Genomic DNA, 72089 nt, shown 5'->3' on the forward strand with positions numbered 1-72089 from the left:
CAAATGGACAATGACCCCAAGCATACTTCTAAAGTTGTGGCAAAATGGCTTAAGGACAACAAAGTCAAGGTATTGGAGTGGCCATCACAAAGCCCTGACCTCAATCCTATAGAACATTTGTGGGCAGAACTGAAAAAGCGTGTGCGAGCATTTTATTTAAAATATATATTTTTCTTTATTTTTACTATTTTCTACATTGTACAATAATAGTGAAGACATCAAGATTATGAAATTACACATATGGAATCATGTAGTAACCAAAAAGGTGTTAAACAAATCAAAATATATTTGATATTCTTCAAAGTAGTGCAGCCACCTTTTGCCTTGATGACAGCTTTGCACACTCTTGGCATTCTCTCAACCAGCTTCGTGAGGATGAATGCATGAAATGCATTTCAATTAACAGGTGTGCCTTGTTAATTTGTGGAATTTCTTTCCCTTGAGCCAATCAGTTATGTTGTGAAAAGGCAGGGGTGGTATACAGAAGATAACCCTATTTGGTAAAAGACCAAGTCCATATTATGGCAAGAACAGCTCAAATAAGCAAAGAGAAATTACACTCCATCATTACTTCAAGAAATTAAGCTCAATCAATCCAGAACATTTCAAGAACTTTGAAAGTTTCTTCATGTGCAGTCACAAGAACCATCAAGCGCTATGATGAAACTGTCTCTCATAAGGACTGCCACAGGAAAGGAAGACCCAGAGTTACTTCTGCTGTAGAAGATAGGTTCATTAGAGCTACCAGCCTCAGAAATTACAGCCCAAATAAATGCTTCACAGAGTTCAAGTAACAGACACATCTCAACCACAACTGTTCAGAGAAGAATGCGTGAATCAGGCCTTCATGGTTGAATTGCTGCACATAAACCGCTACTAAAGGACACCAATAAGAAGAAGAGACTTGCTTGGGCCAAGAAACATGAGCAATGGACATTAGACCGGTGGAAATCTGTCCTTTGGTCTGATGAGTCCAAATTTGAGATTTTTGGTTCCAACCGCCTTGTCTTTGTGAGACGCAGAGTAGGTGAACGGATGATCTCCGCATGTGTGGTTCCCACCGTGGAGCATGAAAGAGAAGGTGTGATGGTGTGGGGGTGCTTTGCTGGGGGCACTGTCAGTGATTTATTTAGAATTGAAGGCACACTTAACCAGCATGGCCACCATAGCATTCTGCAGTGACACGCCATCAAATCTGGTTTGMGCCTAGTGGGACTAAGCGCACGCCTGCCAGCGTGTTTTTCCGTAGACCTGTTTTCATAGTCTCTGTTTTTCTAGCCATCCCKGTTCTGACCCTTTCTGCCTGCCCTGACACTGAGCCAGCCTGTCTGACCATTCAGCCTGCCTTGACCTCAAGCATGCCTGCCCCCACTGTACCTTTCGGACTCTGACCTGGTTTATGAACTTCTGCCTGTCCCCGATCTGCCCATTGCCTGCCCCTCGTATTTCGATAAATATCAGCGACTCTAACCATCTGCCTCCTGTGTCTGCATCTGAGTCTCACCCTGTGTCATTATAGTACGAACTGGCCATGACTGACCCATTAGACTCAGACCGGCTCCACAACACTGTCTCCTTGCAGGGAGCCACCATTAAAAAAACATGAGGAGCTACTTCAGAGCCTTACGGAAGGTCTCCATACGCTGTCGGGACGCCATGACCGGGGTTTCAAAACGTTACTAGAGCAATTCCGTGGGCTGTCTTTCAGGCAGCATGCCACAACGGAGACCTCCCGGATGCTCAGTAATTCCCTGCCAGTGATGATTTTGAACAGCCTACCCCGGCTTCCCGGGAACCCTACTTACCTCCTGCTGAGAGCTATGTTGGGGACCCTGGAACCTGCTGGGCGTTTCTTTCCCAGTGCTCCTTCATCTTTGAGCTGCAGCCCTCTTCGTTCCATTCAGAGTGTTCAAGAATAGCGTATCTTATAACGCTCATGTCTGGTAGGGCGCTCTCCTGGGCTATGGCGGTATGGGAGCAACAGTCTGCCATTTGCATCGTTTGGAGTATTTCATAGTGGAGGTGATGAAGGTATTTTGATTCTCCAGTGTCCAGGAAAGAGGTAGCCCAAAAGCTACTTCGATTAGGTTAAGAACCCTGTGGTGTGGCAGACTACGTAGTAGACTTTCGCACATTGGCCGCCGAGAGTACCTGGAACCCGGAGTTTCTGTTCAATACCTTTGTTCGTGGACAATCCGACGAAATTAAAGACGAGCTCGCTGCTCGGGATTGATGAACGTCTACGGGAGTGCAGGAGTGAGAGGTCTGTTTTCGACCCCACTCGTTCGTCCACGGCTGCCAGCTCGCCCCCGAAGAACCCCGGAAGTCCCAGATGCCTGCATGTTCGAGAGGACCCGAAGTAACCTGAGTCCCCTCGGGAATCATCGGGAATGAGCGACTCATTTTCTACAGTGCTTACGCAACGGGGCAGAGCTAGATTGTCGCCTCATGAACGACTACAGAGGCTTAACTCCAACAGTTGCCTGTATTGTGGTGCTACAGGGCATTACAAATCTACCTGTCCAGTAAAAGACCAGACTCATCAACTAGGTAAGAGTACCATGGTGAGCCATACTGGGAGTTTTCTAACTCACATTACTCATACTCTCTTCCATGTTATCCTGTTGTGGGGTGACCAGTCTAAATCTTGCCGGGTGCTCATTGACTCTGGAGCTGATGAGAGTTTAATGGACGCTACTCTGGTATCAGAGCTGGGTATTTCCACACAACCCCTCTCCGTTCCCATGGACACCAGAGCACTGGACGGACGTACAATATGCAGTGTCACTCATAGTATGGTGCCCAATAACCTGTGTTTGTCGGGCAATCACATTGAGTTCATACAGTTTCTTTTCATTGAATCTCCCAATGTTCCTGTTGTTTTGGGATTTTCATGACTCCAGAGGCACAACCACGTTATTGACTGGACCGCTGGTTCTATCCTGGGTCGGAGCCTGTTCTGCCACTCACATTGCCTGAAAGCAGCGCACCCTGGAGGTGTTCAGCAAGACCCGTGCCCCCTCCCTCCCTCTGCATATTCCCTACGAATGCGCTATTTATCTCCTCCTGGGCACAACACTGCCTCGTGGGCGGCTATAATAAGGCCATGGAGGAGTACATTGAGGACTCTCTGGCTGCTGGGAGCATTCGTCCTTCTTCCTCCCCTGCCGGCGCAGGGTTCTTTTTTGTGGAAAAAAAGGACAAGACCCTGCGTCCATGTATCGACTACCGGGGCCTCAATGACATCACGGTGAAGAATCGTTACCCTCTACCACTCCTCTCCTCGGCTTTCGAACCTCTCCAGGGGGCAACCATCTTTTGCAAGTTGGACCTCGGAATGCCTACCACTTAGTTCAAATACGCGAAGGTAACGAGTGGAAGACGGCCTTCAACACAGGTAGTGGACACAATGAGTACCTGGTCATGCCATTTGGACACACCAACGCTCCCGCAGTGTTCCAGGCTCTGATCAACGATGTGCTCCGTGACATGTTGAACAGATTTGTGTTTGTCTACCTCAATGACATCCTTGTTTTCTCCCGTTCTGCTCAAGAACACGTCCATATCCTCCAAATCCTTCAGCGCCTCCTAGAGAAACAGTTGTTCGTGAAAGCTGAGAAATTCCACCGCTCCACTATTTCCTTTCTGGGATACGTCATCACTGAAAGAAATGTTCAGATGGATCCTGAGAAGGTAAGAGCGGTGGTGGATTTTCCCCAACCCACATCCAGAGTGCAGCTGCAAAGTTTCTTGGGATTTGCTCATTTCTACCGGCACTTTATTTGGGGCTACAGCACCCTGGCGGCTACCCTCTCTGCACTCACTTCTCCCAATGTGCCGTTCACATGGTCTCCAGCTGTTGACAGGGAGTTTTTGGACCTCAAGCGTCGTTTTACTTCAGCCCCCATCCTCATCCATCCGGATCCGTCCCGTCAGGTTGTGGTTGAGGTCGACGCTTCTGACGTTGGAGTGGGGGCCGTCCTGTCCCAGTGGTCTGCCCAGGACCAAAAGCTGCGTCCCTGTGCCTTCCTGTCCCATCGTCTCAACCCCGTTGAGAGAAACTACGACGTAGGAAATCGGGAACTTCTGGCAGTCAAGATGTTGTTGGAGGAGTGGAGGCACTGGCAGAACATACATTTTTGGTGTGGACCGATCATAAGAATCTAGAATATCTCCGCACCGCCAAGCGCCTTTATTCTAGGCAGGCCCATTGGACCCTGTTATTCACCAGGTTCAACTTCACCATTTCCTACCGCCCAGGGTCCAGGAATGTGAAGCTGGACGCTCTCTCTCGCCTGTATAGCTCTGCTGCCACACAGCCTGACTCTGAGACCATCCTCCCTACCTCATGTCTGGCAGCTACAGTTGTCTGGGGAATCGAGAGCCTGGTTCGCAAGGCACAACTTTCCCAGCCGGACCCTGGGGGAAGGCACAGCTAACCATATGTTTGTCCTTGGTTCGGGCCGAGCTCAGGTCCTGGAATGGGCTCATTCCTCCAAGCTCGCCTGCCATCCCGGCTCCCGTCGAACCCTGGCCTTCCTCCGACAATGCTTCTGGTGCCCCACTATGGTTCCTGACATCTCAGCCTTCGTATGTGCTCAGAACAAGACTCCGTGGCAAACTCCATCTGGCCTCCTTCAGCTACTCCCTGTTCTTCATCGCCCCTGGTCCCATATATCCCTGGATTTTGTAACTCGGCTTCCTCCCTCTGATGGTAACACCACTATCCACCACTATCCTAAAGCTGCCCATTTCATCCCTCTCCCCAAGTTACCTTCAGACAAGGAGACAGAACAGCTCATGGTGCAGCACGTCTTCCGAATCCATGAACTCTGTTGACATCGACGGCCATCCGGCATACACAGCGAAACGCCTCATTTCTAAACCATGCATAGGTAAAAAATAGAACCAAAAAGGTGCATGTGCCATTTTTCACGTAAAAGTGTATCAATTTATCAAAACTGAACTTGACTTGAGAATATGTGCTTTTCTCCCTTGCATACTCACAGTTTCTAGTGGTTGAAGTACTGCATTGCAAGAAGGTTAAAGTAGCCTAGTAACCTTGTATAATGGGGAATATATGATGACACTTATTCATAACCAAAAAACGGGTAGCTAAATATAATTAGAACATGCAATGATTTGAGATTCATGAGAGATTCAAGAGCAAAAAGGTATTTTATCTTTGCATTCTAAAATAATTGTTTATTGTTTATTTCATTTCCATTATCATTGAAGAAAAAAATTGCTCACCTTTTCTGACTGTGATGGTTTCATAGTCGTGAAATAGCCTACTGGCCTACAACAAGTTAGGGTAGGCTACCATTCGTTCCATCTCTCATTTAATTAGACCTACTTCACAGTTGTAAATAGCTAAGCTATTTCAAGTATTTTGCTATATGCGATCCGCTCCGAAGTTTAACGGTAGAACAGAAGTTCACCTTTTCCATTGACCTTTTACAAATTTCTCGAATATTTCATTTATTAACATAATACAGTATACATATAGGTCTATAACCATTGCAGAATAAATTCCTCACCTTTTCTGGCCATGATGAGTTCATATTCCCGATGTAGCCACACAACAAATTACCATGCATCTTTCATTTAATTAGGCCTATTAGATGGGCTATTATAATTTTTTGTTTTTGCTCTATGCATCCGAAAGGGAGCGCGGTTTATGAAATACAGTAGGATTTAACAGGTGAACAGACAGTTGATATTTTGCATTAAAGTGTGTAGGCTACCACTGTAAGTAGGCCTACTGTAGTTTATTTCCTTCCGAGTAGACAATGTTTCATAATTCGCGGGCAGTGGAACATTATTGAATTTAAACGAGCTGTTTACATGTCCACAACAATTCAGAAATGGTCAGATACAGCAAATGTCACTGCAAAAGAAAACATTCTGCCAACACCTCCAAAGACATTTGACCAAGTTCGCCATTGCTATTTCCTTTAGGTACGGTCTAGGCCTAATTCCAATAACTCCAAACTATAAAGCAAATAAGGGCGTTATTGTCACCATAAAAGGTGAATGATGGGAATTTTATAATGCTCATTCACGCACGCACCATTTTTCGATAGGTCTGATTTATAACAGGAAACGTGTATGTATGGCGGGCGGCAAATTGATTAATCTCTATATTTTTGTACATGCGCAGATTTGAAAGAAATGGCGCAAGCAGATATTTCATGTTCAATTTACGCAACGGTTATGAATGAGGCCCCTGGACTGCCACAATCGTCCTATGACGATCAAGGAGAGAGTCACTCTTGACGATCCAGGACCGCCACAGACATGACAATCCAATACCGTCATGGTCATATGACGAACCAGGACCGCCACATTCATATGATAATCCAGGACCACCAGTCATCTGATGATCCAGGACTGCCACAATCGATCATCCACATTAGGAGAACATCCGATTCAGGGAAGACTTTCCTCAATGCGTTGATTTCGCACATAGTGTATCTTTGTCAACCATCAAACATCTAAAAATACAACACAAGGATAAAGGGGGTACATTGCATTTAGTACAATCCAGTGAAATACCCTAAAAATACACTTGGCTGGCCATTGCTTTGGAGTTACTAGTTTCGGAATGGCATACTCAACTCAATCGTTCTAAAGTCTTTGGGTGCAGGGCTAAATGAAGATGTAACCTATAAAGAGGAAAACTACTCACTCCCTTTTTTTCCCGTGTTGTCAACACTACCCTAATTGGAAACGATACGGCTATCAAATATATATTACTGTAAAACGACTTGAAACAACTGCTACAGTTTGAATGAAATAATGGACAAATATTTATAAGTGACTGCAGGTTTTTTGCTTCTTACATAGTTTTGGAATGAACATAACATTACGAATTTGAAAATGATGTTATTAAATAGTGGGATAGGAAACAATGGGTGTAGTTTGTGCAGTGCTAGTTCAAGAGTCTCTTGAACTGCTTGTTATAATGTATGCCTTAGGAATTTCATGTCCATGTTCATTTCTTACTGCCAATGTAGAAAGGAGTACTAGTTGACGCAGGGGTTGGCATCGAGAAACAATGTTCTTTCCATGCTGTTCCAACTTCTTCCTAGTGGAAAAAGTCTGACAGATCTTGTTAAATGTCTGGTAAAATAAAACAGTCTTTACAAGGACCTGCGAATAATCTTGCTGTGCTTTCAGAATCATCCTAGTGTGAATGTTTCTTGCGCAGCATACCAGTACAAATATTCTATATGTCCTTTGAGGTGACAAGGTATTCTCTATTGTTCAAGTCACTGTGTCCTTGGGCCCTAGACCATGAGTGTGCCTGAAGGAGTATCATGTCGGGTTTCTCTCCTAAAGAGATCCATTCTTCAATTTGGGTTGCCAGTTCAAGGCATATTCTTTGGAAATGACGACCCTCTTGGGACTGTTGATTATGGCCATTGTGGTGGCTAAATGTCCTCTGTACCATTACTTTGTAACCCAACCAGTCTTTTCTTAACTTAAAGTACATATATGCCTTGCAGCCTGTTGCTCTCTGACTACATTTGAAAGTCTGGCCAGACCGCACTCAAAATAACAAATCGTATCCCCCAGCTYTGTCCTTGGGACATTCAGAATTGTGTTTTCAATGGTGCAGGTGAAACTTGCCCTTTGACCATTTCAGAAATATATTTATCTTCATCATAGTCTGGTTTAATGATGTGGATTTCAATGCGTGTGTTTTTCTTCATTCCTTTCTTTCTTTCTTTCTCAATGATAGTTTTTTTATGAAGCCTTCCATACCTACCTGAACATTTAAACAATATTTGATAATCCAGGACTGCCACAGTCATGTGAAGATCCAGAACCGCCACAGTTTTATGACAATCCAGGACAACCATAGTGACAGTGGTTGTCCTAGTCCAATCAAAGCTACTGTACATATAACATATAGGATATAACATTTTTATGTGGGGCTCATTAATACGAGTCACATATCAGTTTGCAAAAATAAATAAATATATAATTGAGTTTAAAAAGGGGCATACAAACATGGTCTCTTGGTTTTCTTGAGTAAGGCAGCTCCAAAATGCAGGTGTTTCAGCCTAGCTCAGTGCTTTCTGTGGTGGTGAGGCAAGCCAGCAGAAAATAGGAGTGTTGCGCCGTGATTGGCTCAGTGTTCTGTCACTCATGTGGAAACTACGTCACCAGTCCTTAGTAAGGGTAGACATCAAACATTCAAGCCCTTTGGGTCCTGCCTTAGAGTTACATTAGTAGTGCCCTTCCAAGAAGGCTCAAGGTCATTGGCCACAGATAAAATGACGTCAAATCACGTAATTTGTACAGTAGCTTTGATTGGACTGATCATGTCAACATCATACTTTCAAAATCTTAGCTAGCAGTCATCATCATGAATCAAGTCGACAATCTACTGGCAAATCCTTTTTAATCCTTGTCATATGAAGACAAATAATGAAGAGAAATTATAGATAAAGCATATCGGTGCTCATTGGCCATTGGACATAAACATTACACAACAAGTTGCAAATCACAAATTCAACAGTGAGTGGTTTGGAAGGAATCGGTGACAGTGGCTAACAGCAAGCATTGCAACTGGGAAGTCGGGAATAAACGAGCTCAGACTGGGAAAATACGTTTTGAACGGTCATCCAACTCGGGATTGTAAATCCGTCCTCTTTGTCTTTCTTTGATGACAAAATTTGCCCACGAAGGACCGCCACGCTACTTTCCACATTACAACAAGATGATACAGGAACGTGTGCTACTTGGTCAAGCCTGCCATTGACGCATTGACGTCAGTCGTTACTATAAGGGCACAAGGCGAGACCCAGATGCAGACACGGGAGGCAGATGGTTTGAGTCTTTGATATTTATTAATAATCCAAAGGGGTAGGCAAGAGAATGGCCGTGGACAGGCAAAAGGTCAAAACCAGTTCAGAGTCCAGAAAACAGGCAAGGGTCAAATCCGGGAGGACTAGCAAAAGGGAATAGCAAAGGCAGGAGCACGGGAAAACCACGCTGGTTGACTTGGAACACAAGACAAACTGACACAGACAGACAGAAAATACAGGTTTAAATACCCAGGGGATAATGGGGAAGATGGGTGACACCTGGAGGGGGTGGAGACAAGCACAAGCACAGGTGAAACAGATCAGGGTGTGACAGTACGCCCCCCCCTCTAGGGGCACCACCTGGCGTCCTACCCGGGCGCATACCTGGTTGATCAGGGTGCCGGCGGTGGAAGTCGGCAATGAGGGCTGGGTCCAGAATGTCTCTAGCGGGGACCCAGCACCTCTCCTCTGGGCCATAACCCTCCCAGTCAATCAGGTACTGGAAACCCCTGCCTCGCAGTCGAACACTCAGGAGGCGTCTCACCGTGTATGCCGGATGGCCATCGATGACATGGTGTGGAGGCGTGGGCCTGGAAACAGAAGACAAAGGGCTGTGAGACACGGGCTTAATCCTAGACACATGGAAAGTAGGGTGAATACGGAGAGTACGCGGTAACAAAAGACGAACAGCAGTGGAACTAAGGACTCTAGAGATGGGGAAAGGGACAATGAAACGTGGGGAAAGTTTGCGGGACTTCACCCGAAGGGGGAGTTCCTGTGTGGATAGCCATACCCTCTGCCCAATGCGATAGCGAGGAGCTGGAGTCCGGTGGCGATCTGCTTGTTGACAATACCTGGAGTTGGTCTTGAGAAGCGCCGCCCGGGCTCTTCTCCAGGTACGCCGACAGCGGCGGACGAACATCTGGGCCGAGGGTATGTTGACTTCCTGCTCTTGTTCTGGGAAGAGTGGAGGCTGATACCCCATGGAGCACTCGAAAGGAGAGAGTCCCGTAACCGAACAGGGAAGAGTGTTCCGGACATACTCCACCCAAACCAGTTGTCGGCTCCAGGTAATGGGGCTGGTCGAGACGAGGCATCTTAAGGTTGTTTCCAGGTCTTGGTTGCCCGCTCCGACTGGCCGTTGGATTGGGGATGGAATCCGGAGGACAGGCTGGCCGACGACCCAATAAGGGTGCAGAACGCCTTCCAGAACTGAGACGAGAACTGAGGACCCCGGTCGGAGACCATGTCCACTGGGAGTCCATGGATCCTGAAGATGTGCTGCACCATTAGCTGGGCTGTCTCTTTGGCAGAGGGTAGTTTGGGGAGAGGGATGAAATGGGCGGCCTTGGAAAACCGATCCACTACCGTCAGAATGACGGTGTTGCCATCAGACGGAGGGAGCCCAGTGACAAAGTACAGGGAGATATGGGACCAGGGACGATGAGGGACAGGTAGTTGCTGAAGGAGCCGGAAGGGGCTTGCCGCAGAGTCTTATTCTGAGCACAAACGGTGCATGCGGCGACGAAGGTAGATGCGTCAGGAACCATTGTGGGTCACCAGAAACTTTGTCGGAGGAAGGCCAGGGTTCGACGAGAACCCCAATGACAGGTAAGCCTGGAGGAAAGAGCCCATTTCAGGACCCGGGACCGGACTGAATTAGGGACGAACAACCGGTTAGCCGGGCCTCCTCCAAGGGCAGGCTGGGAACGTTGTGYCTTGCGGATCAGGGTCTCAATACCCCAGCCCACAGCATCCGCAAGGCATGAGGTAGAGAGGATGTCTCGGAGTCAGAGGATGTGGCAGCGGGACTGTACAGGCGAGATAGGGCATCAGGTTTAACATTCTTGGACCCTGGTTGATAGGAAATGGTGAAGTTGAACCTGGTGATTAACAGAGCCCACAGGGCCTGCCAGCAGTTAAGGCACTTGGCTGAGTTGAGATATTCCAAATTCTTGTGGTTGGTCCAAACCAAAAATGGATGTTCTATCCCTCCAGCCACTCCTCCACTGGAGGAGAACTCTTGACCACCAAGAGTTCTCGGTTACCCCAGTCGTAGTTTCTTTCTGCAGAGTTGAGACGATGGGACAGGAAGGCGCAGAGATGAAGCTTTTGGTCCTGGATGGATCGCTGGGACAAGATAGCCCCCACTCCAACGTCAGAAGCATCTTCCTCAACCACAAACTGACGGGACGGGTCCGGATGAACAAGGATGGGGGCCGTAGTGAACTGGCGCTTCAGGTACACAAAGGCTCTGTCAACCGCTGGGGACCATATGAACGGTACCTTGGGAGAGATGAGTGCCGAGAGGGGGGCCGCTAGGGGGCTGTAGCCTCGAATGAAATTCCGGTAGAAATTGGCAAAGGAAACGTTGTAGCTGCACCCTGGCCGTAAGTTGGGGCCAATCCACTACCGCTTTCACCTTTTCCTTTTTTTCTTCCTTTCACTTTTTCCTGGACATTTCCTTCAGCGATGACATATCCCAGAAAGGAGAGGGTAGAACGGTGGAACTCGCATTTCTCCGCTTTCACAAATAACTGGTTCTCCAGGAGGCGCTGAAGGACTTGTCGAACATGGAGGACGTGTTCTTGGGCAGAACAGGAAAAAACAGGATGTCGTCGAGGTAGACGAACACGAATCGGTTTAACATGTCCCAGAGCACATCATTTACCAGGGCCTGGAAGACCGCGGGGGCGTTTGTGAGTCCAAATGGCATGACCAGGTACTCATAATGTCCACTGGCAGTGTTGAAGGCTGTCTTCCACTCATTCCCTTTGCGTATCCAAACCATGTGGTAGGCATTCCAAATGTCCAGCTAGGAGAAGATGGTAGCCCCCAGAGGTTTGAAAACCGAGGAGAGGAGTGGTAGGGGGTAACGACTATTGATCGTTATGTCATTAAGGCCCCGGTAGTCAATGCATGGACGCAGGGTCTGGTCCTTCTTTTCCACAAAGAAAAACCCTTGACTTAAGCCCTGAGGAGGTCGTCTCGTTGAAGGCTGCGCTGCTTTGAGGCAATGGGAATGGCAGAATGGACTCCAACCCAGGATTGAACTCATGGTCCAGTCAATAACGGGGTTGTCTTTTTGGAGCCAAGAAAATCCCAACACAACAGGAACATGGGGGGACTCAATGAGGAGAAGATGTATAGCCTCACTGGGATTTCCTGAAACTCGCAGATTAACAGGAACAATGCTGTGGGTAACTCTACCAATGGAGCGGCCGTTCAGTGCTCTAGCATCCATGAGAGGAGAGGAGAGGAGTTGAGAGGAGAGAGGAGAGGAGTTGAGTGGGGATACCTAATTCAGAAACTAGGGTAGCGTCCATAAAACTCTCATCAGCCCCAGAGTCAATGAGCACCCAGAGAGACTTAGACTGGTCTCCCCACAGCAGTATCCCGAAAAAAGGAATGCGGTTGATTCCCAGTCTGGCTCACCATTGTGCTTGAACCTACTAACGAAATAGGTCTCTTAACTGGACAGGTGGCTATATAATGTCCCGCAGCCCCACAGTACAGACAACTGTTGGAACTTAGTCTATGTGAACGTTCCATAGGCGATAATCTAGCTCTGCCCAGTTGCATAGGTTCCGGTGTATCTGACTGACCCGTCGACGATGATTCTCGAGGGAACTCGGGTGGCTTCTGGTCTTCTCGGAAATAAAGCCTTCGTGGACTTCCAGATTCATTTGGAGAGGAACAAGTAGCAGCGGATGAACGAGTGTGCCAAAGACCAGACCTCCTCTCACTCCTGCATTCCCGTAGATGCCCATCAATCCTAAGAGTAAGGGTGATAAGGGAACTCCCGAGCTGCTAGCTCGTATTTTATTTCCTCTGAGAGTCCGTGAAGGAAGGTATCGAATAAGGACTCCAGAATCCAGGCACTCTCGGCGGCCAACGTGTGAAAATCTACTGCGTAGTCTGCCACACTACAGGAGTCTTGATGTAACTCGAGTAGTTTTCAGATCGCCTCTCTCCCAGATACCGGAGAATCAAACACCTTCCTCACCTCTGCCATGAAATCGTCCAGATGACGACAAATGGCGGATTGTTGCTCCCAAACTGCTGTAGCCCAAGAGAGCGCCCTTCCTGACATTAGCGTAATAATATACGCTATCTTTGTGATGACCCTCCCACTCTGTCTGCCGAAATCTTTCTCTTTGCTCTTGTTTTCCTAAATAGGATGTCGGTTGGCGGAGCCGGGAGTGTCGTCAGAGAAATGGGACACACCTGGGCTCGGGTGTGTCCCAGGATAAATGCACCTCTTCCCCATTCATTGAGGAGACTCTCCATGCAGACACACTTGCAGATTTTGGTTGTGGCATTTTTATGGCTGTTTTGTTTGTTTGCGTTGGCACCTTTCAACACCCCTCATTATCACATGTATACACGTAACTTCTCACTTACACTACTGACTACTGACTACACACACCATTGTTTATTGTATTTACTTTACTTCAGTTAATAAATATATTTTGTAATTCTTTATCTCCACGTTGTCTCCCTTTTGTTACGAACTTCGAGCCGGTTCCTGACAAGTGGGGGCTCATCCGGGATCTTGAAGGTATTGTGTTTGGGAGAAAATGTGGAGTTAATGTTAAACTCTGTAGGTGCTTTGTTTGCATTTTTGTTACAGCTTGTTTGAGTTGTAATGTTTGGTGCCTAGTATTGGTTACCTTTGTTTGTTTGGTAAACTTGCCACTGCGGTGGATAGTTGGTTGTGTGCTGCATTGGAGAGAGTACATTGGGTTAGTTTCCAAGCCTTTGCCCAGGCTGGAGACTCTTGATCTACTAGCTGTTGGGACATCGGTCCGAGGAGGTGAGTACAGTCGGCTGTGTACCTCAGTGGGAGATTTGGGTAGGGTAGTGACATTTACTACCCGGAGCTATAGCCTTTTTCCCCTGTTAGGCTTAGCGACGTGTTTCATTTTTGGAATACGTTGGGCATGGTTATTTTGTTTGTTATTTTTGTGTGGTGTCTGTGGACTGAGCAGTTGTCTGGGGGGCACATCTATGGCTTGGGAGAATCTGCCAGCGTGCTGGGTGGTTTATTTCCTTGCCAGTAGGCTACAGTGCCTAATTACCCACCGCAAATCTGCATGAAGACTAGGGTTGAGTTACTGTAGGTTTTGGGGAAGCTCCATATATATCTCATCTCTCTTCTGTGRTGCCCAGTGTGATTGTCACTTCACCGGACTTGTGGTCTGGTGTGTTCAGCAGAGGGGAAGAGCGAGATTTTTTATTTATTTTTTTACTTCTGACTATGGCGTCTAATGCAGACGAGTTCATTCGCTTTCCATCAGAGGAACTGTTAGAATGATGTACTAAAGAACAGCTGTTGAAGATTGCTGAACACTACAAGGTTGAAATTAGTGATGAACGTCTAAAAGATTATATTAGGTTGATATTGAAGGCCAATCTGATGGAGAGTGGTATTCTTGAAGTTAACACTGGGACAGCCTCTGCTGAGGACTTGCCGTCTCCCTGTAACGTTACAATGGCCGCTCATTCTGTTGGTCCAAGTAGTCTTCTTTTTAAACAGCAGAAAGAACTGCTTCTGTTACAGCTAGAGCTTGATCGTGAGAAGCTAGAGCATGACTGTGTAAAATATGAAAAATAATTGGCATTTAAACAGGATTTGGAGCGTGCTAAAATCAAGCTGCAACAAGAGCGGCTAGAACTGGTTAGGGAAGGAAAGCTCTCAGAGGAGAGTTTGCTCTGGGAAGGTGACCTCCTCTTTTGGTCGTGCCCCGGACACATTTGATATCGTTGGGAACTTACGGTTGTTGCCTAAATTTAATGAGAAGGACCCTGAGACATTCTTTTCATTATTTGAGCGTGTTGCTGACGCTAGGAGTTGGCCTGATTCTGACCGCACTTTAATGTTGCAGTGTGTGTTTACTGGTAAAGCGCAGGAAGCATATTCAGCTCTTAGTGTAGCCGACAGTGTCAGTTAGGATAAGGTTAAAACGGCTGTGTTATAGATTTATGAATTGATCCCTGAGGCTTACCGCCAACGATTTAGAACTTTAAAAAGGGATGATAAATAGACTCATGTTGAGTATGCGCGAGAGTTATCTTCACAGTTTAATCGCTGGTGTTCCGCCTCTGCAGTTATGACTTTCCAAGGGCTGTGTGATCTAATTATGCTAGAGCAATTTAAGGACACAATCCCTGATCATATAACCACGTACATTAACGAATGAAAAGTAAAGACTAACGCTGAGGCTGCGGTTTTGGCGAATAGATGTTTTGACTCACGAAAGTGTCTTTGCAGAGCCCCGTATTCGGAGTGAGTGTGGGCGTTTGTAGAGATTTGGGCCTCGCTCACCAATATACTTTGGTTCACGGGCAGAGTTTCATTCAACTAGGGTTGAGCCTGACTCCCGTGGTAAAGCTGACTTTGGTCAAGAGTGTCACTACTRTCAAGGTTCAGGTCATTGGAAAAACGAATGTCCGGTTCTCAGGGCTAGGGTTAAATTCAGTACGTGTGCTTACGTTAAATCTAAGCCTACGGCGTTAACTGTGCCTGTTCCACATCAGTTCACTCCTGACACATTGTCTCATGCCCAGAGTCATGTGAAAGTCCATATTGACCCAGACTATTTACCTTTCATTACGGAGGGTTTTGTGTCTACGTTAGGAAGTAAGGACCTAGTGCCAGTGAAGATCCTGAGAGACACAGGTGCCTCTGAATTGTTTGTGTTGGAGTCTGTGTTACCCTTCTCTGCTGAGACTGATTCGGGGAATAGTGTGCTAATTAGGGGAATAGGTTTGAACACTCTGTCAATCCCACTGCATAAACTGATGTTGGATTGTGGACTGGTGAAAGGTGATGTTGTTGTGGGGGTGCATCCTTCGTTGCCTATTGAGGGTATCGACGTTATCCTTTGGGAATAACTTGGCTGGTGAGCGTGTATGGCCTGTCGTTTTTCCATCTCTAGTGGTTTCCGCTAAGCCATCATTTGTAGGGATTCCTGATGAGAGTGCGCAGAGTTTCCCAGAGGTGTTCTCTGCGTGTGCAGTGACACGTTCTATGAGCCGTGGAGACCTGGTCACTGGCCCAGCTAACGAGAATGCCACAAAGAAATATGTCACTACTTTCCTTGTTATCTTCTTGGCGCACAGATCCCGATTAAGGGATCATTTTCRTAAACAACCGCTGGATTGGCAGCGCGCCAAACTCAAAAATAATACTAAAAATATTTATAATCATGGAATCACAAGTGAAATATACCAAAACACAGTTTAGCTTGTTGTTAATCCACCTATCGTGTCAGATTTTGAAAATATGCTTTACAGCGAAAGCAATCCAAGCGTTTGTGAGTGTATCAATCACTGCTAGAAAAGCTAGCCTTAAATTAGCATGGTCACGAAAGTCAGAAAAGCAATAAAATGAATCGCTTACCTTTGATAATCTTCGGATGTTTGCACTCACGAGACTCCCAGTTACACAATACATTTTATTTTTGTTCGATAAATATTAGTTTTATAACCAAAATCCGCCATTTAGTTTGCGCGTTATGTTCAGAAAACCACATGCTCGTTCCGGCCCTGAAAGGCAGACACAAATTCCAAAAAGTATCAAGTTAAAAAATAATACTAAAAATATTTATAATCATGAAATCACAAGTGAAATATACCAAAACACAGTTTAGCTTGTTGTTAATCCACCTATGGTGTCAGATTTGAAAATATGCTTTACAGCGAAAGCAATCCAAGCGTTTGTGAGTTTATCATTCACTAGACAAAGAACAAAGAATAGCTAGAACAGTTAGCCTTAAATTAGCTTGGTCACGAAAGTCAGAAAAGCAATACAATTAATYGCTTACCTTTGATAATCTTCGGATGTTTGTACTCACGAGACTCCCAGTTACACAATAAATGTTATTTTTGTTCGATAAAGATTAGCTTTATAACCAAAAATCGCTATTTGGTTTGCGCGTTATGTTCAGAAAGCCACAAGCTCGTTCTGGTACTGAAGGGCAGACGAAAATTCCCAAAAGTATCCGTAATGTTCGTAGAAACCTGTCAAAGGTTTTTTATAATCAATCCTCAGGTTGTTTTTAACATACATAATCGATCATATTTCAACCAGACGGTAAACTGTTCAATTCTACAGAGATAGAAAATGTCRAGCAAAATCCCTCTTACGCAGGAACCATTTATTTTTTTTTATTTTTTTTTTCACCTTTATTTAACCAGGTAGGCTAGTTGAGAACAAGTTCTCATTTGCAACTGCGACCTGGCCAAGATAAAGCATAGCAGTGTGAACAGACAACAACACAGAGTTACACATGGAGTAAACAATAAAAAAGTCAATAACATGGTAGAAAAAAAGAGAATCTATATACAATGTGTGCAAAAGGCATGAGGAGGTAGGCAATAAATCGAATAATTACAATTTAGCAGATTAACACTGGAGTGATAAATCATCAGATGATCATGTGCAAGTAGAGATACTGGTGTGCAAAAGAGCAGAAAACTAAATAAATAAAAGCAGTATGGGGGTGAGGTAGGTAAATTGGGTGGGCTATATACCGATGGACTATGTACAGCTGCAGCGATCGGTTAGCTGCTCGGATAGCAGATGTTTAAAGTTGTTGAGGGAGATAAAAGTCTCCAACTTCAGAGATTTTGCAATTCGTTCCAGTCGCAGGCAGCAGAGAACTGGAAGGAAAGGCGTCCAAATGAGGTTTTGGCTTTAGGGATGATCAGTGAGATACACCTGCTGGAGCGCGTGCTACGGGTGGGTGTAGCCATCGTGACCAGTGAACTGAGATAAGGCGGCACTTTACCTAGCATAGCCTTGATTAGTAGATGACTGGAGCCAGTGGTCTGACGACAACATGTAGCGAGGGCCAGCCGACTAGGGCATACAGGTCGCAGTGGTGTCGTATAGGTGCTTTAGTAACAAAACGGATGGCACTGTGATAAACTGCATCCAGTTTGCTAAGTAGAGTATTGAAGCTATTTTGTAGATGACATCGCCGAAGTCGAGGATCGGTAGGATAGTCAGTTTTACTAGGTAAGTTTGGCGGCGTGAGTGAAGGAGCTTTGTTGCGAAATAGAAAGCCGACTCTAGATTTGATTTGGATTGAAGATGTTTTGATATGAGTCTGGAAGGAGAGTTTCAGTCTACCAGACACCTAGGTACTTATAGATGTCCACATATCTAGGTCGGAAACCCCAGGGTGGTGATGCTAGTCGGGCGTGCGGGTGCAGGCAGCGAACGTTGAAAAGCATGCATTTGGTTTACTAGCGTTTAAGAGCAGTTGGAGGCACTGAAGAGTGTTGTATGGCATTGAAGCTCGTTTGGAGGTTAGATAGCACAGTGTCCAAGGAAGGGCCAGAAGTATACAGAATGTGTCGTCTGCGAAGAGGTGGATCAGGAATCGCCCGCAGCAAGAGCAACATCATTGATATATACAGAGAAAAGAGTCGGCCGAGAATTGAACCTGTGGTACCCCCATAGAGACTGCCAGAGGACCGGACAACATGCCCTCCGATTTGACACACTGAACTCTGTCTGCAAAGTAGTTGGTGAACCAGGCAAGGCAGTCATTAGAAAAACCGAGGCTACTGAGTCTGCCGATAAGAATATGTGATTGACAGAGTCGAAAGCCTTGGCCAGGTCGATGAAGACGGCTGCACAGTACTGTCTTTTATCGATGCCGGTATGATATCGTTTAGTACCTTGAGCGTGGCTGAGTGCACCCGTGACCGGCTCGGAAACCGGATTGCACAGCGGAGAAGGTACGGTGGGATTCGAGATGGTCAGTGATCTGTGTTGTTGACTTGGCTTTCGAAAACCTTAGATAGGCAGGGCACGGATGGATATAGGTCTGTAACAGTTTGGGTCCAGGGTGTCTCCCCCTTTGAAGAGGGGGATGACCGCGGCAGCTTTCCAATCCTTGGGGATCTCAGATGATACGAAGGAGAGGTTGAACAGGCTGGTAATAGGGGTGCGACAATGGCGGCGGACAGTTTCAGAAATAGGGGGTCCAGATTGTCAAGCCCAGCTGATTTGTATGGGTCCAGGTTTTCCAGCTCTTTCAGAACATCTGCTATCTGGATTTGGGTAAAGGAGAAGCTGGGGAGCTTGGGCGAGTAGCAGCGGGGAGCGGGACTGTTGGCCAAGGTTGGAGTCGCCAGGAGAAGGCATGGCCAGCCATTGAGAAATGCTTGTTGAAGTTTTCGATTATCACGGATTTATCGGTGGTGACCGTGTTACCTAGCCTCAGTGCAGTGGGAAGCTGGAGGAGGTGCTCTTGTTCTCCATGGACTTTACAGTATCCCAGAACTTTTTGGAGTTAGAGCTACAGGATGCAAATTTCTCGCTTGAAAAAGCTGGCCTTTGCTTTCCTGACTGACTGCGTGTATTGGTTCCTGACTTCCCTGAACAGTTGCATATCGCGGGGGCTCTTCGATGCTATTGCAGTTCGCCACAGGATGTTTTGTGTGGTCGAGGGCAGTCAGGTCTGGAGTGAACCAAGGGCTATATCTGTTCTTAGTTCTGCATTTTTTGAACGGGAGCATGCTTGTCTAATATGGTGAGGAAGTAACTTTTAAAGAATGACCAGGCATCCTCAACTGACGGGATGAGGTCAATATCCTTCCAGGGTACCCGGGCCAGATCGATTAGAAAGGCCTGCTCGCAGAAGTGTTTTAGGGAGCGTTTGACAGTGATGAGGGGGGTCGTTTGACCGCGGACCCGTAGCGGATACAGGCAATGAGGCAGTGATCGCTGAGATCTTGATGAAGACAACAGAGGTGTATTTGGAGGGCAAGTTGGTCAGGATAATGTCTATAGGGTGCCCATGTTTACGGATTTAGGGTTGTACCTGGTGGTTCCTTGATGATTTGTGTGAGATTGAGGGCATCTAGCTTAATTGTAGGACTGCCGGGTGTTAAGCATATCCCAGTTTAGGTCACCTAACAGAACAAACTCTGAAGCTAGATGGGGAGCGATCAATTCACAGATGGTGTCCAGGGCACAGCTGGGAGCTGAGGGGGTCGTAGCAGGCGGCAACAGTGAGAGACTTATTCTGGAGAGATTAATTTTTAAAATTAGAAGTTCGAACTGTTTGGGCATAGACCTGGAAAGTATGACAGAACTTGCAGCTATCTCTGCAGTAGATTGCAACTCCTCCCCCTTTGGCAGTTCTTATCTGACGGAAAGTGTTATAGTTGGGTATGGAAATCTCAGAATTTTTGGTGGCCTTCCTAAACCAGGATTCAGACACGGCAAGGACATCCGGGTTGGCAGAGTGTGCTAAACGGTGAGTAAGACAAACTTAGGGAGAGGCTTCTGATGTTGACATGCATGAGGCCAAGGCTTTTTCGATCACAGAAGTCAACAAATGAGGGTGCCTGGGGACATGCAGGGCCTGGGTTTGCCTCCACATCACCCGAGGAACAGAGGAGTAGTAGAGGGCAGGGTGCGGCTAAAGGCTATCAAAACTGGTCGCCTAGAGCGTTGGGGACAAGGAATAAAAGGAGCAGATTTATGGSCGTGGTAGAATAGATTCTGGGCATAATGTGCAGACAGGGGTATGGTGGGGCACGGGTACAGCGGAGGCAAACCCAGGCACTGGGTGATGATAAGAGAGGTTGTATCTCTGGACATGCTGGTCTCACCGCATGTGTGGGAGGTGGGACAAAGGAGGTATCAGAGGTACGGAGAGTGGAACTACGGGGTCCATTGCAAACCAAAACAATGATAACTAGCCTGAACAACAGTATACAAGGCATATTGATATTTGAGAGAGACATACAGTAAGGCATAAAGTGATTGCAGGTCTTGATTGGGAGAGCTAGCTAAAACAACAGGTGAGATAACAGCAGCTAGTCAGCTAACACAGCAACACAAATAAACAGAATGGAGTACCGTGAATTAATGGACAGTCCGGCAGGCATCAGCTATGTAGCCAAGTGATCATAGTGTCCAGGGGGCAGCCGTAGATGGAGCAGGTTAGCAGCCACTAAGCGGCTAAAGGACACCTGGTCATCCACTGACGTGTTTTGATAAATCTCGCTCATTTTTCAAAATAAAAGCCTGAAACTATGTCTAAAGCCTGGTCACAGCCTGAGGAAGCCATTGGAAAAGAAATCGGGTTGATACGCCTTTAAATGGAGGACGGGCAAGCAATGTAACAAGGTTTTTCTTTTTTTTAAGCACTTCCGGGTTGGAGTTCTTCAGGTTATCGCCTGCAAATTCAGTTCTGTTATACTCACAGACAATGTTTTGACAGTTTTGGAAACTTTAGAGTGTTTTCTATCCTAATCTGTCAAATATATGCATATTCTAATATCTGAGCCTGAGAAATAGTCAGTTTACCTTGGGAACGTTATTTTTCCAAATATAAAAATTCTGCCCCCTAGCTTCAAGAGGTTATCCCGTTATCTGTACCCCGCTCCGATCTAATCAAGTCGCAACGGGCTGACCCCACATTAGAAGAGTTGCTTGACCAAATTTTGCCTGTGGAACAGTTGGGAGATGTCGCCCAGGGCTATTTTCTCCAAGAGGATGTCCTGATGAGAAAGTGGGTGTCTCATGGTAGTTGTTTTCTGGGGGAGGCGATTAGTCAGGTTGTTATACCAGTTAAGCTTCGTGAGTTGGTTTTGACAACTTCCCACAACGACGTTGCTGGACATATGGGTGTGAGGAAAACTTACAATAATTTTTTTTTGGCCTAGGTTAAAGAGGGATGTTTCTGAGTTCATCAAAACTTGTCACACCTGTCAATTAACTGATAAACCTAATCAAGCTATTCAGCCGGTACCACAGTGTCCTATTCCTGTACTCAGTCAACCTTTTGAGTATCTGATTATTGACTGTGTTGGTCCTCTGCCTCGTTCTAAAAAGGGTAGTAGTTACCTGTTCACTGTGATGTGTCAGACCACTAGGTTTCCTGCTGCCTATCCTCTCCGGTCTATCACGACTAAGTCTGTGCTAAAAGCTTTGACTCAGTTTCTCTCACTGTTTGGAATCCCTAAGGTCATTCAGAGTGATCAAGGATCTAATTTCACCTCTAATCTGTTTGGTCAGGTTTTCCAACAGCTCCGTATTAAACACAATTTGTCTAGCGCCTATCACGCGCAGAGTCAACGAGCGCTGGAACGTTTCCTTTAAACACTTAAGTCTTTGTTGAGARCTTATTGTACTGAGATGGATAAGGATTGGGAGGAGGGGTTGCCTTGGTTACTGTTAGCCGCTAGGGAGGTTTCACAGGAGAGCACGGGGTTCAGTCCAAATTACCTTGTGTTTGGACATGGGGTGCGTGGACTTCTATCTGTTCTCCAGGATGACTGGAAGTCTCCCGAGCGACCTGAGTCCCTGTTATCTTATGTGTGTGATTTCCGGCGACGCCTGTACGCCACTGGTGAAATGGCTAAAGAGAAGCTATCATCTTCACAGGAGAGGATGAAAGGCATATTTGGTCGGCGAACTGAGCCTCGTCACTTTAGTCCAGGTGACCAGGTTCTTGCTTTGCTGCCAATTGTTGGATCTCCTTTTCAAGCCAAGTTTTAATGTCCATATACGGTTATGCACCAGTGCACTGAGCAAAACTATCTAGTTGCCACTCCAGAATGGAGAAAAGTACACCAACTGTGCCATGTAAATTTGTTAAAACCCTATTATGCACATTCCTCTGAGGCTGAACAGTGGGAGGCTACAGAGGACAGTAAACCTGTTCTTTAGGCAGATTCCGTTATTTCTCTGGGTTCTTGTCATGCTAGGTCCATGCATGAGGAGGAAGATGTTCCTGGTCCYGACGATTACATACTGCAGGGTAGATTGAAAAATTCAGAGACACTGGATATTTTAGATAGCCTTCTTGCTCATCTACCTGTTGATGGGCGGAAAGAGATGGTTGGTCTGATTCGGAGATTTCCAGGTTTGTTTTCTGATACACCTACACGTAAAAACTTAATAGAACGCGATATTGACGTTGGGGATACTGACCCCATTCGTCAGAGGTTCTACAGAGTTTCTTCAGAGAAACTGCATTGTCTGGATGCTGACGTCAGGTACATGCTGAAGAGTGAGATAGCAGAGCCTTCTTTCTCCAGATGGGCTTCTCCCTGTATCTTGGTCAGTAAACCGGATGGGACAAACAGATTTTGTACGAACTACCGTAAGGTAAACAGTGTCACTAAGCCAGATTCATTTCCGCTTCCTCGGATGGAGGACTGTATTGATCAAGTCGGCGCAGCTAAGTTTGTGAGCAAATTTGACCTGTTAAAGGGCTATTGGCAGGTGCCACTGACGACTATGGCACGTGCAATCGCTGCCTTTATTACACCCTCTGGTCTGTACTCATATTCAGTTATGAGTTTTGGCCTGCGTAATGCACCTGCCACTTTTGAAGTGTTTCCATTCCCCTTTAAGATATCTTTACCTTTACTCAAGTATGACAATTGAGTACTTTTTCAACCACTGGAGATATGATGATGAACCTTTAGATGTTATTTAATCTGATTATTTGCTGTTACTTAATTATTATCTGAGTAAACAAATTATTTGGTGTAAACACAAATCTGTTGAGTATCTAAATGAGGGAATCAAGCAGCTCATCWTGAAGACCTGAAAGGTTGTGCTATGGGTACAGGTTCCCAGGTTCCCTTGACTCCATTTAATGGCCCAGAATGATTGTCGGAGTATACAATTCTGTTTTTTTTGCCTGCTGGTGGCTGAGGGAAGGGGGTTGGACAGTGTGACAAAGGCCTGATCTCCCCCATACAGACCCCATGCTGGAGCTGTCATCAGCACTCTCTCTCAGAGGAAGAACGCTATGCTTCCCACACATGCATACACACACGTACGCCTACGAACAAACAAACACACACATCGTGTGCACACACACACACTCCTACACTAAGAGACACATTGAGTATGGTCAGCTTTAAAGTGCTCGCTCACCCCCAGTAGTAGTTGAAAGAGGAGCAAGTGATCTGCAGAGGAAGGGAATCACAGGCCTTTCAGTGGCCATTAGGGCTAACACCATGGATCAATAAGGAGCCATACTACCACTGAGGTCTGACTAATAGGCCTCTGCAGGCCCGCATATAATGACAGCATTAGTGCAGATTCACAGATGGATAGCACGTTGGGAGAGAATGATGAACCAGAGACAGATGGAGATAGAGAGAGAGAGAGATACAGAGAGGGGAAATAGGTTACTCATATTAGTTGACGTGATCGTTCAGAAAATAATGTTTCTACAGGAAAAATCCCCTTTAGTGTTGAATGATCATGTTGGTACAATCATTTACATCATGTTCCTTCAGCTGACATTTTTTAGGGAACAGTTCTGGCTCAAGCTACAGAGGAAGTAAGTAGTCCCTTTAAATAAATAAAAAGCAGACATCATGTGGTTATAAGAAAATAGCAAATTCACCACAGTGTGTTTTTGCATGAGGAGATAAATCTGGACTCACATTTGGATGTATCTATCCACCAGGCTGATCCTGCTGGACTAATAAATAATGCCACCTGACACCCATTAGCTGTAAGCCCAGCTGAGGGGCTGGAGTTGGGGGAGCAGCAGCGTGTATCTTCTCTTTCTACACATGCACAGTTTTTAATATAGGCTCATGTTGTTGGTAATCTGCAGCCTCCAATTCCAGGATGTTGGCTTGGGTTTCATTTAATTACTGTCTCAATGTATCTTCCTCATTCTCTCCAAGTCAGTGCTCGCTTGTCTGACTGTGTCCAACAATGTGAATGTAAAAAAAGCTTTGTATTCTGTAGAGTAGTACATTGTGTGCTGTGAAATGTGGAGTGGATCTGGCAGTTTTACTTGCTACTCGTGATAACATGGCCTTTGAATTGAGTACACATTTTCCTTCCGGTTTTCTTTCAAAGGCACCACTGAGAAATAGCTAAATAAACGAGGGCCATTCCACATATGAAAAAAAGGAACAGGAAAGCACTTTTAGCTCTGTGCCAAAGCCTTAGTATAGAGTGCATAGTGTTAGAGTAACCAAGCAATGCAGCTGGGGATGGACAACTATGCAACTTAAAGGCAGTGTTTAAATCAAGATGCAAGCAGGGCCTCTACCCCAAACCAAAGGTTACAGAGAACCTAGCACAGAGAGAGAGAGAGCTGTCTCTTATACACATCTAGATGTGTATAAGAGACAGGAGAGAGAGAGAGAGAGAGAGAGAGAGAGAGAGATTTACTACAACTGGATTCCTCATGTGAAAATGTCCACACTATGATCCCATCCCCTCAGAACGGCCTGAACCAATGAAAACTTGGCAAACACATGCTGTTGACGACAAGCATTTTTCTAATTTAAGTGAGAGAAAAATATGTTGATATTTGGTGCTGTGGTTTTTTCTACAGTCCTTGGTTACATAACTGATGGGTTTGGGCGATTTTTATTTTTCTCCTCATTTGAGCAAGTATTCAATACAGGTTAGCTAGGGGAGCAGGGGAAGTTTTAAACCTCTTGGTCACAATGGAGTTTTTAGAGGTGATATTGAGAGTAGAGCTGGTCTGTTTTTGTGGAGAAAAACGCAACCTTTGAATAATGCAAACACAACCAAACCCATGGGAGTAGTTATTGGATATACACTGTCTCTTATACACATCTAGATGTGTATAAGAGACAGGTATATATTGAGAGTAGAGCTGGTCTGTTTTTGTGGAGAAAAACGCAACCTTTGAATAATGCAAACACAACCAAACCCATGGGAGTAGTTATTGGATATACATGATTTCCGTGTCTACAGACTGTAACAGATACTGTATATCCTAGAATTTGTTCTGACATATGAATATGTCAGAACAAAAAATCCCTATCCCTAAAAATCGATGCATTTTGTTATCTATTGACAAGTTAAATAGTCTGTGTACAGTTGTGGCCAAAAGTTTTGAGAATGACACAAATATTAATTTTCACAAAGTCTGCTGCCTCAGTTTGTATGATGGCAATTTGCATATACTCCAGAATGTTATGAAGAGTGATCAGATGAATTGCAATTAATTGCAAAGTCCCTCTTTGCCATGCAAATGAACTGAATCCCCCAAAAACCTTTCCACTGCATTTCAGCCCTGCCACAAAAGGACCAGCTGACATCATGTCAGTGATTCTCTCGTGAACACAGGTGTGAGTGTTGACGAGGACAAGGCTGGAGATCACTCTGTCATGCTGATTGAGTTCGAATAACAGACTGAAAGCTTCAAAAGGAGGGTGGTGCTTGGAATCATTGTTCTTCCTCTGTCAACCATGGTTACCTGCAAGGAAACACGTGCCGTCATCATTGCTTTGCACAAAAAGGGCTTCACAGGCAAGGATATTGCTGCCAGTAAGATTGCAACTAAATCAACCATTTATCGGATCATCAAGAACTTCAAGGAGAGCGGTTCAATTGTTGTGAAGAAGGGTTCAGGGCGCACAAGAAAGTCCAGCAAGCGCCAGGACCGTCTCCTAAAGTTGATTCAGCTGCGGGATCGGGGCACCACCAGTACAGAGCTAGCTCAGGAATGGCAGCAGGTAGGTGTGAGTGCATCTGCACGCACAGTGAGGGGAAGACTTTTGGAGGATGGCCTGGTGTCAAGAAGGGCAGCAAAGAAGCCACTTCTCTCCAGGAAAAACATCAGGGACAGACTGATATTCTGTAAAAGGTACAGGGATTGGACTGCTGAGGACTGGGGTAAAGTCATTTTCTCTGATGAATCCCCTTTCCGATTGTTTGTGGAATCCGGAAAAAAGCTTGTCCGGAGAAGACAAGGCGAGCGCTACCATCAGTCCTGTGTCATGCCAACAGTAAAGCATCCTGAGACCATTAATGTGTGGGGTTGCTTCTCAGCCAAGGGAGTGGGCTCACTTGTTTGGTGGGAACAGTTTGGTGACGAACAATGCCTTTTCAAGCATGATGGAGCACCTTGCCATAAGGCAAAAGTGATAACTAAGTGGCTCGGGGAACAAAACATCGATATTTTGGGTCCATGGCCAGGAAACTCCCCAGGCCTTAATCCCATTGAGAACTTGTGGTCAATCCTCAAGAGGTGGGTGGACAAACAAAAACCCACAAATTCTGACAAACTCCAAGCATTGATTATGCAAGAATGGGCTGCCATCAGTCAGGATGTGGCCCAGAAGTTAGTTGACAGCATGCCACGGTGGATTGCAGAGGTCTTGAAAAAGAAGAGTCAACACTGCAAATATTGACTCTTTGCATCAGCTTCATTGAATTGTCAATAAAAGCCTATTGACACTTAAGAAATGCTTGTAATTATACTTCAGTATTCCATAGTAACATCTGACAAAAATATCTAAAGACACTGAAGCAGCAAACTTTGTGGAAATTAATATTTGTGTCATCCTCAAAACTTTGGGCCACGGCTGTACATGCCGTAATACTTGTTTTGAAACAGACAGTATCATGATGATGCTGTGAACATATCCGCTTGAATCAATGCCTGCACCGTGAGCAATCTACTATAGCTTGTCAAGCTTACTTTAATCTCACTGATGATCTCCTGATTGAAATGTAAGGGGGATTTAGATAATGATCATTTACAGATCGTTTCCTGAAATAAATAGGGAAATCCATCCAATTTGATCCTGTTTTCATATACACTGTAACCATTTGACACAGAACGCTTCAGGTGGGAGAGAGAATACAACACAGCGTGTCCATCAACCCAACACCCAGCTCTCAAGAACGTTCCTTTCATAAATCTGAGGGCCTGAGTATTTCTTGAAGAAACCGGAGCGAGAATTCAGGTTTGCTATGTGGAGGAGCTTGTTATGGTGCCGTTGGAAGATGCTTGGGAATATCGATATCTCCATCGAACCTTCTTTCAGATTTTGACCCACTCTCTATAAATTCTGTAGGAGATTCCATACACAGTGCATATGCCTTGGACACTCATGAACACAAACACAGACTCATGAACACACACACACATACACATACACGAACGCACATCCACAAACACATAACATTTATCTCCCTTGTGCTAATGCATGTGCTTTGGTACCTACATCACAGATATCCTCTAGCCTCTTTTAAGATGTAGGTGCAAGCACCATGCTCAGGAGCATTCTGCAAGGGCCGGTGAAGTAGGTGTCAGAACCTTCTACGACCGTTTTATCCTTCTCTTCCACCCTCGCCACCCCCCTGCCCAATTTCAGCCCCTGAAACAGTATAAAAATGTCTCAAGGCAAAAGAGAGATTATCTAATTTGTCATGGTTGTGTTCTCCTCTGTGCTGCGTCAGAGCTCTTCCTTTCATCCCAGACCCTCATCCCCCACCCACTCCCGCCAACCCCCTTGAAAGCCCCTTCCTCCTCCAAGAACACATGCCCCTCCCCCAAACCCCCTCGCCATTTCAGTCTCTGAAATGTGGGGAGTGTGTGCTGCCCACAGAAATAGAATGAATAGAACAGGCGTCCCCATTCAAGTCAATGATGGTATAATGGGTGGACTGGCAGCCATTTTGAGTGTACCCATGCCAGAAAGTAAAAGCAGGAAGTGTACCCTTCAATCTGCTGTGATTTGTAGAGTCAACTCAACTGACAAAAACAAAAAATACATTCTATTGTATGAGCCACATCAGTTAGCATCATTTGAATGAACATTCTACATCACCATATTTCCCGCATGTGTTTCCATGGCATTTCCATTGTTTGGGTCGAGTTCCATTGACCTCTTTACCGCATCTTACCGCAGCTTCCAAGCCCTCTCTGTTCATTCTATTTCTATGGTGCTGCCTGCCTACCACAGCTTGGAGTTCCAGTGAGATGGGCTATTATGATGTAAGAGCTGGAGGAAGAGACGACCTATGAAATGATCTGTCTGCATGCATTAACATGGTCATATTTTTCAAACAAACACACAGGCAAGCCAAGATTCACCAAACAAAATATTTGCAAGGCCAATGACCTCGAGGACATTGGTCTACAGGTAATACAATCAGGCGACCCCTAACCCAAAAGAAACCTTGTCTGTACATGACTGTAGAAGTTTGAAATGAATGATGTTCTGTAGATAATGTCTCCGACTGCTAATATTGGTGCACTCAATCTATCAGCCAACAACAATAAAGCACTGGACTAATTTCAGTTTTCAAAGATCTCCATTGTTTGCACCTAGGTTTACTTATTATAATCAATCATAAAGGTATCTTAAAATACAGTTGAAATAATTGTAACATGCTTAAATTGACTAAAATGACCTGTCATTATACAATAAGGCCTTGTGTCAAAGGACTTTTGCCTAATTTATATAGAATACATAACAACAAAGGAGCAATCAGGTATAACAGTCTTTTTTTATTCTCCATTCCAAGCCATCAATGAACATTCCTTACTGTTTGCACCATTATAAAAGCCCAAAACTTTTCATCCATTATTTTTTCATATGGTTAAGGAAAGGATATGTGAAAGTCKAAATTAGATCACTATTGAATGCTATTCTGATAAACCATTTTTAATATTCATCAGGCTCACACACAAAGACAAGACTACTCATTCCATTCCAAATTTCCAATGTCACGTTTTTTTCTCTGTTTTTTCCCGGTTTTCCTATACTCATCCCTCAAATTTTGCTGGCTTTCATCTCACCACAAATGCTGCAAACACAGGCTGCCCCTCTGCAATGACGTGTGGGGCACAAAGACTCAACACTGCATCCATGTCTCACATCTCTTCCTACATGTACCTCACTCCCCCTCTCTACACTTGAGTGGTTGTATTTCCTTTTAGTTAACCGGAAACTCCTTTGCCACAACAAACATTTTTAGATTTATCTTCAGAAGCTTGTGTTGGAGGTTTTTTCGGATCATTAGGGACTTTAGGGACACATTTATATTAGCTTCAGACCAAGTCAACAGCCTGACTTATTGCCTCACCGATCGCCTCAGGAATCTGGATGTCGCCAGTCAGGTTCAAGTCCTTTTTTAATTCACAGTCAATTTGCACCTCAACGGCATCCTCTGGCTTGTCAATGCCATTGACACATTCCTTTTGCTGTGGCTCCGGGGCAGACACGGCAGCCGGCTCGGCCGCCTGCTCCTGACACTCCCCATTGACCTCAGGGGCAGAAGGCTCAGCAGTAGCCTCCTCTGCGGAAACAACTTCCCTGTTGTCCAGCACAGCCTCCTGTGGCACAGCGTTGGCCTCCTCTGCAGCAGCAGGTGCAGCAGATTCTGAAATGATGATCTCCGGGATGGGTTCTGCAATGTCGGCAGCCTCTGGCTCTGCTGCCTCTGTTACTGCATCAGCAGCTTCAGGTTCAAGCTCTGCTACGGATTCTTCTACAGGTAGGGGGAGCTCTTTAGCGGCTGGTTCTAGGACGGATCCTGGTTCTGCGGCTGCCTCTGGCTCTGCGGCTGCCTCTGTGGCTGACTCTGACACAGCTTCTGCAAMTGATGTAGGCTCCTCCTCCCGTGCGGGTGAAGCTGCTTCTGCCACTACTGGTGCCTCGGGCACAGCCTCAGGTTCTGGGGCCTCCCCTGTAACAGTCTCTGTTTCAGGCTCTGGAGCAGCAGGCTTAGGTTCTGTAGTGTCTGCCACTTCTGTGGCTTGTTCTGTAGCCTCAGCATCCTTTTCTGGTGCTGCGGATAGTTCCACAGAGGCTGCCGTAGGCTCTTCTGGTGCAGGCTCTTTTGGTGCTGCATCATGCTTTTCTGGTGCAGGCTCTTTTGGTGCTGCCGCAGGCTCTTCTGGTGCAGGCTCTTTTTGGTGCTGCATCATGCTTTTCTGGGCAGGCTCTTTTGGTGCTGCCGCAGGCTCTTCTGGTGCAGGTTCTTCTGGTGCTGCCGCAGGCTCTTCTGGTGCAGGTTCTTTTGGTGCTGCCGCAGGCTCTTCTGGTACAGGCTCTTCCACGGCAGGCTCTTTTGGTGCAGCCACTGTTTCGTCTAGTGCCGCTGGTTCTTCCGGTGCCTCTGTTTTATCTGGTGTTGTTACAGGTTCCTCTGGGGATGCTGCTGGTTCCTCAGCTGCTGCAGGTTCTTCCAGTGCTGACACTGGCTCTTCTGGAGCTGCGGCTGGTTCCTCTGCTACTGCTGCAGGTTGTTCCGGTGCTGACACTGGCTCTTCTGGGGCTGCAGGTTCTTCTGGTGCTGCAGCTGGTGCTGGCTCCTCTGGTGCTGCCGCTGGTTCTTCTGAAGCCACTGGCTCTTCTGCTGTTGGCTCTGGTTCTGCCGGGGCTGCCACAGGTTCATCTGGTACAGCCGCTGGCTCTGCGGTGGCCCCCTTGGTCACTGCCTCTATAGCTGACAGGGCCTCTTCTGTCGCTTCTGTGATGGTTACCGCTGCCGACTCCACTGCTCCCTCTACCGCAGCAGACACCTTAGGAGCAGTCTTCGCTGCCAACTCAGCGACCGGAGCTGGTGCTTTGYTCTCCACGGCATGGGCCACGGCCTCAACGGCACTCACAGCAGCCACAGTAATCTCCTCCTTCTTGTCCTTTGGGTCGCTGACATCGTACCCCTTCTTCCTCTTGCTCAGCTTGCCTCCCATGGTGTCTCCTAAAAGTGAATAATAAAATCAGAATGACTTAACAAGTGTGACAGGTTGTTGCATTTGATAATCTATGCATAGCATATATCAATTTCCTTGAATTACCCACCACAAACCTCAATAYCAAGTTAAAGCTGAATAAAATTCAAAGCATTGCAATCATGCCAACATAGTGCCGCCTGTCTCTGTTGTAAGAAAGCACTCAGTCGGGCTTTAAAGGGGGAAAGCATTTCAATCTGGAGACCACACTCTGCCAAATACTATTGGCAAAAAGACAAATGACCACTGCATGGGAACTACTCCAAGTTCTAAACTATCCAGTGCTCTTGTATAAACCACAGGACAAGACACCCTCTCTGGAGTCTTAGGTAATGTTATTATGTGCCAAGTGAGCCTCCCATTCTACTGTTGCCCTTTAATGGTCTGTTTTAGTTGTACACTTATTCCCACTGGTATACTTTTAGAATAGCAGGTTAGAGGCACAGTTAGAGGAGGAAGGGGGACTTGAGTTCACAAAATAAAGAAAAAAACACAAATGTTTTTAGCTATAGGTTTTGGGAACCTAGTGAGCACTTGTTGTGCATGACTAGGACCTGTTCAACAAGCCTGGTGAAAATGATTGTATAATCTGCTAACCCTCTATAGCTATCTAGTGCACTGTATATAAATAAGTAAGGGATAAATCAACGAGGGGCTATGCGTTCTGTGGAAAATAATGAACGACGTGGAATGCCCTTTAACCAATCAGAAACGAGTATTGAAACAATGCCATGGTATTTTAAAAACGACAGGTTGGTGAGACATTTTTKGGGGCTATGGTCTGGATTTTCTCTATAGTTTAGTGCAAGGGTTAAATAAGATTCAGGCCAGGGTAAGCATGGATAAGATAACATGTTATTTTACAGACCACAAACTCCTGTTCTGCACACTCCTGTTACTTTGCATCCACTAAAGCATGGGCATGAATTAAGGGATAATCAAAGAGGGGCTATGCGTTCGGAGTGGAACTGACCTTCCACAGAGAGATGCATTCTTTTCCAGAGAAAGCATAGAGCCCAGAGTTGATTATCCCAGTTATACCATCCCTTTTATAGTATTTGCTTGTAGAAATGTGTTCAACATCCACTGAAGTAGCTAGCTAGCAAGTTTAMTAGATATCTACAGTAGTTACCATGGTAACCAAACAAACAGACGCGCTAGTTTAGCGGGCCAAGCCATCAGACCTAGCTGCGCTATTATGAAAATCCAATTCAACAATACCAATACTGTTTTCAATTTGTGTCACGTTCTGACCTTTATTTTCTTTGTTTTGTCTTTATTTAGTATGGTCAGGGCGTAAGTTGGGTGGGTAATCTGTGTTTTGTGTTTCTGTGTTGTATTTCTGTGTTTGGCCTGATATGGTTCTCAATCAGAGGCAGCTGTCAATCGTTGTCCCTGATTGGGAACCATATTTAGGTAGCCTGTTTTCTGTTGGGTTTTGTGGGTGGTTGTTTTCAGTCTTTGTGTGTCTGCACCAGATAGAACTGTTTCGGTTGTCACTTTTGTTGTTTTGTATTTTGAGTGTTCACCTTTATTAAAGTAAGATGAACAATTACCACGCTGCACCTTGGTCCTCTTCTTCTCCTCCAGAYGACAACCGTTACAATTTGACTTTTGCTTTCAAAAGCAGTTCAAACAAAACGTGTAAAAATGACCTATAGCCATTGATTTCTTTCATGCAAAAAAAAAAAAATGCCCAAGGGAGTGTGGTATATGTCCAATATAACACGCTAAGGCCAGGTCTACGCACGATGCAACTCGGAGTGCCTAGATACAGCCCTTAACCATGGTATATTGGCCATATACCACAAACCTGAGGCGCCTTATTGCTATTATAAACTCGTCGCCAATGTAATTAGAGCAGTAAAAATACATGTTTTGTCATACCCGTGGTATACTTAAGCAATAAGGCATGAGGGGTGGTATATGGCCAATATAACATGGCTAAGGGCTGTTCTTAGCAGGATACATCACGGAATGCCTGGACACAGCCCTTAGCCATGGTATATTGGCCATATACTACAAACCCCTGAGGTGCCTTGTTGCTATTATAAACTGGTCATTAACGTAATTAGAGCAGTACAACTAAATGTTTTGTCATACCTGTGGTATACGGTCTGATATACCACTGCTGTCAGCCAATCATCATTCAGGGCTGGAACCAAACAGTTTATAATGTCTGATATTCCACGGCTGTCAGCCAGTCAGCATTCAGGGCTCAAACCACCCAGTTTATAAAGGGAAATAATGCATGCTCTAGAATGCTCTTCAAGCCAATCAGAAAGGACTATTCAACAATGCCATGGTATAAAACTGAGTAGTAGTATTCTGAGTAGTAGTACTATACATCATCCAMTGATGACAACAAAAACATATAGCTAAACTATTTTAGCTATAGATATAGCTAAACTAAGTATGTGTGTAGGGTTAACGTTATCACACTGGTCTCACTCACAAAATTGTGTTTATTTTACTCCATTGCCATGCTTGTAAGAGGAAGAGCTGATTTCAACCTACTTCCCTTCCCCCTATCAGAAAACCGAGAACTGGAAGTTAAATGTTATCTGAGAGATTATGTTTGGTGATAATAGTACTAAATTATTCCTTTATATAACAGTAGGCTGACTGTCACAGAAAACAATATTTACCATGGGAATGGATATACTAAACAGGCATTACAGGTTAAAGGTTTCTTCTGCCTGACATACAGTTTTAAGTGAAGCCGAAAGGTGGAAAATGCTCAACATGCAGGCGGTTCTCAAAACATGAAGCAAAACTAATCACGAACGTAACAATAGACTATGACATTTTCCGCAAGTACTTCGATTGACCATTATCCAAAATGTCACAAACGTAGTTGAATCTAATCTGTCTTTCTTGTTAGATGGGTGAGAGAGCGACTGCCATATAGCATATTTATTTGAACTGCAGAACACACGGGCGTGATCATAATAGGAGCTGTCCATAGTGCTGCATTAAGGCAACCAAGAAGGGATGCGGACAGAGGGAGCCATGCGGCAGGCCAGGGCAGGCTATGGGCTGTACAGCTAAATCCATGCTGATATCAGAGCAGCGATGGGTCCCCTCTACTAGGCTATCGGATAAACAGGCTTTCATATTCCTCCCAATCACTGTCCATATTTAAGGGTCGCTATAGCATGCGAATTAAGTTAATTGCGCGAGTTATTTATATGTGTTTGACTCAATTCATTTACTCGGTTTACATGACATTTGCCTATACACACACATTAAAAGAAAACAGTCAGACATTTCAAAAAGAGATTTCAAGATACATCTGCCAAAAGCACATGACAATGTTCACACATTGGGGAAGTACATGGAGCTTATAGGCGACGAGGGGATGAAATAGTACCGGTTTAGGGGTGTGAGGGATAAACCAATTATAGCAATATGATCACACACAGATTACTGTAAACACTACCGGGTAGCCATGTATTATTTTCTATTAAAACTCAAATAGGGCTGAAGACACGTTCAATTACATTGAAGGAAAATGCGCAGGTAATTTTACAACTCCTGTTGCATCAGCAAGGCTCTGAGAGACAGGCATCCTAGATGCCTGCTACAGAATGACGTTAACTGTGAAATCCACCTGATTGTAAAAAGTATAACTTTTTATAGCTTGGATGGATGGCAGTCTTTGATGTTTGTCATTATAGAACAAATATAAGTAATGATTTAAAACGATATATTATCGACAGGGAAGGCACAAGCGCAATGACTCCATTCCCCCAAACACATACCCCCGCTACTTCACTCTATCTTCACTGTTCGTTAATGTTGCCATACCGTCTTGTGGGACACAGGCGTGTAGAGCTACGATGGAAAATATGTTTGTCTTTTTTTCTATTAAGTTTGAATCTTGATTTGTCATCTTACTCTACACTTGATCTTTTTTCAATGTATTACATAAATTGATTTGGGCACACACAGCCCTGTCACCCTGATGCTTCTGGATAAAAATAAAAAAAAGTCTACACCTCATAGCGCAGACAAATTGTTAAAATCCCAGGAAAGACTCTTTGGAACATCCACATAATAAAACGCAAATCGTGGCTCGAAGATGTTGAATGTGAAAATCTACGCACGCACCGGTAGGAATGCAAATACATGAACAAAAGAGAACAAAGGATAGCTTATCCAACTCTTTCTCCCTTCTCTATTCTTTATTCTCCAATTGACCACAGCAGCAGGCTATACGTTCTCTTATTTTCTCCAGAATAAAAATAGAACATACAAAAGCTGAAAAATATAGATACAAAGTTCACTAACCTGGATTTCTGCCTTAAACCCAAACGGTAAGGAGAGTCGAGGAACTGATGTATTCCCTTGCAAGACTGAGCACGGACTGATAATAGAAAGAATCTTGCGACTGAAAGCTGCACCAAAGTCCTCCTCGCTCCCTGAGGTGCAATCTAGGACTGTGCTTTTTTGAAGAGTGCCCCTATAGGTTTGCCAGACATCATTCGCTATCACAATCTATTCCACAATCTAGGAGAAAGTGGGGTAAATGTAGCAATTTTTTACATTCAGCGTCACTCTGTCAAGGGAAATATAGTATTCTTCCTAACAAAGATATCTAGGCTACATATATTTCAGGATGTTGTGTATCCCTGGAAATATTCAGAATTCATGTAAACGTTACATTTTTAAAAACATACTGTAGCTTGTTTTCTCTCAGTACAATTTACCCCTGACATTGGGTAAATTGAGCCCGCAGTACAGGGTAAATTAAGCCACCTACACATTTCTGTACTGAATGAAATATGACCTATGTCTATCTCAGAGGAGGCTGGTGGGAGGAGCTATAGGAGGACAGACTAATTGTAATGGCTGGAATGGAACCGATGGAACAGAGTCCAACGCGGTTTCCATATGTTTAATGTGTTTGATTCCCTTCCATTTATACCATTCCAGCTTTCACAATGACCCCGTCCTCCTATAGCTCCCCCCACCAGCCTCCACTGGTCTATCTTTATTTCCCAAACACAATTCAACACAATCACAATCCCTTTTTTGTATTTTAATATATTTTAAGCATATTTTAACACAGGCTTAATACCAAACAAACAACGTACTTAAAAAATAAACACTTTTAACATAGGCCAGGCACGGTTGTTACCTCATATCCCAGCAACAATGAAACGCTACTAGCGCACACCGCTAAGTAGCTAGCCATTTCACACCGGTTACACTCACCCCCCTTTGACCTCTTCCTTCTCGGCAGCAATGATCCGGGTCAACAGCATCAATATAAAAGTGTTGCTTCCATCCCTCTCCTTGCACCAACCTGGGCTTGTTACCTTTCCCTCCACAAAAGCCTAGCATAGTAAGGGAATCATCTACTTCACTGATTGAAATGCTACTAGCGCACACTACTAACTAGCCTGCCATTTCACACTAGTTACACAAGGATACACTATCACAATAGGTTTAGGACCTCATACAGCAGCTTATAGAGACCCCAACTGATGTATAGAACAATCTTAAAATKATCTACTGTGGTGTAGATACAAGCATCATGAAACCTCTTAAAACCTCTGAAGGATCGTACGCTTTTTAAAAATGTTCGCCTAAAATGACATACCCAAATTTAACTGCCTGTAGCTCAGGACCTGAAGCAAGGATATGCATATTCTTGATACCATTTGAAGGGAAACACTTTGAAGTTTGTGGAAATGTGAAATTAATGTAGGAGAATATAACATATTAGATCTGGGAAAAGATAATACAACAACAAAAAAACAGTAGGGGATCAAACTGTAGAACCAGTTCCTACATTTGAATATAAAAATGGATTTCATCAAACAAAACTATGCCACATTTTATCTCTGGGACCATCAGGATGACAAATCAGAGCAAGATTACTGAATGTAAGTACATTATTTACCTTCAGAGGTGAATGTATCAAACCAGTTGCCATGATTAAAGTTGTTTGTTGTTTGTTGTTATGCACTCTCCTCAAACAATAGTATTTGTTCACTGTAATACCTACTGTAAATTGGACACTTCAGTTAGATTAACAAGAATTTATGCTTTCTGCCCATATAAGACATGTCTATGTCCTGGAAAGTTGGCTGTTACTTACAACGGTTGTTGCTAACATTAGCGCATGTTAGCAACAACCGTCCTGGTATAGGGACACCGATCAAGGAACTCTTAACATAAAAGATTTATTTGACTTGATGAAAATCAATTTTTTTGACCTTACTTGCTTACCACTTTTACCATGTGGTTTCATCCTTCACAGACTCCATGAAATGATGACCTAAATATTTGGTAAAATTATAAATGTTATGTTTCACTATATTGGATCATTCCAATATATTGGTATCACTCCGCAGTGGAGGGATACATCCGAGGTGAGAATTTACAGATTTACTCCCGTGTACACCTGTGTCACGGCTGGGGTCCGCCCCTATATATAGACCTCATGGCCGCAACACACAGTTCTCTTTCATTTTCTCGGCGGACGTCCGTATGGTTTGAGGTACAAACTTTCTGAAGTTCGCTTGGTAAGTCACTGCTAAGTGTAATATCTTGCGTGGAAGTATACTCACTGGCTGTTTGCATCCTGGAGCAGCTGGCCACATGGCCAGCCCCTTCTCTTGAGTGCTCCACTCGTTGCGTGCGGTTGGTCTATATCTTCCGCCCGTGGTTTGTCGTATTTGTGTTTTGTTAGCGTTACACTACGACTCCGTGTGCATCCATTAGTATGGTGGCTCTTGCTGCCACAAACAGTAATTTACCTTACATAACTTGCCGACTGGCATGTTCTATGTGTGTGTTGTGAATTGCTTTAACATGCTGCTCCCCGTGCCTCAGGCATGGGTTCTCTACTAATTACCCTGCAGGTTTCTTTCTTGTTCTTTACCCCTGCAGAGTGTAAGAGTATCGTGGTGGGCTTTCCACTACATTGAGACATTMAATTCAGTTCCTTAATGGAGTTATTCCATCATATGGTGCTGTTTTTACTGCTTGGATATTTAACCGGTAGGTAATATTGCAGTTGGCGTAAGACAAAAACAAAAAAAACAAATAAGTCAAACCCATTACCTGGTTGCAGTTTTTTTGTCTGCCTGCTTTTCCTACACAGGGTTTCCCCATTTTTTGTAGCGGTACTGGGTAATTTATCCCTCACCAGGTTTCTATTCCTCCAAGCGGGTCACAACATAAGCTCTCCCAGGGTGTCGGACCCCTGCTCCGTGGCCTTGTTGGCTTGGCTGAGCTTATGGCTTCCCTTTGTGACAGGTGTGATGGTGGCATCCCCCATGGGGATCCGCAAACCTCGTGTATGCACTGCCTGTGTTTAAGCCACGTGGAGAGGGCGGTGGAGCGCCCTACTGGATGCCAATTTTGTGTGGTGTTCTCAGAGCACCTGCGCCTGGCGCGATTGGAGGCCATGCGCGAGTGGATTAGCCAGGCTCGGGCTCAGGCTGGGGACGAACTCCCTCCCTCAGGAGTGGTGCACCAGCGAGCTGTTAGTACCTCTACTGGGCCCAGTTCCCCTCCCAGGAAGCGTGGCCGGAGCCACCGCAGGTAAAGCCCATCTGCTGCCAGTCCTGGATGGGGGCAGGAGGGACCACCTTGAACGGAGGCCGCATGCCCTGCATCAGGAGGTTGATAAACTTGTGAATGGCGACGACAGCTGTTCCCTGTTGGCCAGATGATAGGCTGTTCCTGGGGGACGATGCTGGCACTATTCACCACCGTGAGCGGGGCAACCAGAATGACAGGCCATCAGAAGCCGGCACGGGGCTTCATCGCCCCCCCCCCCCCCCAGCGGCGCGAGAGGCTATGAGGAGCCTACTCACTCGGGTAGCCACTGCACTGGACATCAAACTGGTGGACAGTGATGACTCTCCATCTGTCCCCATCTCTGCTAAGTTCCACGAGGCCTTGCAGGAGAGCTGGGCCTCTGCCAGGGGGTGCTTCCGACTCACAGCAGAGACTGGAGCATGGAGTTATGTTGCAGGCGCAGAGTCACTAGGCCTCTGGGGAGTACGCGACCATGGACACCATGATAGCTGCCATGGTCCTTATAGGGAACACTGTTTTTTRCAGAGGTACTGGGTAATTTATCCCTCCAAGCAGGTCCTGACATAAGGTCCCGACATAAGCTGCTCCGTGGCCTTGTTGGCTTGGCTSAGCGTATGGCTTCCCTTTGTGACAGGTGTGATGGTGGCATCCCCCCTGGCGAAACCCGCGACTGAAACTGGGACCCCCCAGAGTCTTTGATGCCTGCCCCATCGCCTCGTGCTGAGGGACGACAGCGGGGAGGGGCACAGCGTGCGGTGAAGCAACAACCTGTTAACCGTCACTGCCATAGGGACGTGCCTGGGGGACCCAAGCACTTGGGGCGCCAGAGGAGAGGTGGGCCCCGGCAGGACCCATGACACACCCTTCCCTAGCCTCGGCTGCTTCTTCCGGTCTCTAAGGGCAAAGTGGGAGGAGGGTGTGGAGTCCCCCTGGGTGTTGTCCGCAATGCTCAAGGGGTACCGACTCCAATTCCGGTGCCCGCTCCTGTCCTTCAGGGGCCTTGTGTCTCCACGGTGGCCGACCCTCACTCCTGGACAAGAGTGCCATCCGCAGGATCAAGACACCAGAACGGCTAGGTGGGTTCTACTCCACTTATTTTGTGGTCCCAAAAAGAGATGGATTCTGGACCTCCGCAACCTCAATGGGTACTTGAAGGTACTGAGGTTCTACATGCTTGCCCCAGCACGTGTGTTGCAGGCCGTGTCCAGGGACCAGTGGTTTGTGACGCTGGACCTGAGGGATACGTACGTACTTCCATGTTCCTGTTCACCCAGGTCATTGGCAGTACCTCCGATTCATTTTCAAAGGGACGGCTTACGAATTCATGGTTCTTCCCTTCGGCCTCTCCTTGGCACCCCACACTTTCACAAAGTGCATGGACGCTGTCCTGGCACCTCTCACGTCCCGAGGATTTTTGATTCTCAATTATCTGTGCCCCAACCAGGATTCTGTCAGACAGAGACATGCTCTGACCCACATCGGCAGGCTGGGCATTACTGTAAATGACAAGAAGAGTCATCTGACGCCCACCAGAAGGGTTCAGGCGATTTTATCTTGCCTCGACCATTTTCGGCAGGGGCGGGTGGTTTCCTCCCTGGCCTGCTAATGCCTGTTGGGCTTGCTGACGGCGGCCTCGTTGCTGATTTCCCTGGGCCTGCTCCATCTCCGGCCTCCGTAACGGTGGTTCACCTCCCACCAGCTGCACCCGAAGCGCCACCGTCACCGCCAACTGCGGGTGACCGCACAGTGCCTCAGGGCACTGGGGGGCATGACCAAGGGCAGGTCGGCCAGCGACTGTTGGCTACCCCCATGGAGCGGCAGGCACATCAACACACTAGAGCTCCGAGCTGTACTGCTGGCCCTGCGGTCTTTCCTTCCATATCTTAAGGGAAGACATGTCCTGGTGAGAATGGACAACACCACAGTGGTGGCTTACATCAACCATCAGGGTGGACTGAGGTCTCACCACCTCCATCTTATGGCACAGKAGCTCCTTCTCTGGGTTGAGGGACGTTTAGTGTCTCTACATGCAGCGTACGTACCTGGCATCCTGAATGTAGCAGCGGATATGCTCTCGAGGTAGGGCCCACCACCTTGGGACTGGAGCCTACATCCTCAGGTGCTGCAGCACCTGTGGGACAAGTTCGGGAGGGCGCAGGTGGACCTGTTTGCCTCCCTGGACAATGCACACCACCCCTGTGGTTCTCCATGTTGGAGCCACCAGGGCTTTTGGGCTTGGATGCTCTGGCTCCCGATTGGCCAGGGCTAGAGCTTTACGCATTCCCCCGTTTTCCCCTGATCCAGGCTGTGCTGGACAGGACCAGGATGGCGGAGCATCGTCTGCTGCTGGTGGCCCCATACTGGCCCAGACAACCCTGGTTCAGCCTTCTCCTGTCCCTGTTGTCTGGGACAACTTGGCAACTGCCCCTGAGACCTGACTTGCTGTCTCAGGCCGGGGGAACTCTGTGGCATCCGCACCGCCTCAGTCTGTGGGCTTGGCCGCTGAACGGCACCAATGGTCCATGTTAGGACTACAGGAGGGCGTAATAAACACCATGCAGAGCACAAGGGCACCGGCTACAACTGTGGCATACCAGTTGCGCTGGCAGTTGTTGTGGTTTTGGTGCACTGGTATTGAGGTTGTGCCCGAGTCATGCGGGGTGCAGTATGTCCTCCAATACCTGCAGTCTCGCTTGGATGAGCGCTTGGCAGCCTCTACACTGAGAGGGTATCTGTATGCCATGTGGGGTGGATGGACAGGCCAGTGGGGCGCCATCCCTTGGTCTCCAGGTTTATGAAGGGGATTCGTCGCCTGCGTCCAGCTAGGACYCACTCAATGGCGAGCTGGGATCTGGATGTGGTCTTGGCAGCTTCGGCAAAGCCGCCTTTCGAACCATTGGAGTCTGCCTCCCTGAAACACCTCTCTATGAAGGTGGCTTTCTTGGTAGCGATTACTTCCATGAAGAGGGTGGGTGAGCTCCATGATCTTTCGGTAAGTTCTGAGTGCTACCGGATGGACCCCGGTGGGAGAAGTATATCTCTCCGCCCCAAACCTTCATTACTACCAAAGGTTCTGTCAGACAGGCATGTGAACATCCCTTTTTATCCTACCAGCAAAAACATTGTAATCAGATTACAGATACTTTTGAAAAACAAGATGATTACTTCGAGGATTCATTTTAAATTCCGAAAGGATGTTTGCGGGGGGAGAAAATGGACACTTCTCTGTTTTCTCAATGACATTCAAATCAGCATTGAAAAAGGCGCAAATTTAACGTGGTTCCACCTGAGCGAGTCTGACCACAAGTCAGAGACCAGTATGATGACACACCAAATGTGTTTGATGGATCACAGGAAAAGAGCAGAAATAGGCTTTTGTAGGCTACAGTCCAAGTTATGTCTTCCAATGATGCGACTGCTGTCGGCATCCAAAGATTATCCAACTTGAATAAACGCTTGGAGGTAAGGATGACAGCAGTGGTGTAGTCTACGGCAATACTGATATCACGGATATCACATACAGATATCTACATAGCGCATTGATGTGAATCACACTGCTGCTCTCTCATTTAGCTATTTGCACTATACGGATTGTGGTTGTTGTGGATGGCTGTTCCCACATCTAAATATGTATGTGAACCCAATAATGGTTGAATTCAAGAAGTTGAAGCTGCCTATCAATCATTGTTGCGCTCTTGCAACATCTGCAGAGTGCGGATCCCAGCCTATGGAATAAAAGTGGGCCTTCTATTGCTCAATCTAAATCATGCTGATAAAAAAACACATCCATAGGCCTAATGGACACATGCTCAAACTTGCACACTTTTGATATACTTAAAGGGGCAATCTGTAATTGCTACATCCATTTTTGGACTTATAAATTAGATATATTAACATAAATATATAATTTAATCGTATTATTATATGTAGTAGAAAGCGATGGGTTAGAAGAAGCCTACATAACCAACCCATAAATTAAAATGTAACATCCATATATGGCCAGCTATGTAAACTTTAACATTTATTTATCCTGCAATAGATGTCGTTCAATCTTCTCTCTTAAGTAATCTCAAAGTAACTGAATGTAATCAGATTACGTTACTGAGTTTGGGTAATCCAAAAATTACATTACTGATTACAATTTTGGACAGGTAAATGTAAAGGATTACATTTAGAAAGTAACCAACCCTGCATATGAGGACACCGAGGTCCGGACCTCGGTTATTTAATAAAAAAATAAAAAAATTGTCGGTCTGAACTTACTGTTGAGAGTTAGAATAGAAGAATACACAAGGTTAAATTTCTAAAATTGGTTGTAGAAGCTTTCTTCTTGTTTTATGTCACTCACTGACAGTCACTCAATTAGCCTATGTCAGTTAAAACATGTTAGATTATAATTTTTTTAAACATTTTTTTATTTAACCTTTATTTAACTAGGCAAGTCAGTGAAGAACAAATTCTTATTTACAATGACGGCCTACCCGGCCAAATAAAGAGAGACCTAAGTAAATTAGTCTAGTTAGCTATYTAAACTTGTAGCAATCATGGCMGAATTACYGACCAGGCAGGCAGGGCACGTGCCCAGTGACCCTGACGTCCAGGGGGCCCCGATTTATTTTCTTAGTCACTCTCACTCAGATATCACATTAWCCTGGCATAAGTCATGGCAAAATATGTAGAATTGCAGGAAATTTGCTTTAAAACTGCACAAGAAATGGTTCTGTAAAACAAAACTTATTTACCTTTTGTTAATAAAATACTTTTTCTGCTAACAGATCCCTCAGTATGTATTAAATTATCGTTTTTAATCACAGTAAGAGTTAATGTGTACCAGCTAATTGTATAGCTAATAGGTTATGTGTTTCAAGATCAACTGATGTGAATGAAGCTACAGCAAGCAATGTTATAATGGCTGGGGTCATTAGAGCTTCAAGCAGYGACGCTGGTGAAACCCTATTGTATTTGTTCCAGTAGATTATTGGTTTTATTAGTATACTGAACAAAAATGTAAACACAACATTCAACAATTTCAAAGATTTACTGAGTTTCAGTTCATGTAAGGAAATCAGTCAATTTAAATAAATAAATTAGGCAATAATCTATGGATTTCACATCACTGGGAATACAGATAGGCATCTGCTGGTCACATATACCTTAAAAAAGGTAGAAAACCAGTCAGTATCTGTCATGTACCAGTCATGCAGAGCGACACATCTCCTTCGCATAGAGTTGATCAGGCTGTCGATTGTGGCCTGTGGAATTTTGTCCCACTCCTCTTCAACGGCTTTGTGAGGATATTAGCGGGAACTGGAACACACTGTCGTACAGGTCGATCCAGAGGATCCCAAACATGTTCAATGAGTGACATGTCTGGTGAGTATGCAGGCCAGGGAAGAACTTTTCAGCTTCCAGGAATTGTGTACAGATCCTTGTGACATGGGGCCGTGCATTATCATGCTGAAACATGAGGTGATGGTGGCGGATGAATGCCATGACAATGGGCCTCAGGATCTCGTACGGTATCTCTGTGGATTCAAATTGCCTTCGATAAAATGCAATTGTGTTTGTTGTCTGTAGTTCATGCCTGCCTATACCATAATCCCAAAGCCACCCTGGGGCACTCTGTTTACAAAGTTCAGCAAACCACTCACACACAGGATGCCATACACATGGTCTGCGGTTGCCGGGCCGGTTGGACATACTGCCAAATTCTGTAATACAACATTGGAGGCTGCTTATGGTAGAGAAATTAACATTACATTCTCTGGCAACAGCTCTGGCGGACATTCCTGCAGTCAGCATGCCAATTGCACACTCCCTCAAAACTTCTGTGGCATTGTGTTGTGTGACAAAACATTTTAGAGTGGCCTTTGATTGTCCCCAGTACAAGGTGCACCTGTGTCATGATCATGCTGTTTAATCAGCTTCTTGATATGCCACACCTGTCAGGTGGATGGATTATCTTGGCAAATGAGAAATGCTCACTAACAGGGATGTAAAACAAATTTGTGCACACCATTTGAGAGAAATAAGCTATTTGTGCATATGAAAATTAATGAGATAATTTATTTCAGCTCATGAAACATGGGACCAACACTTTACATRTTGTGATTATATTTTTGTTCAGTGTATATCATTTTTTTGGCCATTTTGGTGAATAAAAATGCAAATTCCCGTGAGACGAAAAGGCCCAGGACTGTGCAACTTATCAACATGGTTAAGGCCCAAGAGCCACACCCTCTTATGCAATACCATGCCAATTGGCCACATGGTGGCGCTATAACAMGCGATTGAAAATGCAAACTTTGGTAAGGTTAGCCCCCGCACCCTGTGTGACCTAGAGTCATGAAATGTAGTACATAGGTCCCTCTCCTCACAACGATAAAACTACCCTTAAGAAACCATAAAGTCGGCCACTATGGATTGTCCACCATTTAGACATTTGTGAAAATCACTTAAAATGCTACTCCTCTAACACCGATTGACCGATCTACACGGAACTTGACATGTGGCATGTATGGACCAAGATCTCTCAACACAACATTTTCCAGACTAGTAACAAAAACAACACACCTACTGATTGACCAATAAACATTTACGTGGGTGTGGTCTCGCACATAAATGCATACAAATCAGACATGGATTTTCTTACTGTGTCAAAAATTGGTACATATGTTCCAAACACTGTCAAGACTCAATGTATCAAAGCACATTAAGATCAACCACACGGTGGCGCTATAACGGGCACATGTTTTAATGAAATTTGGCATACACGCTTAGGGGAGTACAGAAATTGAGTCTAGGTGAGTCTAGCTAACCTAGAGTATGGTTGTTGAGTTTGGCTGCATGTTGGCGCCGTTGGACAGGAAAAAACATTCATGCAAGCTCATTGGTTCATAGCAGCCATGTTGTTTTAGATAGACTCTTGGGAAATGTTGCGTTTAAAGACGTGGATCCATAGATGCTATATACCAAATTCGGTTCAGGAGAAGAAGACGTTTAAAGTAATCAATATAGTAAATAAATATAAAAAATACAGTACCAGTCAAAAGTTTGGACACACCTACTCATTCAAGGGGTTCTCTTTATTTTTACTATTTTCAACATTGTAGAATAATAGTGAAGACATCAAAACTATGAAATTATAACAAGGCACACCTGTTAATTGAAATGTATTCCAGGTGACTACCTCATGAGCTGGTTGAGAGAATGCCAAGACTGTGCAAAGCTGTCAACAAAGCAAATGGTAGCTATTTGAAGAATCTCAAATATAATTTGATTTGTTAAACACTTTTTTGGTTACTACATGACTCCATATGTGCTATTTCATAGTTTTGATGTCTTCACTATTATTCTACAATGTAGAAAATAGTAAAAATGAAGAAAAACCCTTAAATGTTAGGTGTGTTCAAACTTTTGACCGGTAGTGTACATCAAAAGTATTTAGAATGATCTGGTTGATTTTTAGTTCTGATATTTGCCATGCGTGGTAAGGAGTACAGATGTAGCTCATCCTGGGGCAATGTGTCCAATTTGTCCTGATGGTGGCACAGTGGGCCCACACCTTGAACCCMACCAATGCTGCTTGCAGCTTTAATTTTTTGTTTTTGCTGTTCTCCAAATAGTATTTTAGAGTTTTGAAATGGTATGCAGTAAATGCAGTAAAAGATCTTAAACTTTTCTGGACCTCACTAAAACAGACCCTGCCCACTGGGCACAGACATCAGTTCAACGTCTAGTTTTGATTTACATTTGTTTGAGTTGTCAACTAATGTGAATTCAACRTGAAATCAACAACAAATTTCACCATGTCATTGAATTTAGGTTAGAAGTTGTGTGAAAAAAATACGAAATTCCCTTTTACATTGATTACTTTTGCAAATCCAATCAGTTTTCCACTTGGGTAGCTACGACCCTGTGTGCCAGAAACCCTCAGGAACATGGTGTCTGATTCCCGTAGGTTCAACATACTGTTTTTCATGTTAGTTATTGTTCGTAAAGGTGACAGAGTCCCCAAAGGTCACTCTCAATATTACCTTTCCATTTTAAGTTTCCTGACATATGGCATCTTTGTTCTATTTGCCTTCTTTGTGTTAATATACACAATATTACGTGTGAGGTTTAATTAAATTCTACAACTTGCTCCTTTTTGTGCGTACAGTTAACCCGAGAGATGACACCGTTTTTCATGTACAGTAGGTCTTGTCTTGTTATCATCTGCATCGTTGAAAGACAGGGAACAGGCAAATATTTATAAGGACATTTTGAAACAGAAAACGGCAGAGTATTCCATTTTATTCTCAAGACAGGAAACATGAAGAGTTTGTCTTATTGCCCAGGAGTGGATTTTGTTTTGATGGACTGAGGGGAATGGTCTTTGCAAGTGTAAATCAAAGAAAAAAGGAATAGGAAAGGAATAGAATGTGTTTGTGTTCTTTCAGCTGCAATTTTATATGGAAATTGTTTAGCAACCACAAGGGAAAGATTAACTTCAGGCACTTTAAGTTCAGGCACTTGTAATAGCRTACTAGGCTAGACTACAGTCTTTGACCAACCACTACTGAACCAGATATTACAAGCCAGATATTACATGTGTGGTTTAATAACACATTAAGGACTTTCTGGATCCCACCTTACAAAACAAGAGAGTGAGACTTGTTTTTCTGTCTCTCCTAAGAGTGGACTGAACCAGTCTTTAATTTGATCACTCTCATTGGACAGGAGCCATCAGCAATCAGAGATTAGATCACATCACATCAATGAGGAGGAGGATCTGTCCTCTCATCTCTATGGTTTGRAATGCAATCAAACAAGTATTGAAGAAGTGCAGTCATCAAATTAACATGCTAATGAATAGGGAGAGGTGTGGTAGCAGGGTTAAATATTTTCTTACTGCATACAGATGTAGGATCTAAATTTGAGCCAGTCTCCTACAGCAAGAACAAAATCCTGCAGCAACAGGAAATGTGAATTATTATGTGGACTATAATTAAAGGAAATTTGTGTAGCGGTTGATACATTTTTCATAAGGGAAAATCAAGTCTGAAATTTGTAAGTGGAAATAACAAACTTTAGAAGCCTTTTAAAACCTCAAATACACTAGAAGTTTTAAATGTCCTGGGGTGAATTTACAGAGTGATCAAATTAAGATCTTACATCTGTATGATTGCCAAGCTTCTTGCCATCCAGGACCTATATACCAGGCGGTGTCAGAGGAAGGCCCAAAAAATTCCAAGGACTCCAGCCACCCTAGTCATAAACTGTTCTCTCTGCCTACCGCACGCYAAGCGGTATCWKAGCGCCAAGTCTAGGTCAAAAAGTCTTCTTAACAGCTTCTACCTCCAAGCCATAAGACTCCTGAACAGCTAATCAAATGGCTATCCAGACTATTTGCATTGTCCCCACCCCACCCCCCATTTTTACGCTGCTGCTACTCTTTGTTTATTAACCATGCATAATCACTGTACCTCTACCTACATGTACATATTACCTCGACTAACCGGTGCCCCTGCACATGGACTCTGTACCGGAACCCCTATGTATATAGCCTCGCTACTGTTATTTTATTGTTGCTCCTTAATTATTTGTTATATATATAGAGATATTTTTAAAACTGCATTGTTGGTTAAGGGCTTGTAAGTAAGCATTTCACTGTAAGGTCTACACCTGTTGTATTCAATACATGTGCAAATAAAATTTGATTTGATTGGCACKTAAAAGGGAATTAACTTTTCCAAGACATGAAAACATTAATTTCCATTCAATTATGTAGTCAGTAAACTCAACTGTCACAAGCTCATCAGATTCTGTTGATGTGCCTTGGGGAATAAGCACCCTATTTGGCAACCTTACTATACCAAAGTTATTTCCCATGCAGGCAGAGTGTTATGAGGCATGACTCATGAGAAAATGTTTCATTTATACCAGTCTATCACGTTTTCATTTCACCACTATCAGTCGACTGTTCATTTGTTAGATTGACTTTGGCTGAGAGTAAGGTTATAGACTTCCCATACCCTTCAAGTAGAACGTTTTATGGTTTGTGTGCTCAGTTCCACTTACTCGGCTCTTCAAACACATCATATGCAATCAATCATAAGGGTTTTGCAGAACCAAGTTCTGGATGGGAATTTTACTAGGAGAACAGTGTCACCTTCTGTCTCTACTATGGAATTACATMAACTGTTTGATATGAGAGTATCTTTTATGCACAATAAGCAATATGTATGTTAATGTGAACTCATAGCTTGCTGTTTGGTGGTAAGCATTTATTAGTTTAAAGGACACACTATCCAATCTGTGTTTTTTGTTTGGAATACTAGGCCTTGTATCAGAGACTGATGCAGGATGTACCTTGCAATTCCCTCTCAGGAATTGTAGAGAAGGTAGCCTAGTTGTGTGTGCTCGTGAAAAAAATATAAGCACGCTTAGCTTGCTGGAATGACAAGTTCAATAAATTAAATGAATGTAATATATTGTATTGCAGTGTAGCAAAATCAGTGTCATTGAGCAGAAAAGCAGAACAGGGGCTTGTTTCCCTCAATCCTTTGACAAAAACAAAACCTGTTTTATTAGATTTCCCTGGCAGCAGGAGTAGGCCTCTCCACACCATGAATGGGAGTAAGAGTAGAAAGGCCAAGTATCACATGACTCACAGTTCTGGCATGCACTTCAGCCAATATTCCCAATCTACCCTGGATCTATAGATGGGGAAACCCAAAGCCATATGGGGAGTTCTAAGGGAATTCCCTACAGCAATAACGTAGATGCCTCAGTTCAACTGCCTGCAATGCCTTCCTGTCTCAAAGGTCTATGCGGTTCGTTCAATCAATATCCGAATTTAAACTAAGACGTGTAATCATTTCGACTGCTTGGATTCATTTTTCTTAGGTCTTCCGCAAGATGTAATTAATAAACAGAGACCGTGTGTGCTTAGAGAGGCGGGGCTGCAAGAGGATTTATACGATTACATTTAAGGAGAAGAGCGATTTACAGTAGTGAGTGCATACATTTTCATACGTATGCTAACTGTTTTCAAAGTAAAAGCTGTAAAGTGTTAACGATTTGGAGGAAATCATATGATTTTACCAATTGCATTGTTAATGGGTTCCTCACATTTTTTWATGTTCCTCACATTTTTATATTTTCCACTAAATGTAAAGGGTTTCAATGTCCTTAGTCAGTGCCTCTCAGCTACACATTACATTGTTAATGTAAACGCCAACACACACAATCGTTAGATAATAATCAGCCTTTACAAGAAAAAACATGTAAACAACATAATGACCGAAACTTGCTTTACACYAGTTCAAACCAGAATGACGCCAATCAATAATTAAATCTGGGCCACAAATTAAATAGGAGCAATCCTGTAAACCTGAATCAATCACTGTGTCAAAAAGGGCACCCAGACTTGAATAGAGCTGTGCTGGTAATTCATTTTGAGATTACCGAGGGACTCAGAGTCCCACCTGGCCCACCATAGAGTACACGGATCGGATCGTCTAGACACACACCTGTTTGACATATTTTCACAACGTTAGCCTTTAGCTCGATGCTTGGTGGCTTTCAATATAAGCTCCCTGTCTTGTCTGTCAGTAAAGCCAGTGACACCAAGCAGTTAGCAAATTAGCCAGCTAACTAACTAACGTTGCATTTCACTACACCCGCAACAATATCTGCTAAATATGTGTATGTGAGCAAAAAATATACATCTATTTTTAAAGTATACCAGTGAATATCAAAATCAAATCAAGTTTATTTTATATAGCCCTTCGTACATCAGCTAATATCTCGAAGTGCTGTACAGAAACCCAGCCTAAAACCCCAAACAGCAAGCAATGCAGGTGTAGAAGCACGGCGGCTAGGGAAAACTCCCTAGAAAGGCCAAAACCTAGGAAGAAACCTAGAGAGGAACCAGGCTATGAGGGGTGGCCAGTCCTCTTCTGGCTGTGCCGGGTGGAGATTATAACAGAACATGGCCAAGATGTTCAAATGTTCATAAATGACCAGCATGGTCAAATAATAATCAGGAGTAAATGTCAGTTGGCTTTTCATAGCCGATCATTAAGAGTATCTCTACCGCTCCTGTGGTCTCTAGAGAGTTGAAAACAGCAGGTCTGGGACAGGTAGCACGTCCGGTGGACAGGTCAGGGTTCCATAGCCGCAGGCAGAACAGTTGAAACTGGAACAGCAGCAAGGCCAGGTGGACTGGGGACAGCAAGGAGTCATCATGCCCGGTAGTCCTGACGCATGGTCCTAGGGCTCAGGTCCTCCGAGAGAGAGAAAGAAAGAGAGAAGGAGAGAATTAGAGAGAGCATACTTAAATTCACACAGGACACCGGATAAGACAGGAGAAGTACTCCAGATATAACCAACTGACCCTAGCCCCCCGACACATAAACTACTGCAGCATAGAATACTGTAACAGCGTGTCTTTTCTTATGACCGTTTAAATTTGTCCATGATGTTCCTGTACTGCACGCGTCTGAGTGATGGAAGCGATTTTTTTTAAATTTAGCATTTCGTTTATAGACTGGCCAATAGCTTCTATCCCCAGACCGTTAGGCTGCTGAATAGCCACCCAATCAGCTACCTGCCAATCACCTACCCCACCTGTTGGAGCTCGGAGTTGAAGATTTTCACTGGACCCTGCATTTACATCTGCAACCATGTGCATGTGACTAATACACTCTAAATCTAAATCTATATGTTGCCTTCTTATGATTCCACTAGGTGGCATCACTTTACTTGTCTGCAATACGGTCTACTCGTCTGCTCTGCTGCTCCAGTTCATTTTCTTTGGTCTTACAACTGATGTGCAGTCAGCTCTTTCCACCCCAAACTTACCCAAATGTATTATGGCCTAGCTGTACAACTGATCCTGGACCAGTTGTTAAGTGTACAATGCCCAATATTAAAAATAAGTCAGTCAGCCTTGCAGGATGACATCATGCAAGCCAACGCGTACTGAGCGCGCTGTTATTATGCCTGATCACAATTAGCCTACACAACACTGTCATGGTAACTTGTTGTTTTTCTTTGTCTTATTTTCCCCCTCTTTCATGATTACAGTAAATCATTGAGTAAATAATTATGATATAATCAGATGTAGTTTTTGGAAGGAGGCTACTGAGTTCTGTAGGTGCACTGGGTTTAGTATGCGCAAAATATTGTACACTAGCYCACTTCAGATATTTTGATTGGGCCACAGAAAAAATGATGATTGAATATTATCACCATAAGTTATCATCAGCTTTGACCCTTTGTTTGTATCTGGTGCTTGGTTGATAGCAAGATGTGGTAGGTATCCTACTTCTTTCTCTGTGTTGTTTAGCTATAGATTTTGAACCATCAATGATGAGCCGCATTCCGGGATTTGTTGCGGTGTAAATCGGGTGCACACAATTTTAACAAGGTCCTAGGGCGCCCAAGTCGCGCCTCTCTCTTTGTGGCTGTAGAAAGAAGATGGCTCCCGTTCTGGAGAAGAAGTTCCTGGGCGCAGCCGGGGCAGGCGACACTATGGAAAATAGCAACGAAGACGAGGAAGGACAAAACCTATGGCAAGTTCAAGTACTCGTGATTTACAATGTGCTATTTTCTGTAACGGAAAAGTTTTTTATTAACTTGTTTAATGTGCTTTGTCACTGCCGGGTGCTGTCATCAAAACGGTCCCGGATGCCTTCAAAACAGTTATTGCTAACGCGTACTGTAGTTACGATAGCAAACGTTCGTTCAGCTAGTTAGTGTGGCTACATAACTAACCAGTTACAATAACAAACGAACCAACCTTATAGTTAACTAGGCAAGCTAACCAATATCCACTCCAAATCAATACCAATAACAGGCGCGTTAACTAGCTAACTAGCCAAGTTATTGTCGTCTGATTGTGCAGGACCAAAGAATGTAACGTTAACTACCTTGCTTTCCAGCTAGCCCCGTAGACACAATCATTTTTGTTCCTTGATAGTTACAGCTACATAACTAGCTATGCTATAATATTGCCAAGCCAGTCAAACTTATTTTATAAAATATTCAAACTTAAGAAACGATCTAGCTAGCTATGATCAGTGACAGSTGACACTCAAAAGCTCATTTGACAAGGTAGGCTAATTAGCGTAACAAGTGATAGCTAGCTAACGGTCTTGGTGGCCAGACAGACATGCAGACAGACACCTACCAGTAGGCTATATGTGTTAGGCCTAGGCTACTTAATTGCATCATGTGATAGCAAACTAATTGCGTTGTTATTCCCTTCAGGACTTCAATTCTCAGTGAGGTTTCAACACGTTCAAGTTCTAAGTTGCCATCCGGGAAGAACATATTGGTGTTTGGTAAGTGTAAATCCATAGCCTTCAGTAACTTGTAATCACATCAAAAGGGAGAAGTAGCTTATTTTCAGGAGAGGTTGCATATAACATTATACAGGTAATAAATGTTGTCTTAAGTCAAATAAACCAAACCAAATCATAACAATAACATGACATTAACCCATTTGTGTTGAAATGTTTCAGGTGAGGATGGGTCAGGAAAGACAACGATTATGGCAAAACTCCAAGGAGCAGAGCACAATAAGAAAGGAAGAGGCCTGGAGTATCTGTATCTGAATGTCCACGATGAGGACATAGATGGTAAGTTCCCTGTTTTAGTGGCAAAAAATACAAGTGTACATGGGTTAGGCTACATGTTATTTTTTGCGTGACTGTAAATCTCTGAATATTGGCAGACCTTACACGCTGTAACGTGTGGATCCTGGATGGGGAYTTGTATCACAAAGGCCTGCTAAAGTTTGCAGTGACAGCAGAGTCGCTGAACGACAGCTTGGCAGTGTTTGTGGCAGACATGTCAAGACCCTGGACCATCATGGAGTCGCTCCAGAAGTGGGCCAGCGTGCTGCGTGATCATGTGGACAAGCTCAAGATCCCGCCGGAGGAGATGAGAGCGATGGAGCAGAGGAGTAAGTAGTGCTGAATCATCTACTTCACCTTGGCTGCTGCGACAGTGTCTGTGGGGACGATTGTCCAAGCAAAGGCCAGTCCCAACATTGAGCTATGTTTGTTTGGCAATCAGACAGTAGAGGTGATGATAATTGCTTCCCTTTATGTTGCGAGATGCTCGTGGAGCTGATGATATGGGTTTTGTTTGGCAAGTGTCTGCAGCATAGTGAACATCCCCAGACAGACCCAATGAGATGTATGCTTACATAACAAATTTAGGCTACAGTTTGGATGCTGGCTGGTTTTTCATTTAAACTAAAGGGAATGGCAGTAGAAAGCAGACACTGAAGTATAAAATTACACATGGTCATGGTAGTTTGTAGGTCATCAGAAAGGCCCATGATTATCAGCTGTGTTCAGTCATGATGACCAAAAGCCTAGTCTGTTGAGCACTGTGTCTTATGTACTGAATGCTCCCTCCTGATCATTTTAGAAATTATCATGAAGTGCTCTTTTGTGCTCTGAACTTGCATGCTCTTACAAGAGCCGGGGGTTATCTGAGGTTCTCTTGAGCAGGCTGTCTGAAGGTTACTCTGCTTGGAGATGCTTTAGAGATTGGTTTGATTTTGCAATCCAGAATTAAACCAATGCCATGTTTAATGTGCTCAAATAATCCTAGTGGATAGGTTCACTATTGTTTTTGTCATCAATCAACTGTAGGCCTATGACTACTCTGGACTTAAGTGTCAGGTTTATGATTGGAGAACCACTAGGCCTAACTGTTAACAAACTTAAATGTGTGAAAGGGGAAGTGGCAGAAGGATGATGTTTCTGTAGGCAAAAAAGCTTTGAGGTAAGGTAGCACATTACTGCATTCTATACAAATATTGAATATTTTGCATAATCTGAACCCTTCTACTGGACCAATAATCAGTGATTTACTGAATCTATACTGTAGGCTAAATTACGTCATTTTTACAGATGAAGACTTGGTTTGACTTTTCTTTCTCAATATAGGGAGGAAAGCCTTTGCATAGTTGTCAAGCCTTGTTTTTCATTGTGGATTGTGTTGTACTAGTAAATACGTTTTACTTTGTTCAATATTGGAGGCCTGATTTTGGCAAATGGTGTTTGCTGATATCCAACACAGGTAGCCAGGCTGGTATATGCTCCCTGCTAAACTCTCTTGTTGAATACACGCCCACCCACAAACAGTTACAGCTTTCCAATCTAGCAGAGTAGCATATCATCCAGACAGTCATCTTTCAGGATGTCGGTAATGATGTCATCACTGCACATGTCAGACTAGTGCGACATATCTAAAGGGAGGAGGGGTGTCCAGGCGCCCTTACAACAGTGTTGTATCATGGTTTCTTCTGACACCAGATTGAGTCTAAGCATGGAAGGGATATCGAGTGGGCAGGACGTTCTGGCTCAGTTGAAACTGGAGCAGCTTGATGGTGCTCTGTAGCGGAACCATTCCTTGCTGTATCATGCACTGAAATAACACAGATCAACAGTTTTCTATTAACAACTGTCATTATCAGGATTCTGGAATATATCTCTGCATTATAGGCCACAAAGCTGAAGGGTCTTGCAGGGAAAAAATGGAAATTACGCTTCAAATTGGTCATTATCATATCTAGGCTAATGCTTATACTGTAAAGCTATTTGGCCCCACCCATGTTTGTACTGGAACGGTTAAGTGGGCAAAGTCGAACGATGGACGATTCACGCTCTTGTCTTTGTCTGTCCTTCTGATTTAAAGTGGTGTCTGAATGATGAGAAATCTGGATTTATAACTGTACAGATGTGAAGGCTAGAAGTGTGACCACTGCACCTTTCTGACAGGCACTTTACTGTTACTACCTTACTAAAGATGCTTTGCTGCTCAGCCAGGTTATGTAAGAAATGTAGGCCTAAGCTATGTATGTCACTCCCACCAAGGCAGTCTACCAAAATATCCAAGGAGAAAAAACAAAGCTCAATGGCTGAGAAGTGCCTGCCTAAGAATGTTTTCCTTGAACACAATGTGAGCCAGGCATTTTTTTGTACACCCAGTTATTTGAGTTCTTTGTAGACACTTGTTTGTCCAAGAGAGTAAATGCTGTAGTGTTACACTAGGGCAATTGCACATTTGCATCTTTTGGTTTGTTTTTGTTAGTTGAGACTGTTGCGTCTAGGTTCTGCTGGCCCCCTGTAGCTTTAGCTGGCACAGATCAGAGCCTGAACAGGGAGTCTGATCCCATCCCTGTTCCCAATCAGCTGGAGTTTACATCACAGGGCCCAGGCCAGGCAGCCCAGCACCCTAAGGGTTGTTCTGTTCCTGGTGGAGGGAAGTGCTGTAGCAACATTGGCTCTCTGGGTTAACTGTAACCACATTCCTAAGGTTCCTGAGGAAGGGGAAGTGCCTTCCCAGACCACTGCTCACAGCTGCTGTTCTGGGATGCATACAGGGGACAGACTGCCAACACAGATGCCTGCAGCAGTGCCCTATTGGGAGTTATGCTTCTCCTTTATACCGAAATAGACAAATAGACCTAGCCTTTGTTGTGTTTTGCTGTAGAAATATATGGATCCATCAATCTATGGATCCATCATGTTAGTTAAGCTCTTTGGAGTGTAAATATATTAGCAAGTAGTACTAAAAGCTTAGCGAGTCGTTCTGAAAGCTTTTGCGCTTGTTTTACATATCTACCGACTACAGTCTCTAGGGTTGAGTCCTGTAGAAAGTCCAGGAGAAGCTAATTGTCATTGATATTCTGTTTAGTTGGAGTTAACAGCACATAGTGGCATGAATAGCTAGACGATGGATGGGCTGTTGTCTGCTTGACTAAGGCAGACGGTTAGTTATGTGTGTAAAACACGGTGGGAGTTATTCTCCAGTCTGGGTAGTGGAGCAGGCAGGAGAGGAGCTGCTGTCAGATCAGCTAATGTCTCTACAGACATGGTGCAGTGAGTTCTGGAGCTCAGTGAGAATGGCTGGGTCTGGGGGAACAGGGACTGCATTTATTCCTTGTCAGGTCACTTGGTCTTTAAAAACTCAGGGCCCTAGTTATGGAGTACTCATTTGTGATGCTGTCCTGCATGCTTTATTTCAATCAGAAGAAAATGTATGCTCTCTATACAACCTGTGTTAATAAATCTTGTAAAGATTATTGATCCTCCAAATGAAAAAGGTGCATTGCGACTGGCCTAACCAATGCGGCCGTCCCCTGTCTGCCCCACAGTGGTGAAGGCTTTCCAGGAATACACAGAGCCGGAGGGAGCCGACCCAGCCTCTCCCCAGAGACGGGCTCCTGCTGCAGGGGGGGATGACGAGGGCGTGGTGCTACCGCTCGGGGAAAACGTACTCACACACAACCTGGGCATTCCAGTGCTAATAGTTTGCACAAAGGTAAGTTGAGGCTGTCTGGTTGAAATATACCGTTTAAAAAAAAAAGTTTGGACACACCTACGCATTCAAGGGTTTTTCTTTATTTTTACTATTTTCTACATTGTAGAATAATAGTGAAGACATCAAAACTAAGAAATAACACATGGAATCCATGTATTAACCAAAAAAGTGTTTAACAAATCAAATTATATTTGAGATTTTTCAAATAGCTACCATTTGCTTTGATGACAGCTTTGCACAGTCTTGGCATTCTCTCAACTATCCTCATGAGGTAGTCACCTGGAATGCATTTCAATTAACAGGTGTGCCTTGTTATAATTTAATTAGTGGAATTTCTTTCCTTAATGCAGTTGAGCCAATCAGTTGTGTTGTGACAAGGTAAGGGTGGTATACAGAATATAGCCCTATTTGGTATAAGACCAAGTCCATATTATGGCAAGAACAGCTCAAATAAGCAAAGAGAAACGACAGCCCATTACTTTAAGACATGGTCGGTCAGTCTGGAAAATTAAGAACTTTGAACGTTTCTTCCAAGTGCAGTCGCAAAAACCTCCATGAGGACCGCCACAGGAAAAGAAGACCCAGAGTTGCCTCTGCTGCAGAGGATAAGTTCATTAGAGTTAACTGCACCTCAGATTGCAGCCCAAATAAATGCTTCACAGAGTTCAAGTAACCGACACATCTCAATATCAACTGTTCAGAGGAGACTGCGTGAATCAGGCCTTCATGGTCGAATTGCTGCAAAGGAACTTTGCTGCAATCCTTTGGTCTGATAAATCCAAATTAGATTTTTGGTTCCAACCTCTGTGTCTTTGTGAGACGCAGAGTAGGTGAACGGATTATCTCTGCGTGTGTTGTTACCACCATGAAGCATCGATGACGAGTTCTGATGGTGTGGCGGTGCTTTGCTGGTGATGCTGTCAGTGATTTATATCAGGGCACACTTAACCAGCATGGCTACCACATCATTCTGCAGCGATACATCTGGTTTGGTTCGCCATCACACCTGGTTTGCGCTTAGTGGGACTGTCATTTGTTTTTCAACAGGACAATGACCCCAAACACATCTCCAGGCTGTGTAAGGGCTATTTGACCAAGAAGGAGAGTGATGGAGTGCTGCTTCAGATGACCTGGGCTCCACAATCACCTGATCTCAACCCAATTGAGATGGTTTGGGATGAGTTGGACCACAGAGGTGAAGGAAAAGCAGCCAAGTGCTCAGCATATGTGGGAACTCCTTCAAGACTGTTGGAAAAGCATTCCAGGTGAAGCTGGTTGAGAGAATGAAGCTGGTTGAGAGAATGCCAAGAGTGTGCAACGTTGTCAAGGCAAAGGGTGGCAACTTTGAACAATATCAATTATATTTTGATTTGTTTAACACTTTTTTKGGGGTTACTACATGATTCCATATGTGTTATTTAATAGTTAATAATAGTAGATGTYTTGACTATTATTTTACAATGTAGAAAATAGTAAAAATAAAAACCCTTGAATGAGTTTGCCCAAACTTTTGACTGGTACTGTAGGTACATGAAAGTAGTAGCCTGCCATTTTTAGGCACCAGTTTTGAAATGAATAGACAGTTTTTGTACTGAAAGATTTTAAATAACACTGATCCACAACTAACTAGTACACCATTGATGCTCCACTCTGGCAGTCCATTTCACGGTTGGTGCCTGATCATCCCCCGTCTTGAGTTGCTGGTTTTTAGTGTTGCCCGTGAGGTAGCATCTTCAGCCCATGAAAGCACCACATTATTCCATGTCCATGAGCTTCTGGCAAATGGCTGCTTTAAAAGAACACAATGTTGTCAGTCATCAGTACTTCACATGCTAGTCATGACGAGGACGAGTGAATGTATTCTTTTCACTGCTCACTGTTTTTCTATTTCTCTTCTGCCTTTAGGGAGGAAAGGCTTATTTCACTCCTGGGGAATTCATATTGGTCTTTAGTGCAGTTTGTTGAATATACTCTCAGAGCATTAGTGAAGTGTCCTCTCTTCAGGCACTATACATATGGATTTTGTGGATTTGAAGTGTGTTATGTCTTAGTCTGCTGTCATTACGTGTTCCATATATTCAGACTATTTGCTGTATTTTCTTTTTCTTTAATTTGTTTGTTTTTGCAATCTCCCCAATTTTGTGATATTACTATCTTGTCTCCGCTGCAACTCCCCAACAGGCTCGGGAGAGGTGAAGGTCGAGTCATGCGTCCTCCGAAACATGACCCGCAAAACAGCTCTTAACATCCGCTTGCTTAACCCAAAAGCCAGCCGCACCAATGTGTTGGAGGAAACACCGTTCAACTGTCGACCGAGGTCAGCCTGCAGTTGCCCGGCCCGCCACAAAGAGTCGCTAGAGCGCCATGAGCCAAGTAAAGCCCCTCTGGCCAAACCCTCTCCTAACCCGGATGACGCTGGGCCAATTGTGCGCCACCCTATGGGACTCCCGTTCACGGCAGGTTGTGTCACAGCTGGTCGAACCACAGGCTGTAGTGACACCACAACACTGCGATGCAGTGCCTTAAACCGCTGCGCCACTCGGGAGGCCATTTGCTGTATTTTCTAAATTCATTATGTCATTGAGTTTGATAATTGAGTGAGAACTACATTGCACCACCTGCTGCCGTTTACTGAGCTATAAGGAATATGAATGCCAGTTTACTCGCTGACACAGATACACAGGTTTTAAATGATTAAGCATGCTAGCAGATACCATATACTTCCAGTCATTGTGCTAACGCTAGTTAGCATTGGCTCTCAAAACTACCTCTAACTTCCTTCATACTGGTCACCGAGACATATACAAATGGTATCCACAAGTTCATCTGACTTTGGGAAGTAGATAAAGAACCTCTGCTCAAATTGCAAAATATCCCTTTAAATCCCACTGAGTGTGGCACTTGGGTATGTATATTTAATGACGGGCTCCTGCATATTTAACTAGGCCTGCTGTCTTTGCTACTGCCATTTTTTWATTTCAGGAAGTAGCTAGCCTGGCATTCCCTGAGTCATGCYCAGCCAGTCAGCCTTGTTGTTGTCAAGGTTACCATCTTGTGGTCACTGTGGGGAAGTGTATATGTGTGTGAGAGACAGGGTGGGGCCTGCCTGCAGGGTCTTACTGCTCCTCCCGGAGGGAGTGCGGAGGGGAACTTGCAAGCGAGGGGAGGAGAGCGGAAGTGAGGGAGGGTCAGGGCTGAGACTGAAAGGGAGGCATGGCGAAGTGAGCTAAGCTTGAGCTAATGCGAGTCATTTTTATGTCCCTCAGGAAGGTATGGTTTACTTGCTCCAGTTGTAGCCTAATTGCCGTCTACTTTGCTCTCTTTCTCGCTCTTTCTCTGTCAGTTAAATCCAAAGGACTTTATTGGCATGGGAAACATATGTTTACATTGCCAGAGCAAGTGAAATAGATAAACAAAAGTAAAATAAACAATCTAAAAATGAACAGTAAAAGTTACGCTCACAAGTTTAAAAGGAATAGACATTTCATGTCATTATGGCTATGTACAGTGTTATAATGATGTCTCTCTCTCCACAGTGTGATGCAGTCAGTGTTTTAGAGAAGGAGCACGACTTCAGAGAGGAGCACTTCGACTTCATCCAGTCCCACATCCGACGATTCTGCTTACAGTGTATCCTTTCCACTCAAACACAACTCTCCCTTCTTAGAATGACAGGCCCCACCATAGATGCAATATTATACAGTTGAAGTCGGAAATGTACGTACACCTTAGCGAAATGCGTTTAAACTCCGTTTTTTTTACCATTCCTGACATTTAATCCTAGTCTTAGGTCAGTTAGGGTCACCGCTTTATTTTAAGAATGTGAAATGTCAGAATAATAAGAATTTATTTCAGCTTTTATTTCTTTCATCACATTCCCAGTGGGKCAGAAGTTTACATGTACTCAATTAGTATTTGGTAGCATTGCCTTTAAATTGTTTAACTTGCATCAAATGTTTCGGGTAGCCTTCTACAAGATTCCCACAATAAGTTAGGTGAATTTTGACCCATTCCTCCTGACAGATCTGGTGTAACCGAGTCAGGTTTGTAGGCCTCCTTGCTCACACACGCTTTTTCAAATTTTCTATAGGATTGAGGTCAGGGCTTTGTGACGGACACTACAATACCTTGACTTTGTTGTCCTTAAGCCATTTTGCCACAACTTTGGAAGTATGCTTGGGGTCATTGTCCATTTGGAAGACTCATTTGCGACCAAGCTTTAACTTCCTGACTGATGTCTTGAGATGTTGCTTCAATATATCCACATAATCTTCCTTCCTCGTGATTCACGGTTGGGATGGTGTTCTTCAGCTTGCAAGCCACCCCCTTTTTACTCCAAACATAACGATGGTCCTTATGGCCAAACAGTTCCTTTTTTGTTTCATCAGACCAGAGGACATTTCTCCAAAAAGTACAATCTTTGTCTCCATGTGCAGTTGCAAACCGAAGTCTGGCTTTTTTATGGCGGTTTTGGAGCAGTGGCTTCTTCCTTGCTGAGCGGCCTTTCAGGTTATGTCGATATGGGACTCGTTTTACTGTGGATATAGATACTTTTGTACCTGTTTCCTCCAGCATCTTCACACTGTCTTTTGCTGTTGTTCTGGGATTGATTTGCACTTTTCACACAAGTACGTTCATCTCTAGGAGACACAACGCGTCTCCTTCCTGAGCGGTATAACGGCTGCGTGGTCCCATGGTGTTTATACTTGCGTACTATTGTTTGTACAGATGAACGTGGTATCTTCAGGCATTTGGATATTGCTCCCAAGGATGAACCAGACTTGTGGAGGTCTGCATTTTTCTTTTCTGAGGTCTTGGCTGATTTTCTTTTGATTTTCCCATGATGTCAAGCAAAGAGGCACTGAGTTTGAAGGTAGGCCTTGAAATACATCCACAGGTACACCTCCAATTGACTCAAATTATGTCATTTAGCCTATCAGAAGCTTCTAAAGCCATGCCATTTTTTTCTGGAATTTTCGAAGCTGTTTAAAGTCACAGTCAACTTAGTGTATGTAAACTTCTGACCCACTGGAATTGTGATGCAGTGAAATAATCTGTCTGTAAACAATTGTTGGAAAAATTGCTTGTCATGCACAAAGTAGATGTCCTAACCGACTTGCCAAAACTATAGTTTGTTAACAAGAAATTTGTGGAGTGGTTGAAAAACGAGTTTTAATGACTCCAACCTAAGTGTATGTAAACTTCTGACTTCAACTGTACGTGTTTTATTTAATTTTGTGCCCTATCATGTCTGCATGTTCCTTAACCCCACCTGACAGATGGAGCTGCATTGATTTACACCTCTGTCAAAGAGGAGAAGAACTTGGACCTCCTATATAAATACATAGTGCACAAAATATATGACTTCCAGTTCACCACGCCTGCCTTAGTTGTGGAGAAGGATGCTATTTTGATGTAAGTGAATGCTCTGTTAGATGCCCATGTATTGAGGTAATTATTTTTCATCTTGTGATTTGGCCTTTTGATTGCCTCAAACAAGAAAGACGGAACATTTCAATGTACAAAGGGGCAACACAATGCCAGAGAATGCAAGAATCCCTTCAAATGTAATGTACTAACACGCCCCCTTCCTGCATTGGGGAACATCCCACGCTCTCCCTGCGTGTGCCCCATGTCTATTTCTATGGGCACAGTTACTGTTCATGACACACACTTTTCTACAGTTCTGCACATTTTGTTATGTGGTGCAAAGAACATTTTCCCGTTTTTTAAAATCAAAAATAATTGAAATTCTATATGTTTTGCCATGTCTAGTGTGTTTATGTGGTAATTGAGTTACTAAAGAATTACTATCTATGGGCTAAAAGAAACTAAATTAAAGAATGTTAGCTGACATGGGCTAGTTGATCTGGACATTTCTGACAAGTTATAAATAGCTCTCTAAGGTATGCAATGACTAACATGACAAGAGGAAATGATGATGCATTACCTAATTGTGAAATTGTACCTTGTGCATTCTACTATTACAACTTTCAAGAGTAAGCTTAGAGCTGGACTGAGTTGAATTTATTTTTATTTTTATGAATGTTAACATTTTTTGGGGGGGGAACCCCTGCGTGTGTCCTCGCACCCCCCACAGTTTCGGAACCACTGATTTAGCACACATGCTTTTCCAGAGCGACTAACAGGAGCAATTGGGGTTAAGTGCCTTGCTCAAGGGCACATCGATGTTTCACCTAGTTGGCTCTGGGATTAAAACCAGCTAACTTTCGGTTACTGGCCCGACGCTCTTAAACACTAGGATACCTGCCCCCCCAGATATGATTGGTGGAGAGTTCTGAAGTTATATGAACATGTACTGTATCGTCATTGATGGTTATTGTAACAAACTATTGGTCAGTGCTTGAGTACCAAACAAAACTGTTTTCCTTTCCTAGTCCATCTGGATGGGACAATGAGAAGAAGATTGCAATTCTGCATGAAAATTTCACAACAGTGAGACCTGAAGACCCCTTTGAAGACTTCATCATGAAGCCTCCAGTACGGAAGGTAGGATCATGAGACTTCTACGGATAAGAGACATGACTAGGACATTTGGCATTTGACAAATTTATCTTATGCATCTCCCTTGGTTGGACATTCATGCCTTCTCTCTCCAGCTGGTTCATGATAAGGAGGTCAACGCGGAGGACGAGCAGGTGTTCCTTATGAAGCAACAGGTATGTTTGTTTACATTCTAGAACACACAGTTCTGGGTTGCCTTTCATGGTTGCAATTCCATTTCATTTCCTCTTCTAAAGATGCACACTAGATGGTAGTGAGCTGAGAATAAAATGATTGGTTTTGTTCAAAGCTATGATTGTGGATAGTGGAGACAGTTTCATTTTATTAGCCTTTCCCAGGCTTCAAAGCCTGAGGTTCCTATTCTGTACTTCCTCACGGGCCAATCAGGAGCCTGAGGACTCCCAGGGCTTTAGCCTAATTGGTTGAAAGGGTGTTGTTTCTGAGAGATCACGTGGTTGCCTTAGGGCAAAGAGCGTTTCCTTTTTGTACTGGGCTTCAGTCAATCCCTGTTAGATCAAGCTACCAGTATCCATCCATGCAATGTTTTTCTACTATGCCCATAATCTGTGAAGAAAGTGTTTCTGGGAATGTTACGAGGGTTGGAAAATAAAATATAAAAATGCTGAATTTTATGGCTCCAATTATTAGAGTGAAAGTAGAACTGTCACACCATTTTTCTTTTTGTCTGTTCTGAAGTCTTTGCTGGCCAAGCAGCCGGCCACACCAACAAGAGGATCAACAGTAAGTGTGATAACATCAACCACTTTTTTTTCTTCTGTTTTTCTCCTGACCACTTTCTCTTGACAAATGAGAGTTGGATGACAATCATTTCATCAATAGGAGCCATGATTAATTTGAATTGCCTCAACTGTACTCCGCTCTCTGTCTTCTGTCTGTGTTTCAGGAATCTCCTGGACGGACTGCTTCTGGCTCGCCTCGACCCACTGGGCGTACAGGCCCTACCAATGTAGCCAGCGTCTCGCCAATGACCGCGGTCAAGAAACCTGACCCCAACATGAAGGGTAAGTTGGACCACTGGAACTTACTGCCCACCCTTTCTTTGTATTTTTACAGAGCATCATGGAAACTGTTGTATGAGAACTGGCAGTCATTTGGGCAACACTTCATTTGGGTGTTGGAAGTGTGTGACTGCTGTGTAACCACTGCCCCCCTGAGGTAGCTATTGAAATAATTCCATAAACAATGGATTCCTGCAGTCCTCCCTCCGCTGGCCTTGCTTGGGGAGAAATATTGACATTTTCTCCATTAAGCTCAGTGGTGGAGCTGTGCATACCAGTGTGAATAGATCCGCTTAAATTAAACCGAATTTAATTGAGACCTGTAACCCCTACCCTGTAGTTGGTTGCTGTTGGCAAGGACATGTGGGGAGGAAAGGAATTGGATACGCTGTATGAAAAACAGACAGTTAATCCTCTAGGAATGCATCTGCATTGAATTTAATTATGTAAATCGTGTTCCAGTTAAAGTATGATCCTGTGTGCACAGTTGTTTTTAATGATGAAATTATGAATACTATGATCATACAGTAATAACTTGTGTGCCTGAATTGTATGGAAGAAATAGATCTCTCCTTTTAAATCTCATGGTTCTGATCCTAAGGGATGCTCGTCTCATGTGTTTGTGTCTCAGGAGCAGCAGCAAACGAGGGAGTGCTGGCCAACTTCTTTAACAGCCTTTTGAGTAAAAAGACTGGGTCCCCTGGGAGTCCAGGCACCGGAGCTGCAGGAGCAGGATCTCCAGGATCTGTCAAGAAAACAGGTAAGGTCTCCTCTGGCCTGGCCCTCCAGGGCGTCACTGGCTTCTCTCTGGTTTAACTGCCTCTTGTTGTTGCCTTTGGACCATGCTGTTGTCTGGAAGTTTACCCCTAGAACCTGAGAGGGTGAAAAGGGAGTTCTTGGCAGGTCCTAGAGGGGAAAGTGTTCCACTCGACTCCTCTGCCACTGGAGGAACTGGTGAAAGGCCTGTATGCATGGGACAACAGTTGTTAACAATGTGTCATTCTCTAGTTGCAAAATGGCACAAAACCACCCTAAATGACACCAAGCACGTACCACGGCTCACTGCTTATCTCTCGTTTTTGTTCGTCCATTCAGTATGAAGTTGTAATTAACCCATTGTCCCAGCATACTTCCGTGGCCTTGTGTCCTACTGGCCTCGTTCAGCTAATGACATAAAACTGAAAGAATATGCATGGAATGTCTTATGATTGGTTTTGCATGTGTCACGTGATGCAACTGAAGTAATTTAGCATGGGGCCACATCTCATCAGTTTCCATCCGCTTGCTGGCCTGGCCATAACAGTCAATGTCATATTTCTAGTACAGGCACAGAAGCTACAGGATATTACTTTCTCTTCTCTCTTTTATTTTCCAAGGGCAGAAGCCGGTTTTGACTGACGTCCAGGCAGAGTTGGATAGAATGACTCGCAAACCGGACTCCATGGTTACAGCTAACACACCGACAGAGAACGAAGCGTGAACTCAACAACAGCATTGTCCACTGCAAATACTCTGGAAGACAAACACACACAAGCATAAAAAAAAACGAAATATGACCAAATTCCCAATGTGTATATCAGTCAGCAGACAGTAGTTTTGCCAAATGAATTTGAGATGCTATCAGATATATTGGTTATATTGGTTATTTTGGTAAGATGGGGAAAGAATGAAAGGCGGAGATCTGGAGGAGGAGGAAGTTGAGGACTTGGCTGTATCTATCCTTATTACTTCAATTGTAATGTTTTTTTGTTTTTTTTTGCTGCAAGGGTTGTCTGGTTAAGTAATGCGTGCACACTCCTTGGGGGGCAGCCAAATCCCCTGGTCAGCGAGCCCTCCGTTAGCTAGGGGATACACCCTCCCTCACAAGCTTAAAGAGTGGAAAAGTGCTGCGGCCTCTTGTTCAGCTAATCTTATGGAAGGAAAGCGGTTGTGATAAGAACAATTAAACCCTAAATATATTCATTTAAATAAATGAAATACTTGCAAGCGTATGTAGTATGTACAAAAAAAAAGAAAAGGTTAGAGATATGATACTGGTGTATTTATATATAAAAAAATCTTTATTTTCTATTTTTTCTGCACTGTTTGCGATTAGAAAAGGGTTTAGATAGCTATATCTCATAACATGTTAAACTCTACTGACGTCATGACACTAATGTGACAAATACAGATAGCTGATAGCAAACGGTGGCCTGCCCACAAAATGGCAGGTCCAACTAGTCATCTAAGGATTCTGTAAATATCAATGAAATTGCAATTCAAGCTTTTGGTCTTATTTTGTACAAAAATGAAATTCTTTCACAAGATTGTGAAGAAATGTCTGGGATAAAATGAGCATTGTTGGGATTGACAAGTGTAGAGTTAGCAAGGAACACTCTTTTGGCTAGAGGTGTTTTGGGGGCCGCATCTTTCCTACTATAACTCCCAAGTGCCTGGCACAGTAACTGTTTGTGTCATAGTGGAGCTGCTTGTCTACTTAAAGAGGAAATGCACTGTACCACCAACGGCAAAAAGTTGTTGTCCATTTGGTCATTTCAAGTAATTTATTTTGTTAATTTTTTTTGTATAACAAGTCTGTGGTCTTTGCATAAGGTTTCAAAAGAAATGTAGCTTACTTCCATGGCCTAGATGACATTGTTCGCTTGAGCAATAATGAGAATGCCTTTCATTTTATAAACTGTAAAGGTATCTAGATGCAGATTTTTAGAAGCAACCACAAGTTTAGAGTATTTGTGTCCCCCAGATGAACACTTGCATGGTTTAAACCACTCACTTGCGTGGCCAAATCATATGGAAATCAAATACTACGGTTTTAATGAAATGGGTTATCCTTAAAAAGGAAATTTAGCTCTGTTCTTTTTCAGTTTCAAATGTTTGTATACAAGCTGTATGGCAGGTCAGGTTAAACATTCCCGATTTCTACATGATGTAGGTGTAAAAATCGTGGCCCAGTAGGAAATTGCAATGTCCACAGATCTTTTGTGTGATCTTCAGTGCCCATTTGCAATGTTGACTTTTTGCCTTCAGTGTACATACAGTTCACAATTTGTCCATCTGTGCACCCTGCCTTCACTCAGGGCAGATCTTAGTCAATATTATCAGCCTTTGCTTGTGTCCTTAGTAGTTTTTTTTTTGTTTTGTTTTTTCCTAGTTCTGCCAATGTTTTTGTTAATTACATCCACTCTACTGTACCATATCAAATTTGTCAAAATCATAAGATTATTTGATTAATCACAAATAACTAGATAACTAGATCACCCTCAAATCTACCTACAGTCTAGCTGTGGTTAATTTGCAGATCAGCAATTGTAACATTGGTTTAATAAACTGTAAGAGCAGCTACTTGGCTTTTTAAAACCACCTATAACAACAACAACAGAAACTACATAGAATTGGAACCTGGAACCAAAGATGCAGCAATCAGTGTGTTCTGTTTGTGTAGAATAGTCTGATTTGATTCCCAGGTGACCATCTCCCCTGGCCCTGCGTGGAACACCTATCATTCCAAAGTACATTCTAAGGTGGTCCGTATACTTAACCCCTACCTGAGTTGCCAGGCTAACTTTTTTTCCTCTGTAAGGGAAAAAAAAAATGCAAGACCTAGAGGTGTGCAGTCTACTTTATTTTGCGTTAACTAATCTGTTGTAAGAATAAGAACCGGCTGGATTTTGATTCCTTTTATCTTCATTGGGCAGAAATTTGCATCTAAGATCTGTTGTTGAAATTCAAGCACAATATTGTGACAGCCAGGAGTATTAATCTTATGTTGAAATAATCACTTTCATTGGGAGAGTTGTATTGAACCCCCAGATGTTATTGTTTAAACTAGAGAATGCATACTCTTCTACCTGCCTGCTTAGAATGTGTATTGATGAATTACAAGTATGATTTACTTAATATTGCATTCATATTTTTGGGATTAGCAGTATAACGAACATGTCCCTGGCAGTCAAATCTGCTCCAGACTTTTAAAGCTAGACATTTTTTGGAGATTTTTAAGAAAATATCCAAATAAACTAAAATGCATGTCAATGCTCCTTAGTTTTTCATGCGCTGCAATGGACAGGTGTACCAGAAATGCACATCTCCTTAGTATTTTTCTGTTCGATTTTTCTGCACAACAATGGTTGCTGTTTGCAAGCATTACTTTGCGTAAATGATATAGGACAGATATCTTTAGGGTGGTAACAGCCTAGAAATTCATGAACTAGTTCACTCCTCTGATGTTTGTCTCCACATAGTTACTATACATCTGCAGTAGCCAAACATAAATTTGTATGTTTGGCTAGTACATCACACTGCTTGATTTCCAAATTGCAAGTTTTTGATGATTGGATATCATTTTCTTTCAAGGTTAAGTTAAAAGCGACTGCTCTATACATCATCTTAGTGCTATGCCTTCAGCCCTTGAAAATATACACATATAGGAGATTTAAAAGCTTTTGCTTCCAGTCCTTTTTATTCAGGATATAAAAACCTTTTAACCACATGGAGTACTGTGTTTGTGCCCTGGACATATTCCGTGTGATTGTATGGCTTTAACGTGATGCAGCCATGTGGTATCTCGCTTTTTGTGCCGACAAAGATGAGGAAAAGTGTCTGTCTGCCCTGGCTTCAATAAAACAAAGAATTCAGACTTTTGTTACCTTTTTGTATCCCTTTGTCTTAAATCATGATAATGTGTGTCTAGAAGGCAAGTAAAATCCATGGTGAATATTGCTCTGTTTCGCTGTTTTAATTTCCTGGTATTCAGTGTGAATTCTAGAAGTGACACCATTGGGTACATATTGGTGAGTCATTTTATCGAACCCCTCAACCTACTGGTTGTGACTGAGTAGCAAGTGAATGGACTGGAAGTGGAAGTGCAGTAAAAGTATCACCCTGCTAACTTGCCCATGTTAAGTGATTTTCAGGGTCAGTACTCTGTAGTACTTAGGTTTTCAAATTGACCTTGACCATGAGATGGCAGTGTGGTGTTTTTCCAGACACAAGGACAGTAGAACACTTAAGTGCAATTCTTTTGTTCTTGCCCTACATCGGCGCTGAACAGATGATAGTGATCAGTCGTTATTTGTTTTATTTTTAAATGTCTGTCATCACTTTTAGTAGATATGACTTACTCTGATGGTCAGAGTAAGTAATGTAGCCAGTGGTTATTTTATGACTTATTCCTTTTTAAAAAGTCGGAGCATATTTGTTTTTGCCTGTTCTGTTTCATGTATGTTGATTGGCCTGTTTGGAGATGTGTAGCCTAGTGGTATCTATTGTCCACTCCAAACGACAACTGCATAGTGGATGAACATAATACTGTAATATGTTACAGTAATCGGGGTACTATTGCAAACACTATACCGTAGGCCTAGCCACAGAGATGATGGGGCCTACCTGCCAAAGCGTCATCAGTGTACACCTGTGTACACGTCACGATCATAGACCACCACTCTCCGCGCCCTGCATGGCATGGGCAAACCTACGCAGTATCTATCAGCGAACGATGATGCACACATCGGGAAAGCTCTTCACTATTTACAATTAGATCAACGGGGATAGTAAAGACGGCCCCCGGCCCCTAAACTACCAGAAGTTACTATATCCGATGGGCGTCTTCAAGCATTTAAATACGTTTTAAAGCGTGTGCATACAGGAATGTGCCGTTTTTTGGGGCGAAGACTTTACATTTACAGCAACCGTAACATAATTTGTATTTCAGCTCAGAACTTTTGGCTACAAATGCCATGGGGTAAAAACGACATGTCTCGTTTATTCTGGCCATGATGGATTTTTGTTATTTACATAAGTATCACAAAGGAGCGGAATGTAGCTCGCCTGTTTCTCCAACTCCATGAATAGGTGTTTTCGGTGCGTGCAGAACAAACCAGAATCGTCCCTTACTCTAGTGCGCAGCTGTAAGGCAATTTGTATCACATTCTTTATGGAAGCAGCATTTGATCAACGAGGAATATTCGCGGAATAAGCATTGTTACCCCTTTAAAAAAATGTTCGCCACAACAAAGTAGCTTGTGCGATCGACGCATCAAAAGTGAGCTGTTTTTATTTTTTCCCTTTCGCGTATTGCATAAAGTGTTTTTTTGTTTTCAAAGCCCAACCGTGAGTGATCCACTGGGCTACTCTACTAAAAGTTCCGGTGCGTGTAGGAGCGTACAGTGAAATCATGAGGAACAGTGAGGAGGCGGAGGGGTTTCATGGCGAGGCCTCCAACACTTCCATGATCTCGGGAGCAAGTAGCCCATACCAGCCCACCACCGAGCCCGTACACTCAAGGAATGTTTTGGGTGGCATTAGATGTGACTTTGAGTACCTGAAGTCACACTTTGGCATATTAAAGGCCGTTGAAGTGGTAAGTTAAATAATTAAGTCAAACCATTCAACAGACTGCATGACTAGGCGACTGAAGTGTTAAAGATGTGCATATAAAAACTTAATTGAATGATGTGCGTTGTAACCTTGTGTTTGCATTTGTATGCGTGTAGCCTGTGGTTGTCTGTTTTTGAGAGATGGCCTGGTTCTTTAGGCACAGTGACATAATAGTAACCCAGTTTGCATGTGGCTCACCCACAGTCCACTATGCTACACTTTCAAAAGTTTTCAAATCAACATTTGTCTCACGTGCCGAATACAACAGGTTTAAGACTTTACGGTGAAACGCTTGCTGCCGAGTCCTTCCCAACAATGCAGAGTTTAAAAATAAAATACACAAGAATGGCGCAATATAGAGGGACTAACAGTACCATGTCAGTGTACGAGGTATTTGAGGTAGATATGTACATGAAGTCAGTACATAATATTGAAATGGAAGTAGCCCAAATAATGACAAATTCCTCTACTAGAAATAATTCAATATCAACCAGTTATAAAAATTGTATGACTATTGTTTATTTTCATGAAATCAGTTTATTTTCATGAAATCTAAGCAGTTTACAGGAAGGGGAAACAGAATAGTTCAATGTGGGGTTTGAGCCAGTACACCTAAAACCAGATGTCTAGGGGGGAGAAAACACAACAACAAAGGAAGATGATGCCTCCCAAAGCTATGATAATTCAGCTGCAGAGGAAACGTCTCAGCCAGAGTTTTGTCCCATCTATTGGTGCCAAACTGCTCAGAGATGGTGCTCTCACATAGCCTACAGATGAAGCACTGTATGCACAGTGGGGGGGAACCAGTGGAACCAAGGGAGTATTTAAGTGCATACAGTGCCAAGGGAAACAACCTGAGCCCCCTACTCAGAAGATGCCATGTTCGAATATTGCTTCATTAGCGGTTATAGAACGTAATTTGGCTTCTGTTGTGCTGT

General features: G+C 43.9%; 3 protein-coding genes across 4 annotated transcripts in view; 2 read left to right on the top strand and 1 right to left on the bottom strand.

The window, feature by feature from the left end:
* Positions 1 to 29090: 29090 nt before the first annotated feature.
* LOC111969238 (protein bangles and beads-like) lies at positions 29091 to 35770 on the bottom strand. Its single transcript, XM_023995250.2, has 2 exons — positions 35633 to 35770; positions 29091 to 31308 (listed from the first exon to the last, which is right to left on the bottom strand). Exon 2 carries the CDS (start codon positions 31298 to 31300, stop codon positions 29654 to 29656), a length of 1647 nt encoding a protein of 548 aa, XP_023851018.1. The 5' UTR covers positions 31301 to 31308; positions 35633 to 35770; the 3' UTR covers positions 29091 to 29653.
* A 16567-nt stretch (positions 35771 to 52337) lies between these two features.
* Positions 52338 to 66353, top strand: LOC111969239 (cytoplasmic dynein 1 light intermediate chain 2). 2 transcript variants are annotated; one of them, XM_023995251.2, is made up of 13 exons: positions 52338 to 52461; positions 53159 to 53232; positions 53413 to 53529; positions 53625 to 53855; positions 57066 to 57232; positions 60769 to 60862; positions 62512 to 62647; positions 63631 to 63742; positions 63853 to 63912; positions 64454 to 64498; positions 64662 to 64779; positions 65408 to 65536; positions 66153 to 66353. In XM_023995251.2, the coding sequence occupies exons 1-13, from the start codon at positions 52367 to 52369 to the stop codon at positions 66254 to 66256; spliced, it is 1482 nt and encodes a 493-aa protein (XP_023851019.1). In that variant the 5' UTR covers positions 52338 to 52366; the 3' UTR covers positions 66257 to 66353. The 2 variants fall into 2 exon arrangements, with proteins under 2 accessions (XP_023851019.1, XP_023851020.1); XM_023995252.2 differs by having other exon boundaries at positions 66158 to 66353.
* A 4123-nt stretch (positions 66354 to 70476) lies between these two features.
* Positions 70477 to 72089, top strand: part of LOC111969240 (CKLF-like MARVEL transmembrane domain-containing protein 4) — a 20059-nt gene continuing 18446 nt past the window's right edge. The window contains exon 1 of the mRNA XM_023995253.2: positions 70477 to 71134. Coding sequence (XP_023851021.1) covers positions 70949 to 71134 — 186 coding nt within the window. The 5' untranslated portion in view covers positions 70477 to 70948. The remainder of the gene's footprint in view (positions 71135 to 72089) is intronic.

The sequence above is a fragment of the Salvelinus sp. IW2-2015 genome, linkage group LG10 (assembly GCF_002910315.2).
Source record: "Salvelinus sp. IW2-2015 linkage group LG10, ASM291031v2, whole genome shotgun sequence".
Taxonomy (NCBI): domain Eukaryota; kingdom Metazoa; phylum Chordata; class Actinopteri; order Salmoniformes; family Salmonidae; genus Salvelinus; species Salvelinus sp. IW2-2015.